This window comes from Numenius arquata, chromosome 17 (genome assembly GCF_964106895.1).
Source record: "Numenius arquata chromosome 17, bNumArq3.hap1.1, whole genome shotgun sequence".
Taxonomy (NCBI): Eukaryota; Metazoa; Chordata; class Aves; order Charadriiformes; family Scolopacidae; genus Numenius; species Numenius arquata.
Window position 1 is genome coordinate 10,408,817 of NC_133592.1, and position 70,877 is coordinate 10,479,693.

General features: G+C 52.0%; 1 protein-coding gene across 1 annotated transcript; it reads right to left on the reverse strand.

Annotated features, from left to right (window-relative positions):
* Positions 1-13,076: 13,076 nt before the first annotated feature.
* Positions 13,077-45,510, reverse strand: LOC141472878 (heparan sulfate glucosamine 3-O-sulfotransferase 3A1-like). The gene is made up of 2 exons (XM_074160150.1): positions 44,939-45,510; positions 13,077-13,695 (listed from the first exon to the last, which is right to left on the reverse strand). Exons 1-2 carry the CDS (start codon positions 45,508-45,510, stop codon positions 13,077-13,079), a joined length of 1,191 nt encoding a protein of 396 aa, XP_074016251.1.
* Positions 45,511-70,877: the final 25,367 nt, after the last annotated feature.

Below are 70,877 nucleotides of genomic sequence, written 5' to 3' on the forward strand. Positions count from 1 at the left end.
CTGGTGGCAGCAATGCACAGCCAGAAACCCCGGCTGCAGAACAGCACTGGCCACCGCCGCTGGGGTGGGTTCTCCAGCCGCTTCGCTCCCTGGGCTTGGACTCCAGCCAGAGTGAATCTCATCGAGGGGCTGGAACGAGGAGGGGGGTAACGAACTGTTTAGAGGGCCATGAATAGCAGCTTTCATCGGCTGTCATTTCCCATTACAGCTGGCTCAACGTGGAAACGCAGCGCAGGGCCCTGGTAGGAGAGGTTCCCCTGCCTTCCGAGTCCCTGCCAGCTCCATCCACAGCCTCCTCAGGCTCTTTGGAGACCAAGCCTTTCAGCTTGAACCTGCTGTGGTGACTGCTGAAGGGCTGGCTGGACCCACCAGGTGCAGGACAGTAGCTCAACTCTTGCTTGACAGCATGGAGAGGGGTGAGAAGTGGCCAGGACCTCGCTGTGCCTGATGTGAGTTGATGTGGATGATGCACAAACACAAACCCTTGCAGGCGTGAAGGAGTTCTGCAGCACCTAACCCGGGCGCAAGGACTCCAAGAACATGTATCTTCAAACAAGACCTTATGTCTGCCAAAAGGTAGCGGAGAATTTGATGTAAAACCAGAAATATGCTTTGGTTGCCTTGGAATGCAATATCCTCCTGAGCTGGCGTGCGTATCGCTTCATGGAGATCAGCTGTCCACCAAAGCACCAATACCTCCCAAACTTGGCTGCGTTTCAGCGCTCGTGGGATGTAGTATAAAAAGAAAAGGAGGATGATTGAGTGTCTCTGTTTCCAATTGACCGTGGTGCAAAGCGCCTAAATCTAAGCCCGAGGATGGAGCTACACCCTGAGTGTGTGGACAGTTGTAGGAGTTCTTGGTGTCATTTCTGGTCGGAGATGGGTGTGGTGGTGCTGGAAAGGAAGGCGAGCTTGGAAAAGGAGTTTCCAACAGGGAGTTAGCTAAAGGAAACTGATAGTTTTTACACCGATAAATTGGAACTGGGATTACAAAGGCAGAGAATAATTCTTACGCTCTGAAGCTCGTTCATTTGCTTAATTCTGGGTTTGGGTGGTTGGTACAGGACAGGATGGTGGCCAAGGGCTGAGCGTGGAAATCCCCAAAACCCATATCTGACAGAATTATTCGCTTTTCTTCACTGAGCAGTGTGTGCGGGCAGCTCTGAGCAAGCAATGTGATGGCTGGTGCTTGCCGGTGCCCAGAGACGCTGTGGGTGTGCGTGGGGGGAGAAGGGCTGGGAGGAAGGAGGGGGTGGAAAAGCCGCGTTGCTCCAAGGCCAGGCTGGGGATGGAGCAGAGAAGGGGTGTGAGGGACAAAAATTGCTTCTGCAGGAGCAAGCCTTATAGAAACAGCTGCTGCACTCCAGTTCCTCCGTGTCTCCCCACCTGCAGCTCCCTTGAACCTTCCCTTTCATCCCTTCAATCTTTATTTCATTTGATTAATAAAAAACTTCTTCTCTCAGCAGAGATACTGGAGCACAGCCCACGGGTTGGGAGTGGAGGGAGGGAATAGCTGCAGCTTGGCTTCTCCTCTCTGACCACCAGCCAGCTCCCTATCTCGGGATGGATCCAGCAGCAGCGCGGGAGCTCGCATCCAAGAAGCCCCGGTGCTTTGCCAGGGCCACACAGGTAGCAAAGAGCCCTATAGAAAGTCAAGTGCAACATCTGGGAGTCTTTTTTTTTTTTTTTTTCTCCTTCCCCTGTTGCCTCCCCTGTATTTCAGAGCAATAACTCTCTGATGTGCAAGGAGAGCTTGCCAAAGCTGAAAATGCTCCGGTCTCCCCACACGAACACCCCTGCGTGTGCACAAACGCACGCCCGTGTCCGTCTAGGGAATCTGCATCAGAAGACAACCACTATATTCTGAAGGAACACGTTGCCTGTGAGACCATGAGGTCCTTTGTAGGAGAACAAGTAGTTGGCTGTGCTCTTTGGCTCTTTGTCCAGGCTCGGTGCTGCCGCCCAAGGGCACAACGGGCTGGGGACAACTGATTTGGAGATCTTGTCCTCCCTTCTCCTGCTTTCTCCTGCATCCTCCCCTGAGAGTCTAAAACCTCAGCTAGTAGATAAAGGAAGAGGAGCCAAAATGCTTCTCTGAGAAGGCAACGGATCCAGGCAAGGGGGAGCTGCCTCCCCGCCCCCCCTCCCCTTGCTGTTCATCAGCGATGCCCCACAGACTGCCAATTAATTTGCTTTCCCATCTGCGTCCTGGATGGTCTCAGGCAGTAGACAGCTTCAGAAGGGGTGGGAATCCGCCATCCTCCTCTCCTGGTGAGCAGCCTGGCTCTGGTCTGGAAACAGCGTGGCTGAAGGGCTGCACAGTCTTAACAGCTTGTTTGTGGTGGTTTTTCCCGGTGTGTGTACAAGCTACTGAGGGCCTTGTAGGGATGGCGACCAGACCCCCGGATGGGGCCAGTCTTTTTTTCAGTGGTGCCCAGTGACAGGACAAGAGGTAACGGGCACAAACTTGAACATAGGAAGTTCCATCTAAACATGAGGAGGAACTTCTTTACTTTTGAGGGTGGCAGAGCCCTGGAAGAGGCTGCCCAGAGAGGTGGTGGAGTCTCCGTCTTTGGAGACATTCAAAACCCACCTGGACAAGTTCCTGTGCGACCTGCTCTGGGTGGACCTGCTCTGGCAGGGGCTTGGACTGGGTGATCTCCAGAGGTCCCTTCCAACCCCATATCATTCTGTGATGCTGTGAGACAAGCAGGAACCTTCCTGGTAGCCAGTACTCAGGCAGGGAAGCAGGATGTTGCTGGGAAGCAAATGGGAAAACAGAGCCCGTGGGAGAGGAAGGAAGACGACAAGGCAGACTTGAGACCTGGAGCATGTTCAGGGCAACAGAGGCCATCGTGGTTGAGGATAGATGGGTTGGCTTCCTGAGCCCATAGAGCCCCATTCCCAAAACATTGAGCATTTTGGGCCATTTTTACCCCTTACGTAGCAGTGAAAAACGATTTAGTTCCCACTTGCTCTGTGTTGGAAACGAGGTTTATTTTCTTGTCCAAAGGCTGGTCTGCTGATAAAAGTGGTGATTGAACCTTCCTTAGTCTGGCAGGGAAGGGAAGGGGCTCCTTCTATCTGGATGCTGCACCATCTGGTGTTTGCATTTCTTACTCTTCCTGGTCTTACTTTGCTTTATTTATCCCAACCTTTGGTGGCTGTACTTAGGAATGGTTACAGAGGTGACTTCAAAATTTTTACAAGTTCAGATCTGCAAATATTTTCATGAATGCAATCACAAAGAAGAATTTGGTGATTGCAAACTGTTCACAATAAATTCTGATCCAAGAAACCATCAGATCTGATGCATTTTCAGAGGAGCAGTGAAGCATCCAAAATGCACCCAGTGAAGTTTGTTATTAGCTATTTTCTCCTTTTTTCTTCCTGAGAGGTGTCTTATCCAGCCTGGGAATGGGAGTACTGCCACGTAACTTGACTGAGTAATCACCAATACCAACAAATAACTTAAAGAGATAATTTCCTAACAACAGAGCTAGGAAATGATGTTCCTGTGAGCCATCCAGCTGAGGGAGAGTGACAGAAGTGGAAAAAATTATTTCAGGAACTAATTGTGAGCAGAGAAGGAGTCCAGTGTCAGTGGCGCAGGAAAGGCACAAGAAAAGGAGGGGGGGTGTGGTAAAAACCCTACAGGAAAATGTAATTTAAACATCCACAGAAGACATGCAAATGCAGACGTTTGCTCAGTGAGGGGCCTCTGGATTTTTCCTAATGAAGTCTAATGCAAAGAGGAAATTAAAGAACTCTGTTTTCCAGTCTGCCCAGTTGCAGAGCGTCTGCGCGGGGGCGGGTGCCAGGGAGGGAGGCTGCGGTGTGTGCTGCCGGGGAAGGACCGGGACGAGGAGCAGAGCCCCTGCTCTCCGGGTGGCAAATGGGACCTGTCAGCGATTTGTATTTTTGACAGAGTATTCTTGTTCGTTCAGCAAAAGCAAACAACTAATTCGACTAAACAGAAACTTTAAGGAGGAGAAGATCAGCCCGGATAAACTTCTTGACCGAGTGTTTTTGGTTTTTCTTCTTCTCAAAGGGTCTTCCAAGATTGTCCAGTATCTGAGACCGTTTCTTTTTTGAAATAGAAACATCCGTTTTTCTAGTCCGTAATACTTTTCATTTTGAATTGTAAGCTAAGTATAGCATGAATGGGGCTTCTTTGCTGAAGTTTTGGGAGAATTGAAACCAAATGTTTAAAAATTATCTATCCAAAATGCTTGGCTTGACTGAACTCAAAACGATTGTTGTTTTTTTTAAACTATAAACAATATTGAAATTCTGACTGTTTATCCCTATATGACTTGAGGATTGTTTACAATTTTTAGACATTTTTCAGGAACTAAAAACCTGTTCCTCATGTATATTTATGCTGGCAGCTGCTCTCTGAAGGACAGCTCAGCTCCTCGAAAAGTAGAAGCATATGACGATTTTCTCTTTAGTAAAGCTGGTAAAATATGGGGTGTCAAAGCGGGATGAATTTCCCCGGCCAGTTTGGCCGGCCGGGAGTGCTGCTCTGTGGCATTTCCCTTTGGAGCTCCGGTGCCGAGGGTCCAATGTGCAGCATGAGCTCCACGCTCTCCCCGTGCTCTCCCCGCGAGCTCTCGGGCTCCGGGGTGTGCTGTGTCTGAGAGGTTCAGGGGTTCAGCCGCGGCTCCAGTTTGACAGTGGTGGGATCTGTACCCGGGATCTGGCCGTGCCGGGGTGTGGGATTGCCCCGGTTTGAAGTAAAACCGAACCAATTTTCTGTTCTGTAACTTTACATCCTAGCTCGGCCTCCTCTAACTCTCTGAAATTAATGGCATATTGTGGAGAAAACTGCTCGTTCTCAGAACGATAAGCCCAATGTTTGTGCTCCGTGCCAAGGAACGGTATGCAGGGAGGCCCTTGCTTATACTTATTGCCATAACAACCAAGGGCAGCCCATTTCGTTATTTGCCCCCTTAGAGGGTCGGAAACGGAAAAAATGTAGAGGGGTCACACCTGTGGGGAGAAGCGGACAGGAGAGGTGACCCAAACCTGACCAACTGGGGTATTCCATCCCATCTGCCCCACGCTCAGTATAAAAGCTGAGGGATCAAAGGGTCAGCCCCCTTCCTGCGATGGCCGACGTCCAGAGAGGACTCTGTTCATCTGCCTTTGATCCCGATCCGTGTGTTCCTGACTCCAGAGCTGGAATCCAGTTCCCATTTGTCGCTGAGTCCAGTCTGGGACTTCCCCAGTGCCTGCCGGTGACGTGACTGTCATCCTGGGAGCTTGATACGGTTTTATATATATTGTATCTATTTCATTATTTTCATCTTTATTTTTATTTTAATATTAATTCTTCATTAAAGTAATTTAGTTCATTCTAAACTTCTGAATCTCCTTATCTCTTTCTCCTCCTCTCTCCTCTTTTTGGGGGGAGAAGCGGGGGGGAAGGGCCATCTGTCGGTCTGGTTTTGGTAAATTCGGCCGAAACCACGACAGGGATCCTGCGGCCAGGGCCGGGCTGCGGCTGGAGACCAGTCAGCTCTTCCATTAATAATCTTTTCTGAGGCAGCGAAAGCCCAGATTTGGTCCTGATGGCAGACGCGGTGATGGACACGGGCAGCCCATCACTGCACCAGCAGCATCTCCCAGACGCCCCTTACATGAGCGTCTGCTCCGGATGTCACGGCTTGTGCCAGAGGGGTCACTGCTGACCGGGGAGAGCTCATCTGGCACCTCTTGCTCACCAGGACGTACAGGGGCAATATCCAGTTTAAACGGGCAGAGCTGGCCGTGTCCTGAGCCCCAGCCCTGCCATACAAGTATCTATAGGAGTAATTTCTTTATTTAACCGTGAATCTTCTGATTGTGGAATATGGAGGAGTTTGGTCTCAGGCCAATACTGGGTTGGAGTTACAGGGAACCGCAGCAAGTTGTTTTTTTAAATCACAGTGTAGGGCTAAAGACGTGTCTGCGGGCTAGGATGTGCCCCTGAACTGGGGTCCTCGAGCTGTGGCTTCGCTTTGGCCAACAGACGGTGTCTGAGCCGAGCAGACATCCTCTTTTGGCCAGATTGAAAAAACAAGTAGGAAATGGCTCCCGGCCACCCAGCAAATCCTGTGATGCTGCTGAGATGACAGCGTGCTTTGAGGGCACCGGCTGGATGCTCCGCCCGGCGTCTCGCTGGAGCCTGCCCCAAGCACCAACCCTTCTGCTCTCCCCGAAGCCGTGGGTCCCGGGAAGCCGCTGAGGCCGTTCCGCACCAGCAAAGCCCCGGTGAGCTGCAGACACGGCAGGTCATTAGATTCCTGACTGCGTTTGCCCTGTCAATATGATGCATTCAGCCTCTTTTCTCTGTGCTCTTAAACTTGGCCTTCTCTGGAGGATTTTTTCATGCTGTTGCCATCTCTTCTGTGCCCAGCCATGGGGGGTGTCCAGCAGTGAGCAATATAGAAAATCTATTGATTCTGTTCCATAAGCCCCGTACAAGGGAAGGTAAGTGCTCCCCAGCCAATACCTCTCAGTTGTTTCCTTTAGATGTTGCTCACATGCCCTAAATCACAGCTGCTGGTGAAAGAACAAAAGAAATGAGCTGGAGAAATCATGGCCGAGCAGGTCTAATCCTGTCTACAACATCACCGTTGCCCCAGCGTTAATGGAGGAACTCGGGGAGGCCAGATGCTGGTGTGTCCATGAAGAAGGACCCTCCGTCGCCAGGACTGTTCTGAGCTGAAGGAGAGGAAATAGCAAAGAGGTTTGGCAAGTGAGCACGTCCTTGTGGCTGATAAAGCTGTGTTTGAAGTTCCTCTGCTGCACCGAGGACCTCGGGGTAACACTCACAGCAGCGAATTTGGCCTCCAGGAGTTACACAGTTGTCTTGAGAACCATGAGATTATTATTACCATTATCAATCCTATTTAACGATGCTGAAATGCAGGTGCTGAGTCTTTCCTGAAGAGCTCTCCTTGGCTCCCAGCAGCTTTCGCTGTGGGCTGTCCGTAGGGCGTTTCTCGGTCATCAGATTTGGAAGATCCCAGGCCAAGTGTTGGGCTGGAGGCTCAGCACGGTGTTGACCTTCACCAGCAGCTTCACGCCCGGAGAGACGATGCATCCAGAGCTGCGTTCACACAGTGCGGTGCTGAGCCTCAGGGCAGCGTTGGACCTGAATTAATGAGAATTTTCCCTGCGGAGCAATGAGCTGCACTGCCTCCAGGATCCAGGATGGAGTGAGCTCGAGCCCCCGCACAGCGGTGTGGACAGGCCTAAGATGAAGGAGGTATAATTTTTTTTTCAAAAGCCATGGCTGGCCAACGTCTTAGGTAATAAATGCTATGAATGGAGGAATGCAGCCTTGTTATTGCCTGGCGGAGGGGAATTCATTCTGCACATTGGCTTCTCCCGAGTTTTCCACCCAGGCGTCGTTGACTTCTTACCACCACATAGATATTTCTGTATTTCAGCAAAATTCCCCACTTCTAATCTGGATAGTCCTCGCTGGGTGGAGTGCAAAACCCACATTGTTAACTCCGGATAACGGTAATTAAAAGAAAATAAAATCAAAGGTGCTCAGAAAAGAAATGGAACATTTTTCTGTGGAAGCCAAAAGATTATATTAAACTTCAGCGGTTTAATAAAATATTATGAAGTTTGGGAGCATATTTTCCCTGGGACTTAATCTGTTTATACATCTAAAAAAGTAAATAGAATATCACTTTACTTGACCACACAGAAAACCTGATCTACGGGGGCTGCTCCGCTGTATATATTTCTTGGTGAATTGCTTCCACCTCAGGTTTCACGCGATGCATCGTGAGTTGGGTCCGTTCCTCTCCTGCCAGGTCGGGGGAACGCAGGAATCCATCAAACTCGGTGGCGAAACGCTGTGGACGTGGCAGGGCCAGGGGTGAATGGTGTGAAGACCTGACTTTTTAAGGGGTTTTTTGCAAGCTAAAGAAAGGAGCGTGACGTTAAACTAGCTGGAGAAACGTGAAGTGGAAGATAAGAGGCCATGGAAATGATGCCAAGGAGACCGAGGGGAGTTCACAGCAGGCAGGGCCCCCCCCCCAGCTGCCGTGGGGTGCGTTAGGTTTAGGAGTCTAAAATCGGACACAAATGGGTAATTCTGTCTTTTCCCCCGTTTCATAAACCTGCCCGCTCTTTCCAGGTTGCTGCCGCCAGCAAAAAGAGAGCACAGCCTCTCAGTACCCGTAAACTTTATTAAATGTGTGCTTTTTTTTCATTCTTAAATTAAATTAGAATCCGTCCGTTTCGTACCGGAATAGCACCAAAGGGAGAAGGATGACAGTATCCACCGAGCAAAGGGGAGGGAGGAGAGAAAACCCAGAAACCGTTATGTACGAACAAGTATTTTTTTAATGGTTAAGAAAATGGGCGATTTTTCCCGCCCCCCCCCCCGTAACCTGCAGAGCTGACCTTGTGTGTGCTAGTGCGTAGGGGGGAGAACCGAGGGGGCTGAGGATCGGTGTTAGTCAAAATCACTCGGTGCAGGGAAGCCACCGCCAAATCATCGCTGGAAATTTAACTTCTTAGCGCTGCACCCCAAAGACCACCCCGAGCACCGCGCGGAGGACTCTCATACCCTGTTCTTCATGGCACGTTGGTGTTTATATTCCTTCAAACTGTGTAAATGATTGGGTGGCAGTGTTTCCTTAGGAGTTGATTGAATTCCCCGCGGCACGAAATCAGCGCCAACTACAACGTGGACGCAGCAGCCCGGTCCTTGCCCCTTCCCCAAATCGCAGCGATGCGATTCACAGCAGCGGAGGGACCAGGTTTTGTCTTGCCAAACTGCACTGGTAAAGAAAAAAACTCATTTCTCTGCCATTTTCCAGGTGTAGCCGGTTGAAACATCGTCCAAAGAGCCGCTGCCGTGGGCTAAAGGGAGGTCTCCTCATCAGCTGCCTTTCTGAACTGAGCTCTACAAGCCTGTGCCAAAGCATGGCACTATCAATGGAAAAAAAATGATTTTTGAAGACCTTGGGGGCAACACTTGTGCTCAGCATCCCAGCGCCAAAGCTCCTGGGGGTCCCTGTGCACCAGGGCTGTGGTGCCCTGTTTGTGGGGCTGCCCCACAGAGCCCCATTGCCTGTTGACCAAGGGCACCCGTGTGGTGCTGCAGATGGGGCGGTGAAGGAGATGTGTCTGCTCAAAGATCATGGAATCATAGAATAGTTTGGGTTGGAAGGGACCTTTAAAGGCCATTCATTCCCAATGCCCTGCCCTGGGCAGGGACACCTCCCACCAGACCAGGTTGCTCAAAGCCCCATCCAGCCTGGCCTTGAACCCCTCCAGGGATGGGGCAGCCACAGCTTCTCTGGGCAACCTGGGCCAGGGTCTCACCACCCTCAGTGTAGCACATTTATTCCTTATGATGAATTTGGCCCTTACATGATAGAATGCTTTATAAAGAGGTGGTTTTTTTTTCCTCTTAAAACAAATGTTCTAAACTCTACATGTTTTGTGGCATATAAGCCTAGGCTTCATCAGTGCACATTTGACTATTGAAACCAGAAGAATTTGAATACACCTAATTAGTTTCTCATCATTACTGTATTGATTTTTCTGCTTTTAAAAAAAATAATCAAACTTTATGGGTCACTTTCTTTTTTATTTATAGCTACTTTTACTTTCCCCTCCTAATGCACGTGCTCAATACTGTATGCCTAGGAGGGGTGTGGTTTTCAGTAGTTTACTTCCAATTCTTCTTAGGTTAAAATAACCTAAACTTCATGGCTGGATTTTAAAATAAGCCTAAAGAGTGTAGAGGCTTAAATGTTATTGGAGTTCAAAGCAATTTGATTGCATGACCTCTTTTTAAAAGCCATTGTTCGTACGCGGAGGGATTTTCAAAAATACTTATAGCCCAGATCAAAAAAATCAATTACGATCTCAGATCCCTAAATAGTTTTACTAGGTGTGCAGCAAGGGATTCAAACCCTCAGAAATTAGTGGAAGTAAAACTTTCAAGCATTTTGGGGAAAATATGCCTATGTAGCTGAGTTTAGTGTGGTGGGAAGCGTGTTTTAAAGGCACGTACGATAGTTAGGCTTGTGTACCCACGGCAGCTACACTGATTTAATGACAGTGATTTGGTGGCAGTTGTAGAAACTCATTTGTACGAAGGCGCTTGGTATCGCTATAGCTGTTCAATATGGGAAGAACAATCTGTAGCACTATAAAGCTGCTTTATAGGAATCTAAACGTGACCATATGAGAGACAATAGCAGTATAATTATATTGATTTTTTTAAATCATACTCTTAAGTGATATTTATACTTGTCAAAGGCATGTACAGATTAGCCCAACCTTAGGTCTCCTTGAAATACCAGAGAAATGGCACGCTTAAATCTTCTTTTCAGCTTGGAAGACCTCAGATTTTGTGCCTCGGTAGCGCTGGCGCTGTTTGGTTGTGCCCATGAGCGAGTGATGCCTTGTCCTTGCCACCACCTTGGCTTTTGCACTTGGATGGAAGAGGACAGCGTGGGAGGGATGGTGGCCATTGCCCATTCCTGCCCCAACAAACCTTGCTGTTAGAAAGGTTTTCCCAATAATTAATCCCCATCCTTTTGGCTACACCTTGATCCCATTCCCCATTGATCTGGCTGGCATGGGCAGAGAGCAGATTGCTCCCCTCGTCTCCGCTGACACGAGACAGGAGACCATTACCAAGAACTCAACACTCTTCCAGCTTCTTCCAGTTTGGGAGCTTTGCGCTCCAGCCATGAGTTGCAGAGATGCTGGGAGGGACCATGACCCCGTGAAGCCAAAGCTGCTTGACCATCTCTGATTTTCTCATGTCATCTCTTGCATGAACAAGGGGCTGAAGGGAGGCAGGTAAGAGAAAGGGCTGTTGGGGGTCTCTGTGTGATCCCTCACTGGCCTTTCTGCTGTAAGGGGTTTGCAGAAGGCAACTACGTAAGGTGTTTATCCAGATGTGGTACAGGACATTGCCAAAAATGGGCTTAAAAGGGACACACTGGAACAAAAATGGTGGGAAGGGGGTGAAGGCATCAGTGGAAGGAGCAAGAGTGGCACTGAGCTGCGCTGTGCCAGCACAGACCGCTGAGCACAGCCCAGCTTTGGTGCCACCAGCCCATCACCACTGCTCCATCAGCTGGGGCACAGAAACCTGAGCTCAGGTAAGGCTTTGGGGCAACAACAGTGGGAGAAGGTCCTGGGGCCTTGCAACACTAATGAAGTTATTTTCATTACCTTGGGAAATGGGCCTTACATGCAAAACCATGTGGGTTTGTGTCATCAGGGGATAGGAAGGTCCCAGGACTGCATCCTTGGGAACAGAGGGATGTGCGTAGGGATGGACAGGAAGGAGGAGGCTCAGGGCAGCCAGGAGGGGATGGGGCTCAACACTTCCAGTGGACCTTGGTGCCATGAAGGTGAGCAGGTACCAAGCTGTTTTTCTACCCTGTCAGGCAGGACATCCCCAGGTGGAAATGACTCCCTCTTGGGTTAAATTGTAATTTCAGATACAGTTCTCTTTGGACTCCTTGAAATCTCTGCGCTGCTGTGATTTTATTAAGATCTTGGCCAGTGAACTTGGTCCCCAGGCTTCTTCCTAACCAGATTACTAGGTGATCCTCCCACTTTGTTTGTTTTACCCCATCAGGGGCTTTTTAAAGTTTGATTTGTGAGCGGGAGCATCATCGTGTTGCGTTTACACAGCACCGAGCGATAATCAGGTACTCCTATAGTCTAGAAAATGCTGAAGATAAAAGCCAGCAGATAAATGAGCCCACAGTAATACAAGATCCTGCTTCACTTATAGATTTCTGTTGCTGAGACGCTTCTACCAGCCAAAAAAGGTGATAAGGATCAAAGCAAAGAATTTAAAGCTCCCGGTTATTGCAAACAGGAGATTCGTTTTGCCTGACAATTTTTAAAGCCCTGCACACCCAATGCTCTTGTTCCTGCTTTCCCCTCGGCTCTCCTTTATGAAAGGACAGGAAAACTTCCATCGTCTTCTCATTCTCTCCCCTTTCTGGATATGATTTTTGTTCATTTTTTTCCCAAACATCCCTTTCTCCACTGTTTTAAGACTGGCCCAACTTAAAACATTCTTCATTATGGCTTAAATATCACCCACTGGACACTGTGAACTTGTTTCCTGCATACAAGTGGTGGGATGGTGGGTCCCCCATCACCTTCAAGTCAGGTGGACCACGAGCATCATCTCGGTGTGGACCTTCCTTGCCCATCACCCACATCCCTTCAGGTGGGCCCCCCCTGGGGAAAACACTCCCCTGTCAGCATAGGAAAAGGGGTGCATGTTGCTGGCAATGGGGAACACTGGTTTAGAGCCAACTCCTGTGAATGAGGCCTTTTGACTACCTGGCAGTTTTCATCATAGAGTCAAAAGAATCATTAGTTTTCTTTCACTTTTGGCTACCAAAATTGTTTTGTCTCAAAACAAAACAAAGGATTATTGGTTTTGGCTTCTATAAGATGAAAAATAAGTTTGGTTGATGAAAAGAACTTGATTTAGGGGGAGCAGAAGTAAAACAAAAAATTGGATAAATGAAAAAAATGTCACTAAAGGTTTCATGCAATAACACAAATCCCCTAAGGTAAGGTTTTGAAAGCCAAATTAGATATTAAGCCTCCTCTGTTTCATTGTCAAAAGTGATGAGGTATGGTCTAAAACGGCATTTGCAAGCCAAAATCTGACCTTCCAGTAAGGCTCTGAGCTCCCCCGAGCATCCCTGTCACTTCTGGAGGTGGACCTGAGGACATCTAAAAACTTTGGACCTGCGTTTTTTTTTATTTTTTTTTTACAGGGACAGTGCTAACCCTTGGGCCCGTTGAAGGAAGCAACCAAGCTGCAGGTGATGTCAACAGGAGCAGGCTGCCGTTCACAGCCTCCTTCTCTGGATGGACACACCACCTCATCTCTGAGAGAAGAAAGAAAACAAAGCAGTGTCAAAAGAAAAAAATAAATCAGAACAATCATGTTTCAGCACAACTATTATTTTTTTCTGTATTTTCCCCCTCTCTACTGATACGTAAAAAAAATATATATTATATTATATTTTCCTTTTCTTAAATTATTTTTTTCAGCCTCAGTCCCAGCCGAAGTCCTGCCCCGTCATCTGGTAGAACTTCATGTTGAAGGGCCGGTAGAAGTCCCGCAGTCTCTGCACCACCTCCTGGTCTATGTCGGGGTGGGTCCTGCCTTTCGTCTTCCCCAGGCAGTGGGGTTTGCTGCTGCCTTCCGCCTTCTTCAGGCACGGGAACCCCTTGGTTTTGTTGAAGTAGAAGTGTTTGTCGGTGATGATCCTCTTGAGGCCCAGAAAGTCCTGGACCCTGCCCAGCTCCCCTGCGGGGTCACTGATCAGCCTCTCCCCGCTGACGAAGAGGATCTGCCCGATGGGGAAGTAGAGGAGCCAGTTCTCCAAGTGCTTGGCGTAGATGCCAATCTGGATGGCGCTCCACGAGGTGTCGATCAGGCCCGTAGTCCTGTTTTTGAAGGTCAGGCTCTCAAAGGTGGGGATATCGGGCTTCTTGGAGAGCGTTTGGGTGTAGTCCGAGATGGCTCTGGTGACGGGGTCCCGCACCACCACGATGAGCTTTGTGCCCTTGGACATGGAGGAGATGCGGGCTGGGGCCTCCTTGGTGACAAAGTAGCTGGGGGTCTTCTCCATGGTGATCTGTCCCTCCAGGGTCCTGGGCATGAGGTCTCTGAGAGAGAGAGGGACATGTTAGTGCTGAGTGCCCCATGGCGAGTGCAGACAGTGCTCTGGGGATGTCCTGGGGGCCAAAGACAGGATGCTCCCGCACCTCACACCTCCAGCCCTTTCCTCCTTGTGTGGATTGTCAGGAGGCCATAATGCTCTGATTCAGCAAAGCATCGAAACACCCTCCTGATTTCCCACTTCCTTTGGCTGCCTATTCACCTGGAATTAGACCTAAACCTATTATACCTATTCAAGGCCTCTAAGGGGCTTCTTGAGGGGGATCCCACCCCCCTTCTTGCAATGGCACCATAAGAACAGAGCACATCCCTACAAATGTCCTATCCCTTTAAATTCCTCCCTGCCCACACTGGGGTTTCCTGCATATTGGCTTAAATTCCCTGCAATAACAGCAAATTTCTGGAGTAACAACACTGCCTTCCTGCAGGGCACGAGGGATTTTCAAGGGCCAGGAGGTAAGACTCTATCTTTTGGTATTTTCAAGGTGGCAGCAAGCTGATGTCACATAAAAATGTGCAATATCAGCCCCCTGACCTCAGTAATTTCCTTCTTCCACCCAAAGAAACCCTACACGCAAGCTGCTTCGGGAAGCTCTCCCAGCCGGGAGCGGGAAGGGGCTTGGGCCCCGTCCAGGGACCATCCTGCTCCATGGTCCTCTTGAGAGTTCAGAGCCCTCCTGGACCAGGCATTGAGTGGGATTTGCTCAAGGATCGCAGGATTTGGCCCCAGGATAACCTGAGCTCCTCCATGTTAAATAAGACAAGCCAGGCAGGTGTAGGAGCCATATGAGCGGCTGCTTGCTCCTCATGGGTGTTCCCAGCTCCTCTCCTTGCTCCTCCTTTGCCCACCACATCCCATCCCCTCCCATTCGCATCACCCCACATATCACCCCCAGACAGGAGCCAGCATCTCCGAAACACCAGTGATTCACACCATCATCACTTGGTTACACAAACCCATCCCTCCTCCCAGGCTCTCAGCAGAATTTTCCTCTCCCCAAGCTTGGTCTCCGTCCGACGGTCCGGTCCTTCCTGGGGGGGAATGGGAGATGGATGGGGAGGTGGCTGTGGCGCCGGCGAGGGTCACCACCGTGCCACCAGCGGTTCTCATGGCAACTGCGGCCCCCAGGTCCCCAGGAGCAGGGACCCGCATCCCCCCTCCTCAAGCCCTGACCCCTCGGCTTTGACCTCGCTGGGGCTGTGACACCCGGGTGCGGTGATGAACTGCTCCCTGCCCGTTACCCTCTTTGCAGCAGCAACATCTGGTTTGCAAACCTGTGCAATATGCCAGCAAAATTAAACTCATCTATCAAAAAAGCAACAATGAAAAGCCAACAGCAGCTAAAAACACCAATAACAACCAAACCCCAGGCTGAGTCGTTATGTTACAAATGAGGCAGCGAGGACTGACCCTTCCTAAAGCACTTCCTTCTATTTGCAACCACGTTACATAGAGGCCGAGCAAAGATATGGTCCTAGAGAAGCCAAATGTCTGTTGGTCTTTGCTTAGGGTTTCTGTTTGGATTAAACTACCTAATTTAGGAGAGAAACTCCCTAAATTAGGCTGGAGAAGATGCAAGCTAAGGGGTATGAGCGAGCTCTCGTACATCCTGAAGGATGTGAAGACATAAAGGCAATCACTGCTGACACTAAGGATGGAGAGGGGTTCAAAACCAGCACGAGGATGGTCTTTGCTCAGCAGACTCATAATTATAGAGTGAGATTTGCCATCACCTGATGCTGCAAAGACCAAAAGTGTAAATAGTTCAGAAACAGACCGGCCAAATTCATGGTGGAAGAAATGAGTCGGTGGCAATGAAACGTGTGAGGCACGGAGCCACTTTGGCCATAGGGAGCCCCCAGCCCCAATTGCCCTCAACTGGGAGGAGATAACAGGAGACGGAGCCCTACAAACCACCAGCTTTCATACAGCCTTCTGTGACACTGGACAACAGCCACCGTCTGGAAGAAGGCACTGGGCTGGAGGGCTCTTTGCTCTGACCCGACGCAGCTGCTCGAATGGTTTTTCGCTCAAGGCAGTTTCATGAATCACCTCCCCCCCTGCCCCATGTGCACCAACCCCACATTTCTCAGGTGGTGTGTTATTGCACTCCGGTTTGGAAACCCTGCAACGACTGAGTCATCTCTGGGAGCACCTGAACCCCCAAAAGGTCATGGGAACCAGGTGGAACCCCCCTTCCCCACCACCCTCCAGCCTGGTCCCGGCCGGTCCCCGTCTCCTGCAACTGCACGTTGCTGTTGAGCAAGAACAGGAGCTGCTGAACCGGCAGCGGGAAGGCGAGTTGACTTCTGTTTGTGTTTTGATAAGTGTTGAAATCTCCGCTGTGTCTTCCCGAGGAGGAGATTTAACCCCTTTTTGTGGCGAGGCTGCAGCACAAAAGGTTTCTTCAGCGCCCAGGAATGAGCAGGCACCTCCGCTGCCAGGGCCGGCGCGCAGGGACACGCCAGGAGCCACAGGGAATGTGCTACCACAGCTTTTGGGAGCTTAATTAATTACAAAGGGCATCTTTCATGGACGTAAACAGATGCCTGAAGGCCTCCCTGGACTAATGGCATCTGGGTTTTATTGCAAAAGACCCACTTGAAAAGACAAGAACCACAAAAATGTTTTTGGCAAGAGCAGCCACCAGTGAGCCCTGCCAGAATAAATGGATTCTGTTATTTTAATTTTAGTGGAGCTCGGGGCTTTATTTAATTACTTAATAGGGGAGGAAGACTTTCCTCAAAGGGTGCATTTCGGCTATGCGGCATATTCATATCTGGCCTTCTCCAGGTCCGTACTTTCTTCCCATCAGCAGTGTCCAAGGTGGCCATTCCTGTGTCCAGGCAAAGCCCCCGGAGGTAGCTCATGGGGCTGCTGCTCGTGGGGGCTGTGGCCCCTTCCCCACCCCAATGGGCTTCACAGGACTTTGCTTTGGTAATGCAATGGTTTGGATGTGTCCTCCATCGTGGCTGCTACAGCAAACCCTCCCGCACCCTGGTGTGTCCGTCCTTGCCATCGGCACGGTACTGCTGGGGTCACATTAGGACGCCCCAGCAACAGCCTCCCAACCCTCAGACACTCCTGGTGTGGGAACTGATCTTTGGTGTCACGTTTATTATGGCTTTTATATCTCTTTATGGTACAATGAGGCCTTTAAAAATCTTGCCGTTAAGTTTCCCAGGGCAAAGCAGGGTGTTGGCTCAACCCCCGAGCTCAGAGTCCGCAGAGACACCACCTGATCTTAGCAAGATCCCTGTTCTTAGCAAGAGCGCAGTTCTGGGGAAGAAAACATCACTCTATGTCAGGAAACCAGAACAACATATCAGGCTCCTTCCTTACAAGACTGAGCACCCAGGGGCTGTGTTTTGGGAAATTCGGCTTGGAGGAATGGATGCAACGATACGTGTTGGCGTTTGCTGCCAACCCATGCTCCATCAGGGGACGGGAAATGGGTTAAAGCGGCTGTTTGGCCTCAGCTGCCCTGTGTTCCTGTCCCACCAACTCAAAGCAGCAAGAGAAGCTGGTGACTAGTGAGAAAACAAGCATTGGTTGTTCCAGAAAAGAAATTTTGGGAGGGAGACAGCCTGTTTCACGTAGTAGAAGCAGCCCTGTGCCTGTGTTCCCCGCAGCAGTGCGAGCTGCTCCTGGTGTTTGGTCCAGAAACCTCAAGGCGAGCTGAGCTCGCTGTGTGAAGTCCACCTGCTGCCTTGTCCCGCCATGTCCCGCTCGGGACATCCTGGGCTCCTTGGCAGCATGCGAGGCATTAAAAGCAGCATGGATGGACTTGCCGTAAGGGCTTTCCCACATAAATCTAGTCCAGATCTCTCCCGGCGGGAGGCTGAAGTCAGCAGATAAGGGCAGCTCTTCATCAGGCCTCACACCACTGTGACCCAAAGCGATAAATAAAGCTGCTGTGATTAGAGCCATCAGCCCCATGTGCTCCCTAGTAAAACCTGTCCCAGTTATCTGCCAAAGGCAGGACTCATCTCCTCTAGCTTTAACTCCAGAAGGCGAGTGCCTTCTCCCTGGTAGTCCCACTATGACTTTTTTAAAATAAACTGCCTCAGAGCCCAGCTGGATGGATTGAGATGATCATCCAGCACAAGGAGTGCCAGCCTGATACAGGGCATCAGCTGCGGGGTCTTGCACACCCTTCTCCACTGGAGAGCGTGGCCAGGTCTACCTGGAGCTCGTCTGCACCAGAGAAGTGAGTTTGTGCAATTGCAATAGAAGGGAGGAGGAGGAGGATGCAGAGAAGAGCTTTAGCCTGGCACAGGGGTCTGTAGCTTTCAGCAACGCAGGTTCTCAGTGCCGGAGCAGGGAACAACCCCAGGTGAAGGAGAAAGATGTGTCCCCCGCTCACCCGGTCCCAGCACCAGCAACCTGGGGGTGGCTGGAGATGTGGGCACAGGCTCATCCCGACAGCCTCAGCCGTCCCCGGGGCTGTCCCACCTTCTCTCGGTGCAGGAGGGGGGTCTGCCAGCACCCCAGCAAACACAGCAGAGGTATAGCCTGAAGGGGCAAACCCACCATCAACCAGGTCCTGAGACACAGAAACACCCACAGCCGGGGCATCTGCATGGCAGTGGCAGCTCGGGGACACTGTTTGTGTCCCTGGACCCCTCCAGCTGGGCTGGCTCAGTGCTCTCCCATCCGCAGCAGCCGAGAGGCAGTGAAGGAGGAGCTGCCGCTGCAGATCCCCGTTTCCGGAACACCGATGTTTACCCCGAGCTCTGGCCACGTTCCCATTGACCTGGCCACAGCCCCGGAAGGGCACACGGGCCGGGAACTCTCCGCTGGATAAAGGATGGGAATGAAGCAGGAACGCGAAGCCAGGGTTTCGCACAGCCTGTTTGCACAGAGCTGGGCTTTCCCAAAGGGGCTGGGGATTTTAGCTGTTGGCATCTTCCCATTCCACAGCCCGCGAGTTGCAGCGGGGCTATGAGACACAGCAGAAGCAGAAGGGCATTGCTTACCCCTACTCTGCACCCCAGGACACCTCCCCAGACAGCCTGGGCTGGGGGACACCTTGCTCCAGCTTCCAGGTGCTTTTTTCCATCTTTGCCACTAGCCTGAGCTACTGGTCCAAGCAGTGGGATACACGCAAAGAAATAATGGGTACAGAAAACCCCCAAGCAAGTATTAGAGCATCCAAGGAGCCCCCTTGTTTCCGTGGCTCAAAATGAGCTGCCAATAAATGTGATAATTAACACCTTAGAGCAATCTTCAAAGAAGAAACCTGCCCTCCCGTTACTTTTTGCCCCGCTCGGCTTAAACCAGCTGCAGTTTGGTTTTGCTCCGGATTCAATGGCCAGGGTTTGGGTGGGTTTGGAGCACCCCAGCCGGCAGCAGCGGTGGGAAAGGAAGTCTCTGGTGGTGGCAAGTGTTGTTTTTAAGGAAGTGCCACCAAAGAGGTCATCGCAGGAAAAGCTGTATCAAAGAAATGCTGCTCTTTCTGAAAGAGCCCAACAACTCTGCAATCAGCTGCGGGACCTCAAATCCCACGGAAGAGCCTTTCCGGCAAGAAAGGGCCAAATCTGCTCCCAGAAATGTAACACGGGGGTCACGGGGAGGATGGGACGCTCTCCCACCAGTGAACACCCGTCCCGGGTCCTGCCTTTGCACCACGAAGTGACAGCGCGGTTAAAAATGAAATTGGCTTGTTCAAGCAAAATTATCTGGTCTTTGTGTATGGGAGGAAGAGGAGAAGGAGAAAAAAAATACATTTCTTTCATCTCTGGAAGCCAGCAGTGTTCATGGCTTGAAGGAGTTCCCCCTCCATCAACTACCCGAAAAACCAAGCAGCACCCGAGATGGTGCTGGCACTTTTGTGCCCTTTACTCCCACTTGACGGCGTTTTCTGCCTCTGCCACTTGTGTGCTGCCTTCTGCATGTCAAGTATTAAAGTGACTGGCACGATGGTGGACGCTATGGCAAGGGCAAGGAGAGGGAGAGGGAAAATTTACTGCCCCAGGGGGCTTATTTCACCTTGTACTTCTCTATAGAAATGCCACCAGAATTTCCGCCTCCAGGAAGGGGCCGGACACCATGGTGGTGGGCATGTAACACGACTAGCAGTCCTGGGGGAAGCATGGAGCCTTCTCCAGCGTGAAGCTATGGAGCAAGGCGGATGGGGAAACTGAGGCACAGCAACCACCGCGGTGTGATGCAGCCTCACGCCCCCGAAGGGGTGTGCGTTGCCCCCTGTGCTACTGCAGCCACAGGCAAGTTGTCTTCTCCCCAAGCACCATCTCTTTTTCTTCCAAATCATTCTAAGTGGTGCCTCTCCAACAGAAATTTATAAAAAAAATCAAAACCTGCTATGACAAGTGTTTGCCTTTCCCCCCCACTGAGCCTGTGCTCCCAGAAGCACCATTACAGTGTGTGCAGAAGATGATTGAAAAGAAAGATGCTCTGGCAAGAGTGATAACTTGATGTAACCAGGAGCGTGCATGCATATTTAAATTAAAAATCGCTGCCTAGAGAGAGGAATGTGTCCCTCCTATGAGACCGGTGTCTCAGCCCAGGGGCTGTGCTGCCCTGGCAGCTCCAGCAAGGCTCTAAATTTGCTTTGATGAGCTGTGAGGGCATGTCAGAGTTAGTTGAGCCTCCTGCTTTGCGTTCCTTTAGATGTCAGGTGAAATCAATAAATGGAGAGATGCATTTCAAGGATCTGATAAAACTTTAAAAAAAAAAATCTCCACGGAAAGCTGTGGGACTGAGGAAGCTGAAAGGAGAGTGGCAAAAGATAAGAGGGGTCTGGAAGGAAAAAAGAAAATCATTCATTGCCTTGCTGGATGTAAAATCAAGTCCAACTGACGTTATAGCAAAGGGAGACTCTTGCCATCGGTTTTAACAGAGGATGGATTGGGCTGAGGTTGGAGCAAAATAAGAGGCAGGAATGGCCCTGGGAGGGGACAGTGAAGACCGTGGGGGTCTCTCTCATCCCTACCCATCCTGCTGCCGAGTCATTTTCTCTGGATAAAGAGAACACTCAGGGAAATTCAAGTGTTATTGGGGGACCTGCATCACAACTGTCATCTCCCAGAGGATGCCTGCACCCTCACAGAGCAACTGCGGTGGAGTCAGGGGCTTTGGGTTTTCTTCTGGCTTTTCTCTTCTGTCCCCACCGAACCATTGCAAACCGTGCAGGATGAGGGCATCACCCCCGGGCATAAACATGGTTCTGTTTCTTTGGCCATGGTTGGAAAGATGTGCAGCAGGGCTGCTTCATTTCTACCAGTGGTAAATGGTCCCTGGATTATTCGCTCCCCCGAGCTGTCCTGAGAAGCCTCCTGCCACCTTGGCACGCTCCCTGTGCCCAGCTCAGCCAGCTCCCTCCCAGGACACAGGATTTTTACTATTCCCAGTACTCCAGAAGGGTTTAAAAAAAAATAAAAAAATCAACGCATACATGAAGACAGGGCTTCCTTGCATGGAGCTGTGCTGGGATGAAAGGGCAGGTCTCAAAGCACACGGCGCACATCATTGCTTTCGGACACTTAGAAAATACCCCAAAACCCAGACCCGGCAGCTGCAAAGGATGGTGACCGCTGGGGGCTGCAGGCACAGCCCTGGCCACAGGCGTCGCTGCAGGGGATAAAGGTGGCATGCTGTAAATTTGCCACCTTCCCAAATAAAATGCTCTGGCAGAAGCCGGGTGTCTCCTCCCTCCCCCCAAACCAGCCTGCTCTGTGCTTGCTGCTGCACACAGCAGCGTCGGGAGCTCCCGCGCTCGTTCTTACGGCGGATGCCAGCGTTTATTTGAGCAAGTCTCGGTATTTATGTATCTCATTACATCTGCAGCCCGTAGCATCTGTTTCCACGCTGTATCTGTCAAGCAGCATCTTATCAGCGGGGCTGCCTTCCCGTCCCTCCCTCCTTCTCCTTCCCGTTCAGCTCCCTCTGAAGTTTGGGAGCCGGCTGACAGCCCAACGCGGGATGCAGCCAGCACCCGTGGTGCAAAGCTCTGCCTAAATTCCAGCCCGCAGGGACCCCCCCCATCCGTCTGCCCTGTCCCCATCCAAACCCCCAGCAGCAACCCAGTCGTCCCAGCCCCAGAGTCCATCCGGGGCAGGGTGACACAGAGGGACAAAGCAAGTAGTTGTGCCCATCTTGGCATCCATGCTGCATCCATCACATGGGCATCCTGGCAAAGGCATCTATGGGTCCAACCGAGGGCTTGCACTGGTCTCCTGGGGGGGGGTTCTCAGCAGATCCCCCCCCCTTGCATGCCCACTGCATGGCCAAGTGCCACGGGCAGCTCTGCTCCCTGTGCTTTTAACCACTTCGGTGTTTAAGAAAAGCTACTCCAGCAATCTCAGGGACATGGACACCAAGCTGTCAGCGCTGTATCCACAGGAGTAAGAACCGGTGTCACCTCATCCTGAGGTCATGGTCAGGAAACCACCTCCTTCCCAAGGAGCTGGGAAACCCATCAAAGAAACGCGGCAGAAAAAGTGGCTCGTTTGCAGGGGCGGTTGCCGGTACCTCTGCACGTGGATGCTCTCCTTCCGGACCGCGGGGCCATGACCCTGCTCAGGAAGAGCAGGAACAATCCCTGGCCAAGGGCAGAGGTGACCCATCAGGAAGCGGCGGTGTCCCCAAGATAAGGGGTTCATTCAGCCCCCGGGAGCCCCCATAGGAGCAGGCACAGTCATAACTTGTAACCCCCCCTGTGCTTTCAGCGATCGGCTCCTGCCTTACTCCTGCCCTGGGAAGGGAGGTTGCACTGATCAGAGCTAATTATGCCATGCAAGCCCTCTGCCTAATTGCTCTGATTAATTATTGATGGGCAGAGCTGCTGCTTTGAGGGCAGCAGGTAAGCGGGGAGCCCTGTGCTCAGGCAGGTGGCCGGGGGCCTCCTGGCTCCTAGCGAAGGGGATGCCGGTGGCGGGAGGTGATGCTGCTGTCTGGGCATCCCGTGAGCAGTCTGAGAGAAGGAACAGTGCCGAGAGGCTCCTGAAAATCCGCTGGGCTGGAGACCGCCAGTGCCTAAGTGCTATCGACAAGCAGAAACTCTCGGATGCCATTAGCCGTGCAAGCCATTGATTTCCTTTGCTGGAACAAGAAACTCATCAGAGCTGAGGCAGTCATGGGTGGCACCGCCGCTTCCTCTGGGCTCACCAGCTGGGCTTTGGGAAAGGGGCGTTTTGTAGTTGTTTTCTTTCCAATGGCTAAAAAGCCAAGTCATCACGGCGTGTTTCTGAATCCATCTGGGACGATGCTGGGTCCTGCCTGGTGGCATTGCTGGGAAATCCCAGCCATCCGCCCACCACAAGCAGACAAAGAGCTCCAGAGCCCGTGGCCATAGACCCCTTCATCATGTCTCCATCCTTTGTATGGGAATGGAGACACCACCAGGCACCATCTAAAGGAGCTTTCTCTCCTGGGCTTGGGGATGGGTTCATCAGCCATCGCTGCCGCCGAGGAGTCCTGCAGTGGTTGCCCCTTGGCTTGGCCACGAGCCTGCTCTCTAACCCAGCCTTAGAGCTCCTCTCCCTGCAGCTTGAGGGGGTGAGCAGGTTTGGGGTACACCACGCACCAGGGAGCACAAACCCTGCCCCTCCTCAGCAGACCTGGACCCAGAGCTCATCACCTCTGGCAGTGACCACAGGCATTTTTTGATCCCCTGTTTTTGCATCCCAGTGGTCTCTGCAGCATCTTCCCTGGTGAGACCTCCACCCCAGCAGCGGTCAGGGCTCCAAGCTTAGGGCATGAGCCATTTGCCAAATCCCTGCACCACCAGCTGATTCTTACAAGGGAGTAAATAAGGCCCACAGTGATTTCATCATATTTCCAACGGAGCTCCCAAATGAAAAATGAGTCCTCATTTCCCGGATGGATTTGCTTGGGGAAATTCAGGCTTCTGGTGGCTGGTTCTGTTGGCTTTTTGGTGCCGTTTTGTGTTGTAACTGTGGCGCCTCTTAATGAAAACGGACACGGGTTCTGCTCCCTTCTACAGACACCTCCGTTACTCTGCAACCTCTGATTCCCCTTTATGACATATCACGCCAAAGGAGGATTTTCCAGCCGAGGCGATGGGTACGAGCCCTTTTGCAGCCTCGTACCCTGCCTTTCTCCCCTGCAGGTGCACAAAGTGCAAATCAAGAGCTCCCAGTCCCGCCGTGCCCTGGAATAAGTCCTGGAAATGAGTCCTATGAACCCAAAACTCACCCAAAGCAGCAGTTTGCTGAAAAGTGCCTGCCCGTTTGCCCACTGCACTGTTGCCCGGTGGGGAAGGAGCTCACAACCTCCTCCCATCACACGGAGGGATGCAGAAGAGTCACAGCCTTCGTAGGGACCAGCATGACCTTCAGCCTGGACCTCACCCTCCTCGGTTTCGATGTTAAAATGCCCGCTTTTGAGACCTGCATCACAATTCTGAATGTGCACTGCATTTTTTTGTTCGTATTAAAGCTGTGCCTATATGGGCTGATCCTTATCCCCAGCTAGTACGTGAACAGAGCAGGAGATGGCACGTGCTTTGAAAAGCTTATCGAGTGAAGAGAAAAGACTGAGGGAGGAGAGAAGAAAGGGGAGAAGTGACCCAGCATCTGATATAATTAAACCTCAAGCCCATCCTTCTTCCTTAAGCGCATCCCTGAAGTGGAGGGACCAGAGATGCACCTTCCCCGACGAGGACCTGGGTGAACCCCCTTGATGGGCTCAGCCTTGAGGTGCCAGAGGGGTTTGTCCTGGGGAGAATGTGGGAAAACCACCCCAAACCAGTAACCATCTCACGTCTCTCTCACTCAAGGATCTTCAAGACCACACATTTCAGCCCTGACTAAGCAAATCACCTTAAAGAGGAAGGTTAAAGAACTGTTTATTATTGGAAATGTCTCCCTCTCTAGGACTCATTTTTTGATAAATTAGCTTCAGCTTCATTACTTCATGATATATTTCCCTTGACATTTAATTATACTTACCCCAAACACATTAAGCCAATCAGTCTGAACAGCTTCTTATTAATATGCAAATTTCTCCTTTGAAAACCCATGAATCTGTAAAAAAACCTCTTTAGGCTTCAATTAGACCCATTTGGGAAGTTGGGAACCCCCTGAAATGCCCTCCTGGTCAGAGGTCGGAGGGGATGGGGGGCCAGGAGACACAGACCCACGCTGGTGCCTGGTTTTGGGACAGGAGAAGAGGATGCTGCCAGCCACTAAAGCACCTTCACAGGCCTGGAGCCATGGAGGGGAAGGATTTTTTTATGCTGAGGGTGGTGAAATGCTGGCACAGGTTGCCCAGAGTGGCTGTAGATGCCCCAACCCTGGAAACATTCAAGGTCAGGTTGGACGGGGCTCTGAGCAACCTGATCTAGTTGAAGATGTCCCTGCTCGTGGCAGGGGGTTTGGACTAGATGGCCTTTAAAGGTCCCTTCCAACCCAAACCATTCTATGATTCTATGAAGATTCTAAGATGGGAAGTCGAATCCCGCAAACCAACATGGTGTTGGCAGCTTATCCCCATCCCAGCCCTTCTCCGCAGAAGATGATGTTCCTTCTCTCCACCAGCCCTGGAGATAGGGTGATACAAAGCCTCACTGCCGGGGAGCTTCACATGGGAGCTGCAGAAGATGCAGTGAAATCTCAGCCCAGTTTTTAGCAAAACAAACAGGAATCCAGTTCCCCCAGCGCCGTGGGCAAACAGGACGTGATTTGCATTAGGCAAATAAGTTGAACCACACAATTAACCATCTGCCCTGGAAAAGCTTTAGGTTTTGCTTTAAAGCTTCGCTTCCAGCCTCCCTCTGCTCTCGTATCCGTCTGAACGCCGCAGGATTTTCTACTCGGAAACCAACAGGGAATAAATTCAGTGAATCATTCCTATAAGTAATTGGAGAGAATCATCAGCATAGGTACTACAGCCCCGGTGGCCTTTGGCCTCCCGGATGTGTTTCCCGTGGATTATGCCAATGGGGAAACCGCAAAACTGCTTCAAACCCTCCCAGAGTCTCCAGTTCCCACTGAAAGCCTTTCCTTGCTAAAACAAAATGATTTCCTGGGAGCTGCTGAGCACTACAACATCTTCTCGAGAAAAAGTTACTCATTTCATCCTATTTCAAAAGAGGCTGCAGGTTTTTGTTTTTTTTTTTTTTTTTTTAAATACGATTTGGTATAATTTTTTTTATTCCCTACAGTTAGACATTAAGATCGGAAATACATTGCAATCAGTGTACTATATAAATAGTCCAATTTTGGAAAACAGCTCTCATGAGCAATAAAGAAACCCAATTTACTATGCGCTGTAATAAAAATATCTCTTTTAGCATATAAATCAAACCAAAGTGAACAGATAAAAAAAAAATAAACTCAACCCCCTGGTTTTTGCCTGAGAGCGCAGGCAGCCGGCCCTGGGGAAGGGCTCGCCTGCCCTATATAAATATATGCAAGAGCAAATCTGTTAAAAACTGTAGCCACCACTTTGTTTTCTAAAGGTCCCAGTTTATCCTTCGGCAGAAGAAGGAAAGCTGGGGAGAGGTCGGCGGGAAACACAATCCTTTCCTGTATAAACAGTATGGCCTGCGCTGATTTTAAGTGCATCATATGGCATATATTTTATTGTGTGTATATATAGAGAGAGGGAAAGAGAGATTTTTCAAGCCAGCCAGAGACATAAAGTGATCTTATATCATCTAAAACCAACAATCGTACTCGGACTTCTGGCAGTTTTCCTTGCAGTCGTCCCTGCCACCCCCCCTGCCCCTTCCCCCACGGGCGGCTGGTGCGCGCTGCCGTCTGCCCCCATTATTTTTCACAAAGGCATATAAATCACTGGGGAAACTCTTATTATCTTATTTTCCCTCTGCTTCCCTCTTGTCTGTTTTGAGAAAAATTAATGCATTTGTCTCCAGAAAAATGTGCAGTCTCTATAATTCAGTTTTAAAACAAGCACAACTAGCAAATGGATAGACCTCGGTTAGGAGACTCATTTTTCATGCGAGTAATTGAACCCTTCCCTTCGATTTTTCCTTTGGGTGTTAAAGACAACTGATGCCTTCCTGGAATTTGCTAAGGTCTAAGAAAGGTGCAAAGACAGACAGACAGAAAGAAAAAGCAGAAGAAAGAAAGAAAGAAAGAAAGAAAGAAAGAAAGAAAGAAAGAAAGAAAGAAAGAAAGAAAGAAAGAAAGAAAGAAAGAGAAAGAAAGAAAGAAAGAAAGAAAGAAAGAAAGAAAGAAAGAAAGAAAGAAAGAAAGAAAGAAAAGAAAGAAAGATGAAAAGAAAAAAGAAAAAAGATAGAGAAAGAAAAAAGGGAGGGAGGGAAGGAAGGAAGGAAGGAAGGAAGGAAGGAAGGAAGGAAGGAAGGAAGGAAGGAAGGAAGGAAGAAGGGTGTGAAGCACATCTCAAAGCATCAGCTGCTCCTCAGGAAGGCTCAGGAAGGCTCCTCACTGCCTGGGCTGGTGGGGTAACCCATCCCCACCACACATCCAGCAGCCTCTGCCTTAACCTGGCCCCGTGCCCCCTGCTCAGCCATCTGCAAAGCTGGGGTCTAACAGCCCTGTTGTGTCCTGCAAGCACCCCAAGCCCCAGATGCAGGGTTGGGGGGGACACCCTTCATGACTAACAGCAGCGGTTTCATCCTGATGCCTCTTTCTGCATCCAAAACTCAGGGACTCTCTACTCTTCCCCCCTCCCTTACTGGGGAGGCAAACCGACACAGTTCTCTGGACAAAGTCCCTCAGACAGCGGCGTGTTTTTTCCAAACCACAAAAATCACAGCCAGCTTGAAAATTTCCCACGCCCTGTGCTTCAGGGCTCCAGGGCAGAGCCAGCCTCTCCCCCTAAGAGCTGTATGTACCACAAGGGCTCCTGTACAAAACGCTGCACATCCTCGCCGCGGTCCCCAGACCGCATCCCCATCTCTTATCAGCTCCGATTCACCACTGGCACAGAGGAAGTCAAGAATAATTCCAGAAAAGCCACAATCAAGTGAGCGCTCAGGCCGGCAAAGTCTATTGTTCCTTTGTCTCTCACTATATTATCTCTGTCCCCTGGGAGCTACATTATTGCCTGCAATATATAATGTGATTTGCTTGTTTTCCATGTCCGCCTCATTTTTCTTAGGCACAAACACACGCGCACCTTCAGCCACGCACACTCCCAGCGGTGCAGGTTCCTCCCGTGGAAGAAGAGGAGAAGGATGGGAGAGGGTCTAGGATGGGAACTGGAGCTGGAGAGAGAAGCTGCAGGCAGTTTGAAGGGGGACAAAATGTTGTCTAGAAATTGGAAGGACACAGAAAACCACTGAATAGAGGTGACTGGGGGGAAAAAAAGGTGTTCTTCCATCCTCCTTCCCTCCGGAGGAGGAGAAATCCCTCCAGATCTCAGAGACTGAAAATCAGGACCCAGCGAGTGCAGGAACTGAAGTAGCTAAGTTAAAGCAGCTGAAGCCAGAGGTAGGGAAATAATATTGGAAATAAAATCGTAAATTTAAAATTGGAAAAAATAAGGAGATAATTGGAAATAATAATGGAAATGCAGTGGATGCAGCAGGCTGAGACCCACCCGGGCCACCCAGCCGCTCTTAGGGGGTTTTGGACACCCCCACGTCCCTGCAGGCTAATGGACCAACTGCCAGGGTGTGTTGGGAGGAGGGAGAAGGGCTTTCTCCCTTCTCGGCAGCGATAAAAAGATCCAGCCTCCAAGATATTGTTGTGGAGTCCTAAACAATTCAACAGAGATTATTAAGTTTTGGGAAATACTGTGACATGCCCTATACTGCTGGAGATGCTTCATGTATATTTGTGTGTGTGTGTGTGTGTGTGTGTACATCAATGGAGAGCTTTACGAAAGAGCCAGACACCTCAAAGGACCCCCCCCGCTCTTGAGAGCAGAGGTTGTTTCTTAAATTATGCTGAGAAGTGACTTCTTTATATATCACTACACGTTTCCTCCCGCTGCAAGGCCAAAAAATCCTCTATCTGTATAATAAAAAAGAGAGCCTGACCTCAGGCTATGATCTAAAATATATGGAGGCACACAAGTTTACCCTCGCAGTCATTCTTCATCCTTCCTTCGCCAATTCTTTGTCCTTTCGCTAAATGAAACTTTAATGGCTGGAAAAGGGCTCCCTACTTTCATTCCCGGAGCAAAGCAGTCAAGTGCAAAGAGGGCAAAAGTCTCCAGAAAATAGAAAGCTTAAAAAGCTTCCCCCTAGCTTAATTTGCAAGTCCTGGGCAAGGAGGGGGCTAGCGCTGAAGGAACGGCGCCGAGCAATGGCACCCTGGCCCCCTCCAGCCCCGCAGTCTATTAAAGGATTTGAGCCCCCGCTCAGAAGGTCGCGCATTAAGAGCTCTTTTCTGTGCTCAGCTATTCCACCTCCTCCCAGGGAATGCATCACTGTCTAACCCGCTATCTAACAGAGGCATCTGACATATTTCAGGAAGTTTTAGTTGATGGCAGAGCTAAATTTCGTGAGGAAATTGTGCAGCATCTAGCTCTGGCCCTGGCCGGTCTGTAGGTTTGTACCACGATCACCTTCTCGTCGCTGCACAGGGGAGGCAGAGGCTGTTCCTTGGGTGTCAGAGTGACACCAAGGGTTCTAAGAGTGAATCCAGCTCATTAATGGGAAAAAAAAAAAAAAAAAGAAAAAAAGAAAGAAAGAAAAAGAAAGAAAAAAAGAAAGAAAGAAAAAGAAAGAAAGAAAGAAAGAAAGAAAGAAAGAAAGAAAGAAAGAAAGAAAGAAAGAAAGAAAGAAAGAGAGAAAGAAAGAAAGAAAGAAAAAGAGAAAGAAAGAAAAGTACTTTCCAGAATATGAATGGATGAAAAAACCCACAACCATTAGTGCCCTCAGCTTCATGAGTCCACTTGAGTCATTTGGATCCAGGCCAAGAAACCCTCATCTTCCTCACTCAGCACCAAACCGGCACAGGCCGGGGCTTTCACATCGGCTCCTGAAGATGACCCCCAGTCCTCTTGTTTTCCAGGGCTGTCCTGCTTGGCAAGACCAACCCTCCTTCCCTCTTCATTTCTCAGCATCCACAAAGAGGAGAAGACCCAGCTCCCTCTTTCATCGCTTCCCTGGAAAAATGTAAGAAAACGTAGGAAAAATTGGCTAAGCCCACGCTAGTGGGACTTAAAGCCCATGCTGACACCGTGGCCCACCATGACAGTCGGGCATCACCCCATGGTTGTGGCACGAGGTGTCACCTCACAGGGCAGTGGCTCCACAGGGACCCTTGGCATGGTGTGATCCTTCCATCCCAACAGGAAGAGCCTGGAAAAGTGATTCCATGTCTTGGGACCCTCTCCCCAAGAAGCAGCGAGACGTCTGCTCTTAAGCCACTTTGGAAAGCCCAGACAGGACCCCTGGAGATGAAGATTTTGAAGTGTGATCAAAGAGACCGGTGAAGATAGCAAGGAGGATTAATGCTTTTGCAAAAGCACAGTGAAAGCTTCTTAGTTATTCCAGTGGGACTTTTTTCAAAGGGGCCTAAGGGAGTTAGGCACTTAAAGCTCACTCCGATCCTTTATTTAGTTTGCAAATCCTGCGCTGGAGTAGTGCAGGAGTGTGACCCCTGAAGCATTACTTTCCCAGCATGTCTGCGTGAGTGAAAGGCTGAATTGATTCTGGCTGTGTCGGTGGCCTCCTGCAGCTGCTCCTTCTCCCTATCGGAGGGAGAGAGCTCGCTGGTGGTAAACGGTTGAGGCTACAAAGTCTTTAAAGAAACAAAAAAGGGACCAAGAACACACCGAAACCTTGTGGGCCGTGTGTTCGGGGGAAATGGCTGAGAGTGGCTTCAGGTCTGATTCCTTCCACAGGGGTTAAAGCTGGACATAATGTGCCAGAAGATGCTACTCGTGGCAGATCCAGACTGCGAGAGCTGGGCGAGGTTTCTCCACGATCTCTAAGAAAGCTGCAGGAACCACTTATTTCATGAGTTTGATTATTCTTCACTGCTCATGTCTCCCTGCAGTTTTTTTTTTTTTTCCTCCCATTGCCAGCCTTTTACAGTTAAAAAATGTAGAAAGAAGACCCAGGGGGTTTTGTTCCCCAGACGGTTGCGTGTTCACGGCGTCTTAATCATTCCCACCACCACTAATGCTATCCTGGAGGGTTACAGCTCCGGGAAAGCAATATGAGGAAGCCGGGAAAAGGGCACAAACAACAAACAGAGAACCTGTTCTCATGCAAATGATCCTCACGACAATAATCATAATAATAATAATAATAAAAAGAAAAGGGGGGGGGGGATGAGAAACGCACACCATGGTCCGGCCGTGGTGAATGCTCTCCACCGGGAATGCCTTCCCGCCGGCTCCCCCGGCTTTCATTTCATCTCCCCCATCACCCCGCACTGGACAGGGAGCCCCATCCGCTGAGCCCCCGGCACAATGCGAACGGGTTCCGTATTGTTGGGAAACACGGCAACACATGTGACGTGCTATTGTCCCTAATTTGATTAATGAAGCGATCACGCTAACGGGGCATTCCACACACACACACCCCCCCCAGCACCTTGTTACTAACCCACGCCAGGAACTTCCCATCAGAGCATTAATTCCCCACTACTTGCCTTTCCCAACCTTGTCAGGTAATTGTTTATGAAAAGATGAATGTATACAATAATACTGGGTGAAGGGAGCTGATGTATGTGGTGTTAATGAATGAAATAATCAGTTTGGTAATAACTGGCATGTGTATTTGTCAAAAGGGAACCAGCAGGACATTAGCATTCTGCAGCCACCGAACCTTTATCTCCTGGGCTTGTGTTTGACAACCGCCCCCAGATAGTCCATGAATAAAATACAGAGTAGTACCCAGACATAATTAAACTGCCAATGTGGATGTACCTAAATGAACTTGATATCTTAATGACACTAGATAGCATGCGAATAATGAAGGCTGCATGAAAAGGATGTGCATAATGAACACAGACATCCCGGCTGTCGCTGCGGAGCCGCCCGTGGGGACCATCCTCGCCGACGGCGGCCCCCGGACCTCCTCGTTAGCGCTCGGGGCATCGCCTGCGCTCCCACGCCACGCCAAGGGGACCGGTGCCGTGCCCACGGGGCTCATCCACACCGGTGCCGAGGACAGAGTGCTGCCCCTGCGGGGCAAGGGCTGGGGTCACGGAGGACGGAGCCGCCTGTGGGGACAGGGCTCTCAGACCTCCCTCCTCCAGAAATCCCTCCTTTGCCCCATCTCTCTGCACCGGATCCTCACCGCTCCCGCTGCATCTGCTCCTCCAGAGACCCCTGGCACGCTGTTGTGCAGCACAGACGTGATTTTTAGGAGCACTCAAAATGATTAAATTACCAGACATGTTTCTTTTTTATTATTTTTTTTTTTCAGCACGGAGGTTGTTTTCCAGTGGAGAAGACACTCCCTGGGGACAGGCTGCTCCGAGGAGCCCAACCACCAGATAGAGAACATGTCCCGAGACATGCAGAGCCATAACCCCTCCTCGTCTCCATCATCCACAGACGTCAAGGCAGACGTGTCCCCTCCCAGCCCCCACGGGTGCCATCCTCCCTCCGGAGGATGCTGGGCACCCCCGGCAGGCACCCAGTTGTCCCTACGAAGCCATTCCGGTGTCACGCTGCCGCTCCTGAAAGGCAGGCTTCAGCCTCCTCCTTCGGGGAGGTTCACACGCCACACCGCTCAGAAGGTAATTGCCACTTATTGCTCTAATGGCTCCGATTTTAGCAGCAAATGAGTGATGTACAGTAAGTATCGGTCTTATTAAAGAAATAATAATGGGAAATTAGAGCACGCGCTACAGGGAAGGAACACTCCCCCGGTTACGCGGGATACAGCCGTGCTGGCATTTGACAGCAGCAGAGTCCCTGCCGGCTGCTGATATGACTCCAATATATTTGAATAGAATAAGTTCAGCGCGTAGGAGAGCAACCAGCTCAATACGGCTCGGCTTGCGCCGTAACGACCGGATCGACTGGTGGCTCAGGAATTGCTGCGGAGCATGGGAAACGTGAACTGGAACAGGTCCTATCTCCCTCTGAAAAAGGAGATAAGGAAAAACTGCTTAATGAAATGACAAAAAAGTACAGCAGGTTCAGGGGAGTAAACGTCTTAAAAACCAGCAGATGACACAGGCGGGACCACCACGGGGAGAGCCACCGCAGGGAGCGACCTGCCGGGGGTAGCACAGCAAGCTGTGATGCGGGATGAAGTATTGAGATGGGTTAAAAACCATAAAATGATGGGCCAGAAAAAGGGCGAAGGTGGCACCGGTGTGGCCCAGCCTGCCCAAGAGGGACCTGGGCACGTGCTCACCACCAAGGTGTCTTCAGCGATGACGGTGACCGTTAGAGCCAAAGAGCTCCAGGTCCCTACCAGGAGAAACCTTCAACTTACTGCAGGCTGCCTGTTTACCCCCGCTGAAGATTTGGCCCTGACTCCCAGTTATTTAACCACTGCCTTCCTTCCCGGGAAAGCCATCCCCGTGGTGCACCCTCATTAGACAGTAATGGTGATTTCATTAGATTAAATAACTCCGCTGATCCCCGGAGACCAACAGCACTTTAAACATAGAGCCTCAGAGTTAGAATTACTGTTATTTAACCTTGATTAGATTACAAGGCAAATCCAATTTTTCCCCTAAACATATGATGGCTATGACTTGCCGGGTGGGAGATGTTAAGGATGGCATTCCTGGAAATCTCTGCTGAGGCAGGGAAACCGTGCCTGAGTCAGCAATGTCGGGGTGACCCATGGACTCACGTCTGAAAGTCCTTCTGCAAAGACCATGAACAGGGCTCAAAGGGTGTCCCCACCATCCCTGCCCTCACTTTGTTCCAAAGCCAGGGGAGGGCAGGTGAACCCGTATCTGTCGTGTCGGCTTATCATCCCCTCCAGCAGGAATATCACCAGGAAATAATTGGGCCTCTTTGACCCATGGCCCTGCCATGGCTGAGGTTGTTAATCACTCCTTAAAGCTCCCTCCTGGCCCTTTCTCCCCCGGGAGCCACATGGCCCATAGCTCCCAGCAAGGGACACTGGCCGGGGGTGCCTGGGATGAGAGCAGGGAGTGAGAGCACCCGGGTCTCTCCCTTCCCCTTATCCCCAGGATCCTGTGGAAATCTGTTTTACGACTCTGGGGACCTGACGGCTTGGAGTGGGCTGGGAAAGGCTGGTCAGGGCAGGAATGGGACCATCTCAGGGCTCCACTCCTAAGTATGGGGGTGCAGTACGTGCCCCTTCCCCAAGAATAGAGCAGGGAGGGGATGGCTTTCAGTGCACAGTGATTTTTCCTTTCAAGCCCTTTCCTAGGATATGCTGTGCATTTAGTGTCCAGCTTAGGAGAGCAGCCCGGACAGAGCTTCCTCTGGACCCCTTTGCTGATGCACCTTCAGGAAGCCAAGGGGGTCAAACAATTGCCAAATGTATTCCCCACACTGGGCAGAGCCGCCGGTGGGTCCAGGGATGCTGGGCAACCCCAGCAGCCGCAGGCAGGCAAGAGCACAGCCCCCTCAGACAGACAGAGAGACTCCTGCGAGAGCAGGCTTGGCTGTTGCTGCGAAACTCACTGATCTGATAAACCTGGCTTCATCTGGGGATGTGTAAGGAAAAGGGGAGGCTCCAGGAAGAGCTGGCTCCCAGCAACCAAGGTGACCATGAAGGTGACCATGAGCAGAGGCCAGACCCAACAGGGCACCCACCCTGGGCTGACCATGGGATATTCAGCAGAAGCTCCCAGGGATGGAGGGGAGGAGAAGGACCTGTGTCCTCATCCAGACCAAAACACCCAGTGGGCTCCAGTTAGGGTCCAGACATATCCATCCCACTCACCCAGGGATGTCCCCAGGGGGTGACGGCCAGAAAAGCCCCTGGGAGAGGCCAGGGCTGAGCATGGCTCTGCAGGTCACCGAGGCTTGGGCTCCTTTATCTAGGTGTGGGCTTACACCAGCTTTTACAATGCTGCTGGATTTGGCCAATGGAACCAAGTGCTGCTTTCAAGGGCTTTAATAAAATCCAGAATCCCTCCTAATTTTAAGCCAGATTTACTCCAGAGGAAACACACCCAAATTCCTTCCTCGTCTCTGCAATCACAACCCCTGATGCCTTTCCCATGTGCCTTCCCAGGGCTATAATGTGACCAAGCCCAGGCGGCTTCCGAGTGAGAGCGGGGCTGGGGGCGTTGCTCTGGGGTGACAGCCGAGAAAGCATCAGAAGCATGTACTGGGGAGATGCCTACGTTGTCCAAAAATAAATCATAATTTAAAAACCCAGTGCTGCAATAGTGCATTTCTCATGTAGCAAAGAATCCAGAGGTACACTAGGAAACCAGAGGTTTTACGTCTGGCTGGCAGAAGCGGGCGGTGATGAGGAAGCACTGATTTCTTCCTCCCACCACTGTTTCAGCGCAGGCTGGAAGGGAGGGCAATGAAGGCTGGATTTCACTATCCTAAAGCCCCCCGAATAGCCGGGCTGCAGGGATGGGAGCGCCAGAAACGGGGACACATGCAGGCATCAGCTGTGACCCGGCAGTTCGCTGTCACTTGGCCAAACAACTCAACTGCAATTAGGAAGCAACAAGCAGACGAAGCTGGAAAACTCAGAGGCGCAGCCCCCTTGGAAGCCGCAGCTCTCGGCTTGGCCGCCCGACCCTGCCACGTCGTGCCGCGGAGGCAGCGGGTCCCCACGACGTGACAGAGGGCCAGGACCCCCCGCGCAGGCAGGGCAGAGCTCAACCTGCCCAAGTGCCAAACGAAGCGGCTCCGGCGCCTCGGTGGGCTTTGCCGCCCGGGGCTGACCCCGACCCGAGGCACTGGAGCTGGTCAAACTCAATTAGATGCTGTGCACTGCATCTGGGTCAGCCCAGGCAGCCCGTCCCCCTGCCTCGGCCCCTTCCGAGGCTCCCGGGCTAACCGCTTGTGTGTCCCTCTAAATTCTTTCTTTCTGAGGCTCTTCCAGTGGATGTACTGCTGCTGGGAGGGAGGGCGGCAGAGCCAGGAGCAAGCAGGCAGAGCCCCATCACAACTTGTCGTGAAGGCAGCTCTGGGCGCCTCTGCTTCTGCCCCAAGCCCGGCTCCCGTGCTGGGCTGAGCAGGGATCACATCCATGGGGAAAAAGAAATCTAAACCCCATGTGACTCCATAGAATCATAGAATGGTTACAGTTGGAAGGGACCTTAAAGTTCATCTAGTTCCAACCCCCTGCCCTGGGCAGGGACACCTCCCACCAGACCAGGTTGCTCCAAGCCCCCTCCAACCTGGCCTTGAACCCCTCCAGGGATGGGGCAGCCACAGCTTCTCTGGGCAACCTGGGCCAGGGTCTCACCACCCTCACAGCAAAGAATTTCTTCCCCAGAGCTCATCTCAGTCTCCCCTCTTTCAGTGTCAAACCATTATCCCTCATCCTGTGGCTTCACTCTCTGATCAAGAGTCCCTTCCCCATCTCTCCTGAAGCCCCTTTAGGGACTGGAAGGCTGCTATAATGTCTGCCCGGAGCCTTCTCTTCTCCAGGCTGAACACTCCCAACTCTCTCAGCCTGTCCTCATAGGAGAGGTGCTCCAGCCCTCTGAGCATTTTTGTGGCCCTCCGCTGGACCCGTTCCAACAGGTCCATGTCCTTCCTGTGCTGAGGACTCCAGAGCTAGACACAGTACTCCATGTGGAGTCTCATTCGACCCTCTGCATCCACCATGGCAGGCCACTTTCACAATTTAATCTCACGCTGTTTGAAAAAGTCCCTGTTTCTGCTTCTTTCCAACCTGTTGCTGATAGTACAGATGGAGACATGAGATGGGTGGCCACTGCCTTCTCAGCCACCCCATGAAATTGCCCTTTTCAGCAGCTTCTGGACCCAGGCTGCAGGGACAGTCTTTAGCAGAGCTCCAGAGCATCCTTCCTGGCAGAAGTTCACAGCTCACGGCCACTCGGTAACACAGCCCATCCGTGCGGGGGGAGGAGGAAATGTCAGATGGACAGTGAGCACCCAAGGAGATAAAGGGGACTTGCAGGTGCAGCCAACGCTGTGACAGCCGGAGCCAACAGCCCCAGACCCCGCGTGGTCGGTCTCTGCCAGCAGCACGGTGCCCAGCAGGTCTGTGGATGGGGAACAAAGATGACTGGAGCCAGTTGAAACTGCGTAGTTAATTTCTAGGGGCAGGGACTAGAATTACCTGAGCTGGAAGTTAGCCCGGACACGGGGATTAGCACCCTCAACCCTTGTAAGAGGAGTCAGGGGAACTTTCCATGACCTTCAGCACGAGGAAGGGGTTGAGGAGCAGAGCAGCACCTGGGGGGACGCGGCTGATGCCGAGGGAAGCTCAGCACACCCTGAGCACCCATTGCTGATGGGTGACCACACAGTCATCCTTCCTACCACAGCCAAAGGAGACCAACAGCAGCGTGGAGCTGGATGCCAAGAGATCCTACGTGCTGAGTCTCATCCTGCCAGAGGTTCTGGGTGCTCTTCTGCCTGTCTCCTCTCTGGTAGAGTGGAGTGTCCTCTTTGGGGGTCTCAGCAGAGCCAGGCCACCTCCTCAGGTTCTCTGCACACCTCTTCTCCCAGGTAACCACATCTCCTGCCTTCTGCTCACTAACCCAGTGCAGGAGGGGTTGGGCCCTCCCAACAGAGCTTCCCCCAGGCTGGAAATGCAGATGTCTCCTCACTTCTTCACTTCTGAGCTGGAACATGCCAACGCTTGGGGACTTCTCCCCAACAAGGGCTTCCCAAACAATCCCGTTCAGCCAGCGCAAAAGTGTTTAAATAGCATCGAGAGATGCTGGTGGATGGTACTAAACGTTACGGTACGAGACTGTGAAAGCAGAAATTAAATGTGAGCGACAAAACGCAACATTTGAGAGCCCAAAGATGCACATGTGAGCGTACACACACACACACACACACACATACACACAGAGACCGTCAGATAAATGCGGAAGTCAAAACAACCAGATTTGATATTTTCCCATAAAAGGCTTCCCCAAAGAGCATGGGCTGCGGGAGGGAGCCCCTTTTCCAACAGGCAGCGTCAGAACAAATCAGCCTGGCTTTCTGAAATTTTCAGCAAAAAAAAGATCCCACTAGAGAGAGAGAGAGAAAAAAATATATATAAATAAAGAGCCAGCTTCCCATTGTGACGTTGCGCTTGAACCTGAACATCTCTCAGCAGGGGAAGGTGTGGGAAGGGCGGTTGTGGTCAGACCTGATCCCACTGTTCACATCCCAGTTTCCAGCCACCGGCTTCGTGCAAGGAAGGCGTTGGGATGCCTGGAGTTGCCCAGGTGGGATTTTCTTATGCGAGGCTTGGGCACGGCTGCTCAACAGCGGAGAAAACAACCCCGTGAGGTTTCCAAAGCTCCCCCGGGGCAGCGATGGGAAGTTTCTCCTCAATCTCCCACCAGAGACGTACCCGGCAGCAGCCTCGAGCCTGGGGGAGTTTGAGCTGGGATCTTTATATCTCTGCAACAGATGGTGTTGCAACAGAAAGAGCACGTTCTGAATCTCCTCACTTCCAGGAAGCAAGAAGGATCGTCTTGCCATGCACGAAGGCAACCGGCGATTTCTTTCGCTGAAAGATTTCCTCCTGCAGAATCGCATCATTCGATGAAAGAAACGCCAAGAATAATTCACTTCCTCAGGCAACTCTATTTATATTCTCACTGCGGGCACCGTCCTGCTCACGTACTCCCCGGGGAGTCGCAAGGGCTCAGGAGGGCTCGGCTTGGAGGTTAACATGTTTAATGCCAAACCACGAAAAACTAAATTTCCCAGGAGGTGGGTTATGCAGGAGACAGGCAGAGACACTGTCACGGTCCCTGGGGTGGCCCTGGTCCTACAGACCCTGCACGAACAGCCCCCCTGACCCACGCAGGGCTTTGTAACGGGGTAAGACCCCCAATGCCCAACCCCAGAAAAGCAACTTTAACTGCAACCTAATCCACTTCCCTTCCATAATACCTGCAGGTAATGAGAATTTGCAGAGATTTATGGCCACAACAACCAGCCCTGCTCCCCCTCGCCAGCCTCTGCTGTTTCCCTGCGAATGCAGTTTGGGTTACCTCGATATTCTCCAGGGGAAAAGCATAATTAGCAGCTCAGGAGTTTTAATGCCTATGTCAGGGAGGGGACTCACGGGGGGTTATTCTCAGGTTTTCTGATCACTTGTTGTTTGCTCTGAACCCTTTGGAAAGGCAGCAGCTCCCTTCCCCCTCCCCAGACCTAACTGCTCTTATTAGAGACTTCAAAAGGTTGGGGTGAAACCCTAGCTCGGCTGCGGTGAACAGACGTACCGGTGGTGATGGTGTGGCTGGAGTGCAGCCCTGGACCCCAGACTCAATGCAATTACTCCCAGGACCCCCCCCCCCCGAAGGCAGCAGAGACAACAGCAGGAGGACGGGCTACGTGCATAGGTGAGGATTTGCAAGATCTGACCTTAAAGGAGGACTAGTGGTTTAAGGAGGGTGAATCTGCTGCTTCTCTGACGAGTATCACAATTTTTGCCATAAATGGGCTCTCGCCCCAGCCAGCTGGAGCTTCGCGCTGCTTTTCACGAGAGCCGGATCTATGAATTCAACTGACAAGATCTTGGACAGTCGAGGCCATATTTTCAAGATTGCTCAGCACCAGCAGGCAGGGCCAGGGGAGCCCCGCTTTCCAAGCGCCCCAGGCCCAGGCAGAGCCGTGGGGTGGATGAAGACGGTGCCGATCCCCTCCAGGCTCCTGCTCCCCAGGGACTGGGGAGTGAAGCTGTTCTGAAGAGGAGAATGGGTTCTATTCACTTCTGAACCTCCCCAGTATATCCCCGTGCAGACCACGGGATCTGCCGAGAGAAGAGTCCAATAAAACCCCAAGTACTTATTTTGATGCTTTCCAATGGGAATGGGGTTGACTTCTTCTACACCAACTCAGGACCTCACCCCATCATCAGGAACGGGCCTGAACCCTGGATATGAACTTCTCCACTGACCAAAAATAATAACCCTTTGGGGTTTATTTAAGCAGCAAGAGGGGAAAGAGCCCAGCTGCAGCTCTTTGCACTTAGATCTTGCTGGGGGTGTGTGTCTGGACGGTGCCGTCCCTGGATGGTGCCATCCATCAGGCGTGCACACTAGATGGCACTCCACCTCACCATGAGAGGACAGTAGAGCAAAAGACAAGGCTGCAAGACCTCTGCCAGCAGCTCTGGTGGGGGTTCAACTGCTTTGGGTGTTATTTAACCCCCAGCACAGCCCAGCAGGCTCAGACTCCATATACCTCCTCATCTCTGCGCCAGAGAGAGGTGCCACAGACCCACAGCCCTGCTGCTGCTCCATCCCTGCAGCAAAGGGCAGTGACTTCCCTCCCACTTTATAGATGGGAAAACTGAGGCACACCATGATACCTCCCCAGCAGTAGGGTGCCAACCTTCAAACTATTTCACGTCTTTACCGAAATCCCTTGGAGTATCTGAGTCCAGGTCACACACAACGGCAGCGGCAAAGAACATGAGCACCAGAAGCAGGGACTGTCTTTTTATAACAGACTCAGTGAGTCCAGCCCTGATCCCATCAGCATTTCCGACGAGCTCCTTCTTCCCCTTGCTCTTTCCCAGTGAGGAGAAGTCCCTTCAACCACCCATAAACCCACCTTATCCTCCATCTCCAACAACTCCTTGGCCAGGAGAGCCTTGCTCTCCCCAACCAACCGACACACTCTCCGCCGGCTTTGGGCCCGTCTCAGCCTATCTCCAGCTGTTGTTTACAGCGAATTACCTGCGCTCTGGGGCCAAGGCCATCTTTTGTTCCCTTTTTATCCAGCACCTGGCACCGTGAGCAGCTCAGTACCGGGAGGTGTCTGATTGCACAGCTAATAAATAAACAAGGACCTTGATCCTCTTCAGCATGTGGTTGTCCAAGGCTGCAATTTCCAGAGAAACTGCTGCAGGCTGCGCTTGATGCTATTAGTAATTCAGACGTGTTTGGGAGATGAGATGTTCCCAGGACGAGGAGCAGGTGCTGCTCAACCAGCCCTTCCTACAGGCAGGCGCGCACACAGCAGGGAGCGGAAAACCCAAACGGGCTCAAGCTCCACGTCCAACGGCACAACCCGTGTTCTGGGCTGGGCACAGCCTGAACACAAAGACCCGGTGTTCCTTGCAGAGGATGGCTGAGGTGGTGGAGAAGGTGGGGGAGAAGACCACCGTAAGGCAACTCCTGCTCCATCATCTCCCTCCTGCAGGGGGTTACGCAGCAGGGTCTTTCCTCCTGGTGGCCATTGGGTCCTGCTCCACCTTCCATGGATTGTACTTGCTCCTGTGAAGTCTCCCCTGGCATCATCCACACGCTCCTACACCACTTCCACGCTTACAAAGCACTCCCAGACAGCACTGCCGAATTATGGTGACCACAAAACCCCGTGGACCTCCAGGCCATCCGCTGCTGCAGGAGCCGCCCGACTCCTCCATCCCCAGGGCTCCCATTTCACCCCAGTTTGAGGCACGGCACAAGAAGGTGGGACGCGGTTGCTCCCAGCTGCTGTAAGCACGTCCCCCCCAAAAAACCCCCTCCTTTTCCTCCACCCCAGAACCCCTTCAGCAACTGAGATGTTCTCTGCTCCCTCAGAAACATCAGTGCTTGCCTGTATTAAAAAGAAGAAAAAAAAAAAAAACCCAACACAAAAGCCTCGGAGAAAAATCCCAAGAGGACATTAATTAGGAGACAGAACTCCCCAGCTCTGGAAGCATCGGGGAGGAGCGATACTTAAACTCCCAACCTGACGGAGTAACTTTGAATCATCTTTCATCTTCCCCGGGATCGGGTGTAATCTAATGACATTAGCTTGGCTTCGCTCTAGTGAAATTGGCATCGGTGCTACAGAGGCAGGGAGATTAAAACATATGAAATAAATGTTCCTGGGGTGACTGACAGTATAATGACATTCCAACAGGCAGCTCAATCAGCGCGAGACTAACAAAGGATCAGAGGGAACCAGCTAGACTCGCAATATCACCCGCAAATACAGATATATTTTTTTTTTAATCCAGACATTATTTTTTGTTATTTTTTTTTTTAACTTGACTGTCTTAGCCCCTGTTCTGGGAGTTCTCCCCAGGCTGTATTCGGGGTGGGGGACGGCAGTTGAACTCCATTAAAACCCGTGCTCACCTGCTATTGAACTCTGTGAGCTCAATAGCCTTGTTCAGGGCTGGAGCGGAGATTTCCGCGCTGGGAAGTCAATGCGAGCATTGTGGGCTGCCCCCTCCCTCCTTTTGTCCCCCGTACGAAAATAGGACTCGCAAGCCCAAAACAGAGCAAGCCGCTTCGGGCACGCAACTTCCCTTGATATCCAAGCCACACACGGAGGTGTCACACTTACCAAATTAAATCACTCAGCTTGTTTTTTATAAAACCAGCCTCCCGGTAGGGCAGCTGCCTCCTCGCCCAGGCAGAGCGCAGGCTGTGAGAGCCCAGCCATTATTCCACTTGATTGAACGGCCAGCGTTCCCGTGCACTGTGTGCCACCCCGGTAGGTGACCGGACTTTCACGTGCCAAGCCCGTGCCTTGCGAGCCGCTGCTGCCCCTCAGGTGCCACCATCCCAGGTGCTTCGGGAGCATCATCCTGCTGCCGCGGCCGCAGCTCAGCCCCGATCCACCCTCACACCCTGCAACAAGCGGCTCTTACCAGAGCTGCTCTTTTATTTCCAGGATGAACCCGGGGTTCCCCTCGAGCCCGAGACCCCACAGCCACCCTACCACGGTGTGGCATCCTTGTGACAGCCCACCTCCGCGCCCCAGCGACGCCGGCATCGACCGGCAGCCTTTTCCCCATTTGGCTTTTCCCCATTTCCAAGCCTGTGTCGCTGCAAACAACCAAGAGGGTTGGTTTTTTTTTGTTCCCTTGGACGGGGCGCTCGCTGCCCGCGCCGGTTCCTGCGGGCGCTGAAAGCAAAGCCAAGTGTTTATACCTTGTAACGATGCTGTTTAGTCTGACTCGCTGGGAAACAGAAATGCACGTGAAACCTAAGCCTCCGATGCCAAAGATAAGAAATCAGGACCCCTGGCAAACATCTGGCCGCTTCCCCGGCACTGAACTCTCCGCAGAGATTACAACCAACCCCTGGAGAGAGACGGGTATTTTTTTTAGAAATAAGTATTTATAACAGGCTGGTAACCGGTTACCAGAGGGTTGGCACCGCAGCTCTGCCATCACGGTGGGACTCCGCGCGTTAGTAAAGATTACTCATACAAGCGAAGCCGGCAAGATTAGGTCTCAAAGGAATAATCCCATACAAAGAATTCACTGTACCTCAGCCTCCACAGGGCTAATAAAAAAAAAAAAAAAAAAAAAAAAAAAAAGATGAAATTCAGTACATCAAATACCAGAACAAACAAACTGCAGCAATTAATGGGAGAGCTCATGTACCAAATGCTAAAACATAATGATTACACAAACAGCCTGCAGGGCAGCACCTCGAATGAGTAAGAGCTGCAAGATCAAGACCAAACCTCTGGAAAATTAAATCCCCTACACCGAGGACTGTACTCTGCCCTAAATGCCTGTGGCTCCTCCTCTGTCTAGGTCCTCGCTCAAGCACTGTTTCCAGAAGCGGGTCTATTCCGCTGCCATCTGCTCCTCAAGGCTTCCAGAGCATCTTTGATAAATGAGCTTTTCTGCATATCCACCATAGATTTCAGTAGATGCCACCCCAAAGCCACGTGTTTATTTTTCAAAGTCCAGACTTGATGAGAGTTCTTGAGGTTTTTCAGATTCGTTTTTAATGTTTCCTTTCTGATAAGGGGTCAGCATGTGGAAATTGGATAAGCGCGCACTAAAAATATAATTCTGTAGACAGCTTCAGCCCACACGAAAGGAAATCTTTCTTCTCGGAGAACCCACACTCTGCTGCCTGCAAAAACCCAGCACGTTCCTGACACCGGCGGATACACAAGGAAGCTCATCACTTCCACGTGTTAAGACTTTTTACATAAACACTCGGACTGTCGGTACTATCACGGAATCACGGAATTGTTATCCTACTCCACATTTCCATACCGTCACCGCGAGCCGAGCCAAAATCATCCTCTCCTCTCTCCTAATAGCTGGGCTTAACATGAAAGTAAAACAAGCATCGGGGGTACCCGAAATCCTCTCCTTTTCGCTTGTTCATTCAAGAAAGCCACAAACACAGCCACACTCTGCGAAAGAGCAGTTTCGCCCCCACCCAAACCAACCCCCTCCGTAGGAATCTGCCAGAAGACGCTCCTCTATTAACTTTAAAACACACAAGGAAAACATCTAAACAGCATTAACGAGAATGCTGCCCCTTGGCTTTAACGTTTTACTGTCTCCTTTTAAAGGGGATACCTTCCATTTGGTTTAATGAAACACTAATTAACTGAAAGAAGAACCCCATCTACCTTTTTGCTGGTTTCTTAGGCAAGGTGAGCGCCTGGGTTGTGCTCCTGGAACTGACATTCTGAGTTATTTATTACCGGGCTGCTGAAACGTTTGCATGGGAAATATGGGGTGGTTTTTTTTCCACACTGACTATAGGAAAGCGGCTTTTAACGGCGGCGTCTTCGGGCTGGGAGTTGCAGGAGGTGACGATATGATGCTTGGCAAGGGGAGGCAGCCGGGGCTGGGAGTTAGATCAGCCACAGGTTTGGTAAAGCCACCCCCCAGAAAAGCCGGGGAGCAGCACGATGGTGGGGGGCTTGGGCTCCTCGGGGCAGGGGAGGGTTTAGCTTTGCCTCAGGTTCCCCATGCAGTCCCCAGGGTGATGGAGCACCCACTGCTCTTCCCATCGCCCCCACCACGCAGGCGGCACCGCAGGCTGAAGGGAGAAATTCCCGGGGGGGGGGACACACAGTGGGGCAGGAGGGTTGGGGGGTGCGCTGGGCAGCGTGGCTGGGCGTCGGGGGGAGAAGAGGGGTGGGGGGTTAGGGGATGGGGTGGAGGGGAACAGGGAGGAGGATGTGAGGGAAGAGAGAGGGGGATTTGGGAGCAGGGATGGGGGGGGAGGGAGGGGGAGTGCCTGGGGAATCGGGAAACGGAGAGCGGGGCCGGGGGAAGCGAGGATGGGGGATTTGGGGAGTGAGAAAGGGAGCGGCGGGTGGGTCTGGGGAGCGGGGACGGGGCTCTGGGGAGCAGCGATGGGGCTTGGAGGGGGTAGGAGGGGTTGTGGGTCCGGGAGACGCGGGTCCGGCAGACGCGGGCGGGCGGCGGAGGGGCTGGGTGGCCAGCGGGGGGCACTGCCGGCTCGGCCACGGCCCCGGCCCCGGCCCCGGCCCCGCCGCGGTGCCGCCGCCCGCCCCAGCCCGTCCCGTACCTGTACCAGGCGAGTCCCCGCTCGTAGTTGCGGTCGAAGAAGTGGGGCTCGGCCCCGACGGCGCGGACGTCGGGGTGCACCCTCAGGAACTCCAGCAGCGCCCGCGTCCCCCCTTTCTTCACCCCGATGATGATGGCCTGCGGCAGCCGCTTGGTGCCCTCGCCCAGCAGCAGCGTTAAGGTGCCGGGTGTCCCCGTCGCGCTGCCCCCGCCGCCGCCCGAGCCGCCGGCCCGGCTCCCGCCGCCCCCGGCCGGCACCTCCTGGCCCGGCGCCGCCTCCTGCCGCCGCCGCCGCTGCTTGAGCCGCTGCAGCAGCCGCTTCCTCCGCGCCGCCGCCGCCTGCCAGGGGGGCAGCTCGGCCGAACCCCCCAGGTACCCGCCGCCGCCGCCCTCCTCCTCCTCCGAGGCGGCGCCGGCGGCGATGATGGGTCCGGGCAGGGTCTGGCAGCGGTCGGCCAGGCAGTAGAAGACGTAGAGGGACATGAGGAGGGAGCAGAGCATCACCAGGAACTTCTTGAAGATGCTGCGGGGCAGCGGCTCGGCGGCGGGGGGGGTCGCCGCGCTCACGGCCATGCTACCCCGAGGCGGCGGCCGGGCGCCTTGGCCATGCTCCGCGGCCGCCCCCCGGCGCGGCCCCTCCGCGCAGCGCTCAGCGGTGGCGGGGGGCTGCGCGCTGCCGCATCCCCAGCGCGGGGGACACGCCGCGGCGACGGCGGCGGCGGCGGCGCTTCAGGGGGGCATCCCCCGCCGGTAGGGTGGGGTGCGGGGGGGGGGGGGGGGGTGAGAGAAAGGGGGAGGGGGGGGTGTGAGCCGCCCCCGCTCCGGGACCGGTCGGGGAAGCGGTACCGGGAGCCCACCGGTGCCGGGGGCTCGGCGCGGGGCTCCCACGTGCGGCGCCCGCCGCGGCAAACTTCGGCGGGGCCATCGCCGGGTGCGGGGCGGAGCGGGGCGGGCGGGGCGGGCCAATGGCGCGGCGGGGGCGGGGGGCAGAGCCACCCCCGGGCCGGCCCCGCAGAGCCGCGGGGTGCGGGGGTGGTGCCGGTACGCACCCCATCCCCCCCCCCCCCCCCCACCACCACCCCCCGGGGAAGCCGCTGCCGAGCCGCTTCGGCGGGAGCGGGGTACGGGGGTGCCCCGGAGGCTGTCCCGGGGGCTGCCCGGGAAGGCTGTCGTGGGGGTGTCCCCGACGCTGTCCCCCGGGGGGCAGAGGGATGCGACGGAGTCCGGAAGGCTGTCCCGGGGGGTAGAGGGATGCGGGGATGCCCCCGAGGCTGTTCCGGGGGTAGAGGGATGCCGGGGGGGGGGGGTCCGGGACCCCGTCCCCTGGGGGAAAGAGGGAAGCGGGGGGGGGGCGGCAGGCTGTGCCCGCGGGGTCCGGGAGGCTGTCCCGGGGGCTAGAGGGGTGCCTGGGAAGCTGTCCCGGGGGGTAGAGAGATGTGGGGATGCCCGGGAGGCTGTCCCGGGAGGTGCGGGGGTGCCCCCGAGGCTGTCCTCGGGGGGTAGAGGAGTGCGGGGAGTGCCCGGGAGGCTGTCCCGGGGGGTGCAGGGATGTCCCGTAGGACGGAAAGGATCTCTCAGCTCTCTACAGCTTTTCTCTAGGTGCTGACTTACTTTCCAGCCGCCCGCTGGAGCTGCAGTAGGAAATGCACCCCGCTGCCCTCGGACAGGCTCATTCATCAGCCCAACTCCACAGGACTTTTCCGTTAAGCGTGTGCAGTTTGATGATGAGACTGTGATGTCCGTCTGTCCGCACGCTATCCACCTTTCTGTCCATCGACTCAGATTTTTTAACTTACCCCCCACCCCTCTGGTACCTGAGCACAAATTCCTGATTTGCCCCCCCCCGATCGCATCCACCCCTACATAGACAAATACCTTTACATGGAAGAATAGCCCCCCTTAAAATCGGTGAAACCACTGACATGCGTGTAAAATACATCTGCAGGATTAACAGCCAACAGTTACACCCAGCGCTGTGCTGAATACAGCACAGAAAGACCAAAAATCAGACTTTTCCCCACTCGCTTGAACAAATCACCCCTAGGCTGGCTGCAGAATGTGGCCCGCAGTTGGTAAGAAATATCTACACACGCAACACGATATTGCTCTCGGAGTTTGCTCTTCTCCTTTGAGAGTACATAAAATGTGGAAATAGCTATCAGCTTCATGCCTCGGCTGCCTGATTCTAAGGGCTTCATTATTTCATTGCCTGTGGGAATGTCCTTTTAATTTGAAATGTTTGTCATAGATTATAGAATTTTTAAACAAACTTGCACATGAAACACTTGACTTAGATACTTTATTTTCTCCTCTGTTTGGTGTGGACCTAGCTGAGGAATTAAACTTCAACTACTTGGAAATAAAGCTGGTGTATCCACAAATTATTAAATGAAAAGGGGGGGGGGGAATTGCAATGAATAATAATCAGCCATCTGCAGAGCTGGCTGGCTAATAAAAATGTGCTTTCAAATAGTAAACAGGCCAAAATTAATAACAAATGTTATTTGCAATGAATTATTCTATTAGATCTTCTCCCACCTTTACGATATTTTTCCTGACTAAGAAACGTACCTTGACTATATGGATTTCCAAATCCATACCCAGCCCAGCTGCAACCCCGCCGGATCACTTCATCTAAAATTAGTGAGCGTCATTCCCACTTGGTATGTTTGGTGACTTCAGGATACTGTAGCGTTGCAGGTATTTCAGTGCTTGAACATGTAAGTAGATGCCTGGTGTGATTTACAAAAGGCTATAAGCAGGTTAGGCCCCTAACACCTCTAGGCAACTACTTACATCATTAGGAACCTAAATGCCTTTGTAAATCTGCGCTGTGATCCGGGGCTCATTGAAGTCAATGAAAAGACTTTGCTGACATCAATGGGCTTTGGAGTGGGCCCCGCAGAAGGAGCGCGATCAATGCAGAGTGGTTTTGACTTCTTTATGCCCGTTATTATGATACTTTTTTCCTAGCCGCTTAGAACAACGCTACATTTTCTGTTTGAATAAATGGCCATTTCGAGCAGAGGAAACAAGAAAAGAGAAGTGAAATCGGTGTGAAGGAGCGCAGGGGGACGGGGGGTGTGTATCTGCGGTGATCCTATCGCGGGACTCAACATTTGCTGCTTTAATTCCTGGAAATATTGGTGAGAATCTCAGCTTTTCTTTAAAAAGTTGCTAGTTGCCTAGGGAAAATATGACCAGAGTCTATTTAAAAAGTTTTGGTGTCTAGAAAGCAATAAGCCAAATATATCTGTATTTAAAACAGCCTTACGATATTTAAGGCAATCTTGTGATTTTTTTTTTAAATTTTTTTTTTTTTTCCAGAACCTGACTCATCGTTTCTGCCTGCTGGGGCTGAAGGCACCGGTGGTTCCGGTAGCCAGCAACAGCTCTCCGGGAAGTGAGGTGTCTTAGCTGGTAAAAAGGGGTAATACAGGGAAATAAAATAGTGACCAGTTTCACCCCTCTGTATCCCGTATTGCTGCGGACTCTGCCAGTACAGCTGCGAAGATGAGATTCCGTAGAGGTTTTATTAGCAGGCTGGTTTCGTCCTTATTTTTAGATGAGCTTCTCTGGGTACAAAGACCGCTTGGTGAACGCTGTACCATAAAGCCAGAAAAATTGGATGGCTGACGTCATGACATCCAGTGCTGAGAATTTACACCTCTTATCTATTTTATCCCTAATGCAAAAATAACCCTTCTCAGGGATAATGTGTTTTGGTTGTTTTTTTTTTTTTTAATAACTTAGAGGCTTGGAGCTAAAGGTGTTTTCCATTTTACTCAGCTTCTTAACAAATCTGACAACACTTTCAGTGCAGCCTTTTGCGTTTTTCCCTTAAATTTCTGCCATGTTGGTGGATCTACTTGTTTGAGAGACTTTCACTACATCCCGTCACAGACACCAGGGCTTTCCCTGCAGCCTGGCAGCAGCGGGGTGCCTCGGGGTGCTGGGATCCCCCAGTGTCCGGGGGAGCTCTGTGTGGGTGTGTGACCCCCCTGTCCCCGGTGGGTTGGCCAGGCAGAGGCGAGTGTGGCCACCCCAGCTCAAATCGTGTGCGGGGCTCATGACTCCTGGCACTGGCCCCGCTGCTGGCCTGGGCTCAGCCTGGGGACACTCCTGGCAGGTTCTCCTCCAGGGTCCTGTTTTCACCCGGTCCTTACCTTCCTTGCTCGTTCCTTTCTCCTTCTATCTATTTATTGTTGTATTGCTTGCTCCCCTCCAGGGATGCTCTGCTGCACAAGTCATTTCTGGTGCTACTTCTGAGAGCGAGTGGGGATCTTCTCCCAGAACGACTGGTGCCAAAATCCTCCCCCACCACCAGCAGCAGCCCCTTTAGGAAGGTTTCCCATTCCAAACAGGCTGGTTTGGGAGGCCCTTCTTTTGGGGGGTCCCTTGATGGGGCACCAAAGAAACAGACATGCTTATCAGGTGTCATGGTTTGGGCTGGGCTGGCCATTAAAAGAACGATAGATGCTCTTTATTCTCAACCCAGGACACCAGGAGAACCCCGTGGCAAGCGAGTCTGCAAAGGCTTAAACTCAGCACCCCAAATTCTCTGTCGTTTTGGCAAACAAGACCTGAAGACTTGGCTTCCACCATCTGATATTTCCAGGTGCTCCCGTGCCATCAGGGAAGCGGGAGGCTTCCAGCTCGGATGCCTCGTGCAGGCACAGCTCACGCCAGCCCCGCAGGGACGGCTGTATTTTTTCCCCTTTCCCAGTGACCCGTAGCGTAGACAGGATCAGGGGTTAAACTGGGAGTATGGTGGAAAAGGGACCAGCGAGCCTGAGGCTAGCGCAGCTTAACAAGTGATTATAAGGTCTGAAGGCAAAGGGAACCGCTGCCTGTCAGGAAGCTGCTGCCGAAGAAAACATCCCATTGTACCAGGGAGACGAAGTATGGGACAGAGGAGAGAGAAACAGATTGATAATCGAGGGGTGATGTGACCCCGCATGGGCTCCTACAACAAAAGCCCCTTCATCTAAGATGAATAGGAACAATAGCTAATGGGGACAGGCCAGCAGCAGCCCAGGATTTGAGAGCCCGGAGGAGAGGGAGGAGTCAATGGCAGGTCCTGTTTTACCCAAATCCTCTATTGATCTCGGTAATCTCCTGGGCTTTCCCCCCCCTTGAAATCACACAGAAAGTTCAAGGACTTTTTGCCTTTGGATTGTAGGGACTTGCATTGTCCTCGAGAGCCAGTGGGACCAGCGGCCAGCGAGGTGTAGCGTGGGGTAGGCTGGTGGGAAGTGCCCTGGGATGCCAGGGGTGAGCCACTGCTGTGGCCTGGGCTGCCCTGGGATGTCCCCAGCCCCAGGCTGCCGGTGGTGGCAGGAGGACCACGGCTGCTGGCCTCATCCCAGTGCTCTCTGGCTCCTGGGTGGGGGGGATTCTGGCTCCACCAAGCTTTTTGGGGCAGAGTATGTGTGGACGTACAGAGATGTGAGAAACTGGACGTGAGAACCGCGAGGTCCCAGCCGAACGCTCCTGTATTATTAAAAAAGGAACTGTGGTGTTTCTCTTATGGGAACTGCAGAGCCCTCATCAGGCACAGCGTGGGCTGAGGGTGTGCAGGGTAGCGGCAGAGCCGGGCGAGCACTGCGAACAGGAGCTGCATCCCCACCAAGCATCACCGCGGGGGCTGGAGCAGGTAGGGGCAGGTGCTGGAGACGTGTTGGAGAGCTGAGCAGCATCTCCAGTGCTGGGGGTTTTGTTGAAAAGATACCCTGAAATATTGAGCCACAGACACTAAAAATGTAGGGATGGGGTTTTTATTTTGTTTTAAATATTTTTTTTTTTTAAGGACAAGAGTATCCACATGAAACATCATATAGACCAGAAAAAAATAAAAACAGAAAAAAAGTTTTGAGGGAGTATTTTCAGCCTGCACTCACTTAACCTGACAAAATGACTTGGCCTGGCGCAGAATATGCAATGCCTGCACCCAGAAAGCAAGCAGAGCTGAGAGCGGAAAACGGCTGAAATCTTAGTCCCGCTTTGGCTGAGGCAGGAGGGAACGTATCTCTGTACCCGATGCCTGGCCGTGGCACCGTGTCCACCTTCTATCTGACACCTCCTGCCCAGCGGGGATGGAGGACAGGCCAACTTGATTAGAGAACTGGCACAAGATGTGAGGACATCTGGGAGGCCTCGGATCGGGAGGATGAATTAATGAGAACCAGTAAGAGGAGGAGGCTGAATGGGATTCAGAGCCCTGATGGGAGCTGGGGGCTGCCCGGCTGCTGTGATCAGGGTCCTGATTTCTGGTCCTGCCCTTCCCAACGTGGCCATCACGCTCCGGGTGATGCCTCTGCCATAAAGGGGAGGAGAGCATGGCCTGGAGCGGGATGCTTTGTCATGAGCAATATAATCTAGGGGGCAAAAGGGCTGACATTTAAATGATCCCTGTTTGTCCTTCCCTGAGATATACGGGCTGATGATTTATCTGGAGGGTCTCCGCAGCTCGTTAACGGCTCAGCCTCCCATGAAAGCAGCTGCATCAGTGTTTCCCAAAGACTGGAGTGGGCGATGGACCCTCGGGGGCCAGTGGGACAGATCAAGCCTCTCCTCTGCTTACTGAAGCCACAGCTCCCAGTTGTGGGTTTGGTGGCCTACCAGTGCTTCAGGCTGCTGTGACGGTGGGACAGGCTGGGAGGCAGCGGAGGTGGGCAGGGTGAATTCGGCAGCCTTGGTGCTTCGCTGAGATGCTTGGCTGGGTGCCTGCTCACCCCAGCATCTTCTGCAGCCCACAGAGTGACCCAGGGCTTCACCAACCCGCCCCTCTGGGAAGTCCAGCAGAGGAGCAGCCCCATGGACCTCAGCTAGTGGCATTTCCTGCTACCAGCAACCCCAGGGCACTGGTACCACATCTGTGGGACTCCTCAGCCAGCTAAAACACACAAGGCACGTGGGGTGTGCTGCCAATTGTGGGCACTGTAACCTATGGGCAAGCAACCAGCCATCTTGTCCACATAAGGGAGGCTGTTTGCACCTTGGTAATAGCTGCAGCCCCCCTCCCCGTGCACCCCAAGAGCAGGCAAGGACCCCTTTACACTGGAAGGCTGGTACTGTGGGGCCATGGTGGGAGTTGCTTGGCTGCAAAGGGCTGTGAGCCTGAAGAGCAAGCGCATGGAGAGGGCTGGGAGCTCCACTGAGGGGGCTGGGAGCAGCACTGAGGGGTCTGGGTGGTATGTTGAGAGGTCTGGGTGGTACATTGATGGGGCTAGGAGGTACATTAAGGGGTCTGGGTGGTACCTTGAGGGGTCTGGGAGCAACACTGAGGGGTCTGGGTGGTACATTGAGGGGTCTGAGAAGTACATGGAGAGGTCTAGGTGCTATATTTGAGGGGTCTGGGTGCTGAGCCCAGCTCTCATCTTGGCTTCTATCAGGTGGGGAAAGGCATTGTGTCATTCTGGGCTGGCTTGAATGCCCCCCACCCCTCCCCAGGCATCAGGGAGCTGCGGGAAGAGATGGATTTCCACCTGGAGAGCTGGGGCAGACGGCAGAGATGGGGATGCGCCGTGCTCAGGACAAATCCACACACAGGAGAGTTGCACACCTGAAGCGAGCTGTTACACCCCAGCGCACTCCTGCAGCGGCAGCTCCCATCCAGGGAAAAAATCACGCTCGGAGTAACCCAGCATCCGGCACATCCTGAGAATAACAGCACCACGTCCTGTCTACACCTCCGTGCCTGTGGCCACGGGGCAGGGGGGGGCTATCGGGATGCCAAGCAGCGGGTTCGTTAGCCGGGCTGGCAAACCGGGGTGATGAATGCCTCCCCGGCGTCCCCAACGCTCCCCAGCCACTGCAGGCAAATATTTACACGAGCTCTCCAAGGGAAACCCATAAACTGCTCCCTGGTATAGCTTTCTGAGGATCACTCCAGACAGCTATATTAGCTGGAACATGAAGTAGTTACACTCCTGCTGCTCTTCCAGTGCTTTTGAAAGAGATACTTGTCTCTTTTATTACCTTTGTTTGTGTCTGGTTTTATTTGTGCGCTTTGTGCTGGGTTTGATACAGTTGTGACTGGCTATGGCTTGGAACAACAATAAATACCTTCCAGGCCTTTTGTGCTTTTTAATATTATTCTCCCCTTTTAAAAGAAATGCCATGGCAGACAACGAAAACAATACAGGGAAAATTAAACCCTAAATCTGCATTTATGGTTCTATATTAAGCACACAAGGAAGGCTGGTTTCAAACTGTTGATATTTTTTTTTCTCCTGTTAAAAATGTGCTTTTGGGGAAGGTGGCGTGTTTTGTGGAGAAGGGTCGACTTTGATGAAGATTTACCCAATAAGGTTTTTCTGGTCCGGGATGGACACGCCAGATAAAGAACACGATGCCAAGGACCAGGCTGGAGATGGAAGCTGCCCGTCCTGGTTCACTTCGCTCCTCATGAGAGAGTATACAAAGCCTCGGCTCTCCCCGAAAGCTTAACCAAGGGGCTCTGAAGTTAAGGGCAGTCTTTTCATTGACTTTATTGGACATCAAGCAATGCTTAGAGAGCGTCGGGGGCTGAATCTGGCTCCTGAAGGGCTGGGACAGGGCAGGTGTGTTGGGCAGAAGAGCCAGAGACCCAAGGGCTGGGTCTCTGCCCACCAGCTTCTCCCAGCTTCTCCAGCTTCTGCTGCTTCACAGCGGGTTTTAAGGAATAACTTGTCCTTTGTGCAGTGATGGTATGTGTGGGGATCGAAGGGGGAGGCGCCAATTTGAGTCTCATGGATTGCTCTCTGCATGCAATCCCTTTGAAATACCCCCCATCCTCAGAAGGGCTGAAACCACAGCTGGAAACAACTGGGCCAGCGACAGGACCTGAGCCCGGAGCCCCACGGTGCTCCCAGGGCGCTTGTAACACCCAGAAAACACCGAGTCCTACGGTGTAACCAGCGGCACCAGGCAGAGAGGTGCAACGATGTACCCCCAGCAAACCAGCCTCAGAGCCAGCAGATCCCCAGGGGGGGGGCTGCCGAGGGAAGGGCTCCGTCTTTGCCCCCCTCCCCGGAGACCCTGCGCTGCTGCTCCTGCTCCATCCCGGAGCTGGTGACAGCTCCTCTTATTGGCTTCGCTGGGCTGAGGAGAGCGCTTTAAAAGGAAGCAAAGCAGCAACACAGCATTAGTTCCTGCTGGAAGGGGGAACGAGAGACGCGCATTCCTGCCTTGTATGGGAAATTTGGCCTGCTTGCATCACCCCGGGAGTTTGGGCTGAATACCGTATTCTTAGCATCCCATCCTCAGACAGCCCGCGCTCCTGCTAGGCGATGCTAAAACGCGTTGCCAGCTCTGGGATGGCTGTGCTTCAGCGGCGGGTGAAGTCACGCCTGGATAACTCGCTGTGGCTACGAGATAGGGCTGGGCGATGGCCCAGCAGCGGTGACGGCCACGCTCAACCCGTCAGAAAAATCCCGGGCAGGGGGGGGAACCTGCCCTGTTGTGTCCTCAGCCACCTGCTGGTGTGCGCTGGGGTGGTTACGGGGGTTCACACCCACACACCAGCCTATGGATAAGCCCATTGCCCCACTGGGATGAGGTGCGGATACCACCGGAGCGGGGTGCGACTCACGGCCCCGAGAGCCAGCCCCCCCCGGCGACCCCCTGTCCGGTGAGTGCATCCCAGGCACTGGAGGCTTTTGGAGTCAATCACGGGACCGAGCTTTTGACAATTTGGGAGCACAACATCCACAGTGTCATTTTAGGCCTAATTTGCATGTAGAGCAGAGCGCCGAGTGTGTAATTACTGAGCTGCGCGGGCAGTCGTCATCTCGGCTCTTTCAAAACATGATCTTTGGGGCTGCGCAAAAACCATGAGCAGACACCTTTCCCTCGATGCAGCTGCGTGTGAGGTTCGGCTAAGAGAAGCGGTGGGGTTGGGTGGAGGTTAGACAGGTCCACCCGACCAGCCTCAGTTGGACAAGCCCGGGGAGACGTGGTCACCTTGTTGCCAAGAGGGCCAATGGGATCCTGGGCTGTGTAAGGGAAGAGTGTGGCCAGTAGGTCAAGGGAGGTCATTCTCCCCCTCTACTCCGCACTGGTGAGGCCACAACTGGAATATTGTGTCCAGTTCTGGGCTCCCCAGTTCAAGAGAGACAGGGAACTACTGGAGAGAGTCCAGTGTAGGGCAACAAAGATGATTGAGGGATTGGAGCATCTCCCTTATGAGGAAAGGCTGAGAGAGCTGGGGCTCTTTAGCCTGGAGAAGAAAAGGCTGAGGGGAGACCTTATTAATGCCTCCAAGTATCTAAAGGGTGGGTTGAAGGAGGATGGAGCCAGACTCTTTTCAGTGGTTCCCAGTGACAGGATCACTTCTTTACTTTTTTCTCTGGGGCACAGGTTATCTTTTTATCACTCCTTCCAGTTGCGGGCAATGATGCTGGGAGGAACAGACGAATACAGACAATTAATACGTGGCTCCGTGGCTGGTGTCACCGCCATAACTTTGGGTTCTTTGACAGTGGATTCACCCACACAGCACCGGGTCTGTTAACAGCAAATGGGGGGCGCCTCTCTCAAAGGGGGAGGGGGATTCTAGCACAGAAGATTGCGGGGTTGATTGACAGAGCTTTAAACTAGATGTGAGGGGGGAGGGGGTTAATAATATCAGACTTGACTGTAGCAAGCTGAGCAATAACACATCAGGGTTAGGGGGACAGGGTGCTAGTAAGGACCTTCAGCCTGGCTCCCTGAGCCAAGCTGATGACACTACATTGCAGTCAAAGTCTTATGGAGAAGAGCCAGCAGCTCCTGAGGTAATTGAAGTAAACAGAGAAACCCCTGTGAGACATCTCAGGGGGTGTTCCCTTAAAAAGGCAGCACAGCCAACAGCCCAGCTGAAGTGCCTCTACACAAATCCACGCAGCATGGGCAACAAGCAGGAGGAGTTGGAGGCTACCATGCTGCTGGAAAGCTACGATATAGTGGCCATCACTGAAACCTGGTGGGATGGATCCTACGACTGGAGTGTGGCTATTGAGGGCTACAAGCTGTTCAGAAGGGACAGGCGAGGAAGGAGGGGTGGAGGTGTCGCCCTCTATGTTGAGGAAGGGATAGAGTATGAGGACATGTCCCCAAAGCCCTCCCTGGGGTCAGATGAAGAGATAGTTGAGATCTTGTGGGTGAGGATTAAGGGGTGGGCCAACATGAGGGACACTGTAGTGGGTGTTCTGTGATTCTGTGTTTATTATAGGCCACCTGATCAGGATGGGGAAGTTGATGAAGCCTTTTACAATCAGCTCAAAGTAACCTTGCAATCACAGGCTTTGGTTCTCGTAGGGGACTTCAACCACCCTGGTATCTGCTGGAAAGGCTACACAGCCAATCATCTACAGTCCAGGAGGTTCCTTCAGTGTATTGATGGTAACTTCTTAACTCAGCTGGTGGAGGAACCAATGAGAAGAGAAGCACTAATGGACCTAGTGCTGACAAAGAAAGAGGGACTGGTGGAGGACATAAAGGTTGGGGGCAACCTTGGTTGCAGCAACCATGGAAAGATAGAGTTCAGGATCGTGGGCAGTATGCGCAAACTAATAAGTAGGACTGAAACCTTAGATCTCAGGAGGGCTAGCTTCAACCTTTTCAAGAAACTGCTAGGAGAAATCCCATGGAATAAGGCTCTGGAAGGTAGGGGGCTCATGAGAGATGGTTGATATTCAAATGTTGCTTTCTCCAAGCTCAGGATCAGTGCATCCCTAAGGGCAAGAAAACAGGCAAGGGAAGCAGGAGACCTGCACGGTTGAGCAGGGAGCTTCTGAAAAAACTCAAGTGGAAGAAGGAAGTTTACACTGAGTGGAAGAAGGGACTGACCACTTGGGAAGATGATAAGAATGCTGTTAGAGTATGCAGGGATGAAACAAGGAAAGCCAAGGCCTCCTTGGAATTAAAATTGGCAAGGAATGTCAAAGTTAACAAGAAGGGTTTTTTCAACTATATTGCAGGCAAAAGGACAACTAGAGAAAATATGGGACCACTGTTGAATGGGACGGGTGCCATGGTGACAGAGGATGCAGAGAAGGTGGAGTTGCTAAATGCTTTCTTTTCTTCAGTCTTTACTACTCAGGCCAGCCCCTGGGAGCCACAGAATTTGGAAGAATCAGAGAAAGACTTGACAAAGGCAGCCTTTCCCTTGGTGCAGGAAGACCTAGTTAAGGAGCAGTTAAGTGAACTGGATACGCACAAGTCCATGGGTCCTGATGGGATGCACCCTCAAGTGCTGAGGGAGCTGGCAGAAGTCATTGCTGAGCCGCTCTCCATCATCTTCGAAAGGTCCTGGAGAACAGGCGAGGTGCCTGAGGACTGGAGGAAAGCCCATGTCACCCCAGTCTTCAAAATGGGCAAGAAGGAGGACCCAGGAAACTACAGGCCAGTCAGCCTCACCTCCATCCCTGGAAAAATGATGGAATGACTCATTCTGGGCGTCATCTCAAAGCATATGGAGGTAAAGAAAACTATCAGAAGTAGTCAACACAGATTCACCAAGGGGAAGTCATGTCTGACTAACCTGATAGCCTTCTATGATGGCATGACTGGTTGGATAGATGAGGGGAGGGCGGTGGATGTTGTCTACCTTGACTTCAGCAAGGCTTTTGACACAGTCTCCCACAGCATCCTTATAGGTAAGCTTAGGAAGTGTGGATTAGAGGAATGGACAGTGAGTTGGATTGAAAACTGGCTGAAAGACAGAGCTCAGAGGGTGGTTATCAGGGGCACAGAATCTAGTTGGAGGTCTGTAACAAGTGGAGTCCCCCAGGTGTCAGTACTGGGTCCAGTCCTCTTCAATATATTCATCAATGACCTGGATGAGGGGATGGAGTGTACCCTCAGCAAGTTTGTTGACAATACAAAACTGGGAGGGGTCGTTGACACGCTGGAGGGCTGTGCTACCATACAGCGAGACCTGGACAGGCTGGAGAGCTGGGCAGAGAGGAACCTGATGTACTTCAATAAAGGCAAGTATAGGGTGCTGCACTTGGGGAGCAATAACCCCCTGCACCAGTACAGGTTGGGGGCTGACCTGCTGGAGAGCACCTCTGAGAAGAAAGACCTAGGAGCCCTGGTGGACCATGAGCCAGCAATGTGCCCTTGTGGCCAAGAAGGCCAATGGCATCCTGGGGTGCATCAAGGAGAGTATGACCAGCAGGTCAAGGGAGGTCATCCTCCCCCTCTGCTCTGCCCTGGTGAGGCCCCATCTGGAGTACTGGGTCCAGTTCTGGGCTCCCCAGTTCAAGAAGGACAGGCAACTGCTGGAAAGGGTACAGCAGAGGGCTACAAAGATGATTAGGGGCCTGGAGCATCTCCCTTACAAGGAGAGGCTGAGGGACTTGGGTCTTTTTAGTCTAGAGAAGAGAAGGCTGAGGGGGGATCTGATCAATGCTTATAAATACTTAAAGGGAGGGTGTCAAGAGGACGGGGCCGGTCTTTTTTCAGTGGTGCCCAGGGATAGGACAAGAGGAAACGGGCACACACTTGAATATAAGAAGTTCCACCTAAACACGAGGAGGAACTTCTTTCCTTTGAGGGTGGCAGAGCCCTGGAACAGGCTGCCCAGGGAGGTTGTGGAGTCCCCTTCTTTGGAGATCTTCAAGACCCTCCCGGATGCAGTCCTGAGTAATGTGCTCTGGGCAACCCTGCTTTAGCAGGGGAGTTGGACCAGATGATCTCTAGAGGTCCCTTCCAACTCTGATATTTCTGTGACAATCCGTGACCTTCTCTACACAGGGAAGAGGACTGAGATGAGGCCAGGTTAGTCTGAACATGTTGATAACTAGCAACGGCTCTCCTTGCCTTCCACATCTGCAACACACCATCCAGATCTGCCATTTCTCAGACCCCCAGATTCCACCTTCCCACTCTCTGTACTCCCTTACTGGCCTCCTTGCTCACCCATGAACCTTTTCCTCCCTCCTGGGAGTCTTCAGAGGCACCTGCAGCAATATGCTGGGAAGGTTCAGTCACTACCAAAGGTGGGGAAAGCTCAGCCTTGAGTTCCTCCTTCATTTTGTGAGCTTGTGTCCCAGCTCAGAGGGATCCAGATAGATAAGGAAGGGAAAAGTCAAGCTCAGGACCCAGTGTGTGTGTGTGTGCAAAGGGACGCTCTTCCCTGCGTATGAGCATTTGCGTTGTGTGCATGCACAGGAAAGCAGATGGAGGTATGGGATGCATAAGGTTGTGGGGGGCATTTGCATGTTTGCAATGTGCAAGCTCTACACATCTGCATGTCATGCATATTTTTCACTGAGGGTTGTGTGTTGTCACAGGTTTCTCTGCACGGACATCCACAGCAAAAGGGCCTCACAGTTTTGAAGACACATCTATGTCTGGATGGGCGTCCCATGCCAACAGAAAACAGTAACCCTGTAGTTCCAGGTGAATGATGAAAAATGTGAGTAGACCGAGCACATCATCGTGCATCTGCATCACTCCCAGATTTCTTCTCCCACTGGCCCCATTTCCCCATCCCGTGCACTGAACAAGGTTGTGGGGAGGGAGGTGATGGACACCCCGTGCTCCTTCCAGCCCGGGCTCAGCGGGAGCATGGGCTGTGTTTTCAGCTTGCCTGTTTCTTTGTGGCAGTGGACTTTTTTTTTTTTTTTTCTTTCCGTCTGCTAATATCAACAAAACCTGCCAGGGCACCTCATCACCGGAGCTCCCCGAGAGCAAACGCGACATACTTGGAGCATGCAGTCAGCTTTTCCAGCCAGTCCACACGGCCGGCGTAAACTGTCTAAGTACTATCAGAAACCACTTTATAAACTCAGGATGGGGAGGAGATGATTGATGGGCTCCACACTGGACATGACACAGCTTCTACACTTCCCTGTATTTATAATATTTGTGTATTGCCCCTACCTCAAAGCTTGACAGGGCTAGCCCCATTCACTTAGAGATATGAATTTGGCACAGCCTGACATAAACTCCATCGCTTCGGGCCACCAAGGGAGAACCATTGTTATAAACTTTCTCCCCCCGCACCCTGCTTGGCCCCTTTTTTTCCCCCCTTCCAGTCGCATTATTTCTTTACAAGCCAACAAGAACAGAACCAAATGTTTCACATCTGTTCTCGCTGTCCAGCCATTTGCATGAGAATCGCGGTCAGTGTTTCAATGAGCACAGCTCACTGGCCGGCAATGGGGATGGAGCCGACCACCACCAGCCCCTCGTGCTTCTGCCAGATGTCCGGGCTCCGCACAAAAGAGACGGACCCGCGGCGTTAACAAATCACCTTCTTTTGGGACCTAATCGCTCTTGAGATATGTCAGGTGATTTTTCTTCCTGGATGGTGTCGTGGAGCTGATCCTCACCCTTGGGTCAGCCCTTTTGAACCTCCCGTTTAAGGGGTTTGGTGGTGGCAGTCTACTGTTCCGACACCGACTTCACCAAGGGAAGGTGGCGTATAGGCTAGCACTACGGCGGGGGTAGTTTTTGTTTAATCAATGAGCAATCGTAATTTTAATGGTAGATCATCTCCAGTGATATGGCACCACTGGGAAAGATCCTTGAAAAACATGCCCATGTTTCTCAGGGAGTTCCCATTTGAAAAAACAACAAAGTCTCCAGTAATCAGCTCTATTTCTGCTTGCCAAAAGCATCTTCCTCCCTGCCTGCTCTTCCTCTGCATTCCCTGCCCCTTCTCCAGTCCTGGTTGGCTCTTATTAACCCTTCAATCCATGAGGTTCTCCTAGGAAAATTAATGTGTAAAGACAAGTTATTTTGGCATCCTGGTCCGTGGGACCTCTTGGGTTGAGGGCTGTGGTTCTGACCTCCAGGCAGCTCCATAGAGTCCCGGCAAGGGCAGCTTAGCCTTGGCATGGGGGATGTTGGGTGGCTGGGTGCTTTCAGCTCTGCTGGGACACTTGCACATCCTAAAGGATCCAAGGTTGGAATCATGATCCAAAATGAAGATTATCCCAGGTGGTATTTATTGCCTAAAGCCCGCTGGGTCTTGGGTCTATGCACTTTGGGATGGTAAGCTGATATCCATGTGCTGGCATCCCAGTCCTGCCTGTGTGGTTCACAGTCATTCCTGTGAGCTGGGAATCACCCCATGGAGATATCTGGACAAGGCAGGGTGGCCCCACAGGAGCTGGCATCTGCTGGGGTCATGATCCCCAGCTGACACATCCTCCCTTGGGCTGGTCCAAGCATTTAACTGTGTTTTGGAGGATTCCCGACCACAAAGGTGATAGAGATTGTGTATTGATCCAGCGCCTTTCAGTCAATAGCTACAAACCACCCACAGCCGTGGCAAGGTCTCTGTGGGGGAAAGAGATGCTCAGTGAGATGGGATGCTTATTGAGAGAGGGCTGGGGTGCAGCCACAGTAGAGAGGTAGCGAAGCCCCATGAGCTACACTGTGCCCCAGGCCCCCGGCTCAGCCTCAGCCCTGGCAGGGTGGACTGGATGCGGTCAGCCCATCTGAGAAACTTGCACCGACTCTGTGTCCACCTCGACCTCCAATCCATGGTACAGGCTTTGAGAAAGGGTGTTTCAGCAGCTCAAAGAGCTGCATTTGTCCATTCTCTCACCAATGGTATGACAAACAACGGCTGGAGAACCAGCACTGTGCTGCTCCCCCACGCTTGGCCAGCACCACCATGTCCGTACCCTCCCCTTGCCTGCGGCAAAGCCCCGGCAGATGTGGATGTGCTGCCCTGGGGCAATGGTGGTGCACTGGAAAACCAGCAGTCCCAGTACCTGCCAGTCTGGGGGCAGCTGGCAGCAGAGATGGCTGCCCTCAGCACCCCTGGGAGCGTCTCCACCAGAATGACCAGTGATGGTCTGGGCATTGAAGGTGGAGCACAGAACTGGCTTCTCTGCCACCACCAGAGCTGCTTGTCCCAGCGCTGCCATGGCTCTATGGACCCACCAGAGCCAGAGCTTGTGCTGCAGGACACCCAGGGGGATACATAAGTCCCTGCATGGACATCATCTCCATAGGGTACAGCTGAATTGGCGGGTCAGAGCAGATCCCTGGCGGGAAAACGTGCTCACATACACCCATGTGAGTGCTCTCACACTTTAATATCACTGTGTGTGAAGGACAGCATCGGGAAAGCCAAGCAATCCACCTGTGTGTTTGGCTGTAAGATGTGGGGCAGCCAAGATGGCAACTGGCATCGATGCTGCGAGCTTTATAGCAGGGAAGGAGAAAATTTCAGAAGAGACTATAGGTTGCTGGCTGTGAGGGGACAGCACAGGGGTGCGGGTCACAGCCAGGGCTCATTGAGTGCCAAAGGTGCCGGCTGCCCCCATGCTGCCATGGTCCACCCCGCAGGGTTCAGGTGAGCCGGTCCACGACACTCAGACACCAACCACAGAGGGGGTGGCATCTCTCCCAAGGGTTCTCCATCCATCACAGGGAGCAAGGTCTCGCTGCCATCAGCGCTCCCGCACTTAAGCCCTCTCTGCTCCACAGGCTGGGTGTCACCGGGCTTTCTGTCCCAACCCAAATGCAAAGGGGGATGAAAAGAGTGCGTGGTGACAGCAGAGGCAGTTTGTCGGGGGATTGCTGGTGTGTGGCACCTGTGGCCACTGGCAGGACTTTCCCGGCATGTCCCTCAGCTGTGCCCTTCACTCCCTGGCTGGGCCACCGCTGTGATGCATGCTGACCTTTAGGGACAGAGTATTTTTTCAGGCTGCTGTTTGATGGGCCAACCGTCTGGAATGCACATGGGGAATCCCTTTGAAGCTGACATTTCTCGGCGAGACACATTTTCTGCCTTTTGTCGACGATGTGCTCAGAGGGGTTCATCTGCGCTGCCAGTGCCTTGGACCACCCTCAACTCCCACAAAATATTGCCAGCTCCAAAGATTCATGCGCACACTCGTCTGGGCATAAATGACAGCACCAAGCTCAGGGCATGGGACAGTGTCTGCATGTTTGGGCTTGCAGTGATGCCACAGGAACCTTCTCAGTGCAGCCGCCCTGGGGTGATGCTTGAAAGGACACGGGCAGGTGTATGGCAGCACAAAAGCAAGCCCCTGAGACATCTAGAAGACCACTGTGAAGACAGGAATGTGGGCACTTCCACTAGCTTCTTAGAGATCAGGGCAAGCGCTTTTGATGTTTGGGCTCTGTGGTCCCACCTGGCAATTCAGAGCCTGTTTTCTCACGTTTGGAGAGAGGAGGCTGTGGGAAACGAGTCTGCAGCTTCCCTGGGTGTTTACCTCCCTCTGCACAACTGCTGGGAACACCCTGTGCATTGCAGCTCCTTTGCCAAGAAAACAGCTGCATCCCCCCACCTGCCCCAGTCCTTCCTCTTTCAGATGGTCTGCATTTCGGAAGTCCTCCTTGTCTTAAAAGTAGTGGAAACAGCCACAAGAGTCATCTACTCCATATTCATGGAGTGACGGTGATGCCTTACATGGCTTCCTGGTACCTAAACTCCCCTCTCTTGAGCATCCAGCGAGAGTAGATATGGCAGCCTGGGAGGTTGCTGAATATCATGATAAGGTCTGCATTTACGTTAAAAAAATAAATAAGGTAGGTTTGTTGTAAGTGATGCTGGCTGGAAGTAGCAAAGGGGACGTGCAGTATGTACTTGTGAGCACAAGAGGGAGAGCAAGGAAGGAAGAGAGGGGAAGGACAGGAACGAAGGAAATGGACTTGATACCTGTTTGTAAACGAGGTCAAGATTAATAATGATTTGGATAGTCTTGACCCCGGGCCCAATTTTACAGGTTTTGGAAAGGCATAGAAAGAAAAGACAATTCCTGCCTGGGAGAAGGAGCAGTCGATGGCTCCGCTCCGGCGGTGATTTAGAGAGTCTTCACTTTACACACGCCAGGAGCCCAATTTCCACCCGCATAAACCGAACCACATGAGTGAGGATTTTCAGGCCCTGGGCTCAGCGGGTTAAGCCAAGGCTCTGGTTTAATCCTACTTATGGCAGACAAGGCAAGTCTTACCCATGGAAAAAAAAAAAAAAAAGAAACCCTGTCTTGTGAACTATTTTTATGTCACTTCTTTACATTTTATCTGCTTTACTCTGCCATTCCCTCTTATTGCTGTATTCAAGCAGGCATGGAAATGATTGCGCTAACGGTTTAACTGATCTAAAAAAACCAAGTGATACAAAAGAGAAGAAAAATTGAATGCTGGGGTTGGTGTTTTGCAAGACCGGCTCAGCGTTTGCTCCCTGCAGGCAAGATGCTTTAGAGTAAGTGAGCAGAAAGTCTGGTAAAAGTCCTCCAGGAAAGAGGGAGCGATGGTGCAAACCCCACGGGTGCCCAGCAGGGACGGGGGGCTGCGTGGGGCAGAGCTGGGCAGGGTGGCCCCGGCAGAAACGCGGTCCCAGGGCAGCGTTCAGCAGGCAGCCGAGCGCCGGGCAGCCTGAGGAGAGGTTTGGAGAGCTATTTAGCGACACTGAATTGGGACTTGAAGCAGAATTAATTGAGCTCAAATTGCATCCTCCCAGCAATCCGCTAATCTGCTCCAGCAGGAGGATAATGACATCTCAAGAAACCGGCTTCAAAAATTGAAACTTGCCGGGTTTTAATGAACGGGCTGCTTAAAAAGAGGATTAATACTTGCATATAAAATATTGCCATACCAAGACTTATGTTCATATGGGGGTCTTTTGCCTCCAAATGGAAGGGGGATCTCAGGAGAATTTGTGAACTACATGCACTGACACACACACACACAATTACGTGCCCAAAAGCACACAGAACCAAGCTGCTGTCATGTCCCCAAATTACTTTTCTTAAACCGTGTTTATTAGTCCTAGGCAGTTCTTAGCATGCAAGAACTTTAATAAAATCTTCTTTCCAGCAAAGACCTCAAAATGCTCTGCAAACAGCGACAAATCAAGTGTCACATCATTGCTGGTGACACGGGGACAGCACTGCAGCCTCTGGGAAATAAGCGGTGTGTGGCAAACACACGGCAGAACCAGGAACAGAAGCCAAAAGTCTTTTCAAGTCTGCACCCTCTCCCAGTTAATTTCATTTCTCCCATTTTTCTGAGATCTCTGTCACTGGGAGACAGTTGTGAAAATGGGATTTTTGCTCTGATTGCAGCAGCAGCCCTTTGGGAAAACGCCCTGTTCACAGCATCCACGCGCAGCACGGTGGGGTTTCAGGATCGCTGTTCAATCCAACGGCAAACGGGTTGGATTTCTGGAAAATATTCCTCTCCCCTTCTCACTCCATGGCTCCCGGTTGGGTGCAGCTGGTTAAAAACACCGAATGCCTTAATGCCAAGGGGCTCCCTTTGCACCTCAGAGCAGCGCTTTTCCCTGCAGGCTTCACCCCATTCCCTAACACCTCCTTCTTTGCTTAGGTTTTTTCTGTGTTAATCTAATACAGCAGGGAAGAAGCTCTCCACAAAGTCCTATCCATCACCCGCAGTTTACATTTCACTGGCATGGGTACCCACAGCAAAGCAAATAAACTGTAGCGGGTTGTTCCCTCTGTTGCTGTCAATATTGTCGTTGCCACCGACCCAATTAGAAGCATTTGTCGGTGCTCAGTAACAAGCTCAGAGTCGGCGCTGAGGTCTCTGTCTTTCACCGGGTGGCTCACAGGCCGTTATGAAATATTTATAAACGATCTTGGATGACATCTGTTTGCTATTTTGCTGGTGATGTTCCCAGCGAGCGGCCGTCCCGGGGAGCACACGCCGGTGCTGGCAGCAAGGGCATCGGGTGAGCCCTCGCTGGTGGGTCAACAGGAAAATAAACTACACCAGGGCTCAGCAGGTCCCGCTTGCCACGTTGGAGCATGGCCCCCGGCTGGTCCAGCCACGTGCGGCTGGAGAAGCATCACCCGGGAGGATGTCTCACCAGGATGAGGCTCACCAGGCAGCGTGGGGGATGCTGGAGCTCCAGCCCAGTTCAGGACTGGTTTCTTCCAAAGCAACGTGCTTTTGACTAGCTCTGCTTCTGGTCTTGTGTGAGATGTGTCCCTTCACTAGGAAAAGGGAAAACTTTATCTAAGAAACTAAGAAATGTTGGACTAGATGATCTCTAGAAGGTCCCTTCCAACTCCAACAATTCCGTGATTCCGTGAAAAAAATACTTGAAGGAGGAGCTACTTCAGGTTTGGCCATGGTGGTGAAATTGTGGCCAAGCATCACAGCACTGGGGACAGGAATGAGAGTTGTGCCACTGGCACAGATTTGTGCCCCGTGTTCCCATGGATAGTGGCCAGGGCAAGGGGAGGGGGTGGTTGGACCCCACGTCCACGGGAACCGGAGCCACTGCTGGGGCTGCTACGGCACGAGCCGAGCAAGGAGCACTGCAGAGGAGACATTGCACCTCCACTGAGCTCAGCCAAATCACCTTGCTGGCCACGGAGTAAAAGTCTCCGTAGCTAATCACAAAATACCCTGAATCATCCAATGCCCCAAAAATGTCATCGTGATTGTCTGAGCACGATTACTTAGAGAGGATTCAGCTCACCTCATTTTAAGCTCTTCACTGAGACCCCTAAATAGGTATTTATTGCTCTGGCCTTCCTCTACAGCCTGCAATGAGCAATTTGCACCTAAATCTATGCCTGAGATGGGAATTACGCTCTAGAGATGCTGGTTTCTCTCTGGGGAGCTCTGCTCCACACAACTTCCTTAGGGTAAAACAACCCACCCCCCCACCCCCGCGATGCTTATTAGGATCCACAGCTCTCTATACAGTTTAGCAACGTTGTGTATCTGATGACTGTTCCTAGCTATTCTTTGGCGGCCTGTCCATCAGGAGATGTCCATCAGGGGTGGGCCAGAGCTGTGCTGTCAGGATCTCCCCCGTGGTCCTGCCTCCCCAACACCCTTCGACTCCACCATCTCCCCTTCCCACAAAGCCCACAAGTGACCACGTGCTTTAGCCAAGCCACCGGAGAAAGCTCCGACCCTTGGCCATGTTGACACTGTGCCCTGAGAGCCACCCTCACGGGACTAAAAGGCTGCCCAGCAGGGAGCCTGGCTGGGCACATGGTTGGGTAAAAGCCTCGCAAATCCCCCAAATTACACCCTTCCCACTGCAAGGAGAAAAGAGAGGCTGGGCTGAAGCTGTAATTTGCACAGGAATAGCAGGGTTGTTGTATTTATATCATATCATGAGTTTGAGTACAGCTGGTTCCCCAGGGGTCTTGGTACCACCAGCACTTTCTACTTAGCCCCGTCCACACCGCCGGAGCCCCCAACCCCACCTCAAACCTTCCCTGAGGTCACACTGGAGCTGTCAGAAGCAATACTCATTAGGAGGGGAGTTAACGACAGAGGTCTTCATCCTCAATCTGACATGCTGGTGACACTTTGAGGGAGGTGTTATCTTGTGGTCAGATAACTCTGTCACCACCATGCCTTGGAGAGATGTTTTCCTGCAGGACAAGCCCTGGCCAACCCCACGATGCTGCAAGTGTACGGCAGAAGGGGCAGTGCTTGGGTATCTGTGTGGGCACCAGGGACATGCCAAGGGCCACAGAGCGAGTTGGTGTCAGAGTCAGGACTTGGCTCGGCACTGGGGACCTCAGGTGGGGACAGCCCTGCACCCCGCAGGGCGTGCGGAGTGACATGGGGCAAATTCCTCTGGCAATGTATAGCCCAGGGTTTTCTTTCTGTTTGTCTGAACCATCATTTGCAATCTCAAGTGAAATTAGCTACAAAGACTACCCATCTGGCTGTCCTTGGACTGAATCTCCCCTTGGAGCCAGGAAACTTCTTGGTTAAAGACCTTCCTGAAGAACCTCTCCATGGCCACTTTTCTTCCCAGGACCGTGCTGTTAAAGGTGCTCTTCCCCTCACTCCTGAACTCTATTTATCCACATTTGAGTTTTAGGCTTTGACTCATTGAGAGACTTGTGTGGGTCCTGTCTATCTGCGTGTGGAGGCTTTACCTGGAAAGTCTTTGGTGATGCCTCTGGGAGCTTTTGTGTTTTGAGCACCCACCACTGCGAGCCCTTTGAGCATCAATCAAAAAGTCAGGAAAAAAAAAAAAAAAAAACCAAAGGGGAGAACCTCTCCTGCAAAGCTGCTCTGGGTGTTTTCCAGGCTTGGCAGGAAGGACCCACCGCCTCCTCCTACCCCCCAGCCATTCCACGGAGCTGTTTTAATTAAAACCTGCACAGACACCTTTTCATGTCTGCTCCCCAGCCAGGCACTTCCTCGTGGTGACTTTGCTGGCGGTGGAGGGTGCCGCTGTTAATGCTTCCTTCTACTGAAGTATATGAGGATGAAAGATAAGTGGAAATAATTTTCCACTGAAGGACATCAGCAAAATGTATGAAAACTGCCTGTCTCTGGACCATCTGGCTGCTGATAATACAATATTAATAACCACAGTCAATTAAGCTGGGCCTCCCTTGGGGAGCAGGGTTTCAGTTGGGCAATGTCACAAGAACTGATGTAATCCAAGTTCTGATGCCATCGATAGCAGCTGGCCTTGGAGCCAGGGCACCTGGGGAGGGCTCCAGGAACATTCCCAGCTCTCCCAGCAGAGCCACTGCCACCAGCACAGGCTTTGCAAGGATCCCTGGAAGAAGAAGCTTTCAAGATGATCTGCAGGTGCTTTGGGAGCTCAAGCTGGGTCACCAAAAGCCTCTTGTCTTAAGAAAGCCTGAAGTGGGAAAAACCACTGAGGGGTGATGGTGGGCACTCTGTGGGATGCTGGAGGGGGACTTGGATAAATAGGCAGGTAGTTGGGAAGGGTTTTCCACTCACTGGGATTGCATGAGCTGAAGAGGACTCCTATTGTGGAGGTCCCTCATTATGAGCATGGACATGCCCAGTGGTAGAGTCATATCTGCTTCAGAGGAGACACAATTTTCCCTCCTGCCGTCACTTGTAAAAATCCTTTCTTTCCTCTGAGCCAAAGATTTTTCTTCTTTCTTTTAAGTGGTTGAGGCTTGTAACTTGACAGGGCTTAGCAGGCAGGGGAGAAGCAGCCCAATGAAGAGCTTCACCTTCCTACCTCAAGGTAAGGACATTTGTCACCTTCTGTCACCACCCAGCAGTGTCCCACACCCTGATGCAGCTGGGCTTCTGCACACAGCCTGTCCCTTTGCTGGGTATCTGCTCTCCATCCAGAGCTCTTCAGGACTCCAGGAGCCTCTGCTGCTGCAAGATGGGTTGGGTTTTTTTGTGGCTCTGGAAGAGTTTCACCAAAAAACCCGTGTAAAATACCAAGGTGAGAGGCAGATTGTGCTAAGGATAGCTGAGCACTAAGATACTTTACTCACTAGGTCACCATCACCCATGATACACACAAATATCCAGGATTTATATGTATGAGCAGGACAAAGCCCACGTTCCCCAGCAAAACACCACCAGTCCAACAGCAGCTCCCCAGAGAAGTGGTTCTTGGGCTTGTGAAGAGTCATGGCTTGAGGTGTCACTCTGGGAAGCACCTCTGTCGGGGAAGACAGTATTTTCCAGAACAACCCTCCAGGATTTTGCACAGAGAATTCAGGAGCAAGTCTGTAGCACCAAAAAAATCTCCAAGGCAAACTCCTCATAATTGGAGATACTTGCTACAAATTTGACATGAAAAGTGGAGTCATTTAGTATTTTAAGGGAGATACGGCTAGCATTTCTTTTTTTTTTACCCTTTTGGGTTGTTGGTTGGTTGGGTTTTTTTTTTGACTTTTCATGACAAATTTGAATTGGGAACCATTTGGCTGGAAAGTTCACACTGTGAGAAAATTTGGGGCTTTCAAATAATACCTTTCCCAGCAGCAAAAGATTCATTGTGATTTCCAAAGAGTGTCACGTGTTAGTTTTACTCAAACTTTTGATATCTAAATTTCTATCAGGTTTGACCCAGTTCCAAAAGTACTGCAAAAAAATGTGAAGTCTGGGGGTGACAGGGACATAAGACCCTCGGAGCTGGAAGGGGTGAGGAAAACTCCCCGAGTGATAGAGCAGCAAATGTGCTGGTGTTTTAATGCAATTCAACACACAGCTTTTCTCATTGCTTCTACCCACGGAGTTTCTTTGGCACCGAGAAGTGGTGCTGTGGGGAGACAGGAGCTGACACAAGCAGGATTTATGGGATGGGTGACAACTTTTCCCAATGCACTTCCCGCAGAGGGAAGCCAAGGGGGACCCTGTTTTGGGAAAAGCCAGGAGCCTCCCACCAGACGGCTCGTGTCCAGCCTTAACCCAGCATCTGACCCCATGGAGGTCAGCCTTCTCCCTCTTGCCTAATTAGGCAGTAATTACACACTTCCAAACAGAGGTGCCTTCATGTGAGGGTGTGCAGCATCCACTGCAAAGAAGCTCTGGGCATGGCTGGAGCCGTGTAATAAAAACCACATGAATAGTCAACAGGAAGAAACAAAAGAACAAAACCAGTTGAGGTGAGTCTTCATGTACACCAGTCTCTCAGCAGTACCTTCCAAGGGAGCTGAAACACCTACTGAAGTCAGGCCAAAGAGCTGTTAAAAAGGAAAAAAAAAAATTGCTTACATTGAAAATATATTGTGTGGTTCATTTAACAACGGTTAAAGCAATTTAGAGCCATCAGCAGGATCAGAGCGAGGGATTTGCTCTGTTTGATCAGACAAATAAGCCGTGACGTTGGATGTCTCTGCCTGCAGAAGTTCAAACGCTGGGGCTTCTTCTGAGACGCCCTCTCTGCTCGGCGGAGAGCCTGGACACGTCCCATGCGGGGACAAGCCTTTCTTTCCTGACCACCCCAGGCAATCTGCTGCCGCTACGCTGGCACTCCAAAGCATAAGATTGGATTAGGCTTTCCTTCGCTTGCCTCACTCCAAATGTAGTGTTGCCAATGTGTATGATTTTATGCCAAGCCTTGTGATATTTGGGATTTTTCTTAGAGCGTCAGTTCCTGGAATAAAGTGATTACAGAAGAACCTCATCGCTGCCTCAGTTATAAAAGTACATTCTTGTCCCACGTTGTTACCAGAAGGGTTGAGACGGGGAAGGAGGAACATACGAGGGGGAGCTAAAGACTCCTCTTCTACCACTCAATTCTGGGGACT

Bases quoted from the DNA above. Each gene is read 5' to 3' on its own strand.
- LOC141472878 (XM_074160150.1), bottom strand. From the start codon at position 45,510: ATGGCCGTGAGCGCGGCGACCCCCCCCGCCGCCGAGCCGCTGCCCCGC. The intron at 13,696-44,938 runs GTACGGGACGGG...TCTCTCTCTCAG, and splicing joins CGGGGACTCGCCTGGTACAG to AGACCTCATGCCCAGGACCC.